At 35.3% G+C, this 71,928-nt stretch overlaps 6 protein-coding genes across 7 annotated transcripts; 2 read left to right on the forward strand and 4 right to left on the reverse strand.

Annotated features, from left to right (window-relative positions):
• The first annotated feature begins 3,118 nt into the window (after positions 1-3,118).
• On the forward strand, positions 3,119-10,066 carry LOC130739856 (transcription factor MYB124). Of its 2 annotated transcripts, none has more exons than XM_057592295.1 (13): positions 3,119-3,776; positions 3,880-4,093; positions 4,244-4,290; positions 4,412-4,468; positions 4,628-4,700; positions 5,095-5,150; positions 5,250-5,426; positions 5,502-5,683; positions 6,069-6,214; positions 7,101-7,237; positions 7,311-7,510; positions 7,728-7,873; positions 9,340-10,066. In XM_057592295.1, the coding sequence occupies exons 2-13, from the start codon at positions 4,001-4,003 to the stop codon at positions 9,448-9,450; spliced, it is 1,425 nt and encodes a 474-aa protein (XP_057448278.1). In that variant the 5' UTR covers positions 3,119-3,776; positions 3,880-4,000; the 3' UTR covers positions 9,451-10,066. The 2 variants fall into 2 exon arrangements, with proteins under 2 accessions (XP_057448278.1, XP_057448279.1); XM_057592296.1 differs by having other exon boundaries at positions 3,119-3,458.
• Positions 10,067-11,300: 1,234 nt separating this feature from the next.
• On the reverse strand, positions 11,301-14,782 carry LOC130739857 (UDP-galactose/UDP-glucose transporter 3). Its single transcript, XM_057592297.1, has 7 exons — positions 14,561-14,782; positions 14,352-14,449; positions 14,128-14,258; positions 13,731-13,761; positions 13,029-13,132; positions 12,804-12,925; positions 11,301-12,023 (listed from the first exon to the last, which is right to left on the reverse strand). Exons 1-7 carry the CDS (start codon positions 14,662-14,664, stop codon positions 11,615-11,617), a joined length of 999 nt encoding a protein of 332 aa, XP_057448280.1. The 5' UTR covers positions 14,665-14,782; the 3' UTR covers positions 11,301-11,614.
• Positions 14,783-25,929: 11,147 nt separating this feature from the next.
• On the forward strand, positions 25,930-29,446 carry LOC130739858 (probable serine/threonine-protein kinase PBL3). The gene is made up of 6 exons (XM_057592298.1): positions 25,930-26,278; positions 26,856-27,178; positions 27,268-27,403; positions 27,680-27,816; positions 27,903-28,026; positions 28,611-29,446. The coding sequence occupies exons 1-6, from the start codon at positions 26,215-26,217 to the stop codon at positions 29,078-29,080; spliced, it is 1,254 nt and encodes a 417-aa protein (XP_057448281.1). The 5' UTR covers positions 25,930-26,214; the 3' UTR covers positions 29,081-29,446.
• A 4,050-nt stretch (positions 29,447-33,496) lies between these two features.
• On the reverse strand, positions 33,497-34,543 carry LOC130737072 (uncharacterized). Its single transcript, XM_057588840.1, has one exon. The coding sequence runs from the start codon at positions 34,541-34,543 to the stop codon at positions 33,497-33,499; it is 1,047 nt and encodes a 348-aa protein (XP_057444823.1).
• Positions 34,544-64,634: 30,091 nt separating this feature from the next.
• Positions 64,635-66,341, reverse strand: LOC130739859 (uncharacterized). The gene is made up of 4 exons (XM_057592299.1): positions 65,871-66,341; positions 65,694-65,795; positions 65,548-65,613; positions 64,635-65,457 (listed from the first exon to the last, which is right to left on the reverse strand). Exons 1-4 carry the CDS (start codon positions 66,231-66,233, stop codon positions 65,398-65,400), a joined length of 591 nt encoding a protein of 196 aa, XP_057448282.1. The 5' UTR covers positions 66,234-66,341; the 3' UTR covers positions 64,635-65,397.
• Positions 66,342-66,759: 418 nt separating this feature from the next.
• LOC130739861 (uncharacterized) lies at positions 66,760-67,272 on the reverse strand. Its single transcript, XM_057592300.1, has 2 exons — positions 67,113-67,272; positions 66,760-67,001 (listed from the first exon to the last, which is right to left on the reverse strand). The coding sequence occupies exons 1-2, from the start codon at positions 67,260-67,262 to the stop codon at positions 66,813-66,815; spliced, it is 339 nt and encodes a 112-aa protein (XP_057448283.1). The 5' UTR covers positions 67,263-67,272; the 3' UTR covers positions 66,760-66,812.
• Between the last annotated feature and the right edge of the window lie 4,656 nt (positions 67,273-71,928).

Genomic DNA, 71,928 nt, shown 5'->3' on the forward strand with positions numbered 1-71,928 from the left:
ATGTAACAATCTGTACATAAACGGTATGTAGACTTTAACAGTTGAAAACAATTATATTAAAGTCGTACATGTGATTGACTCAATTAAAGAGATCGAGTCAATCATGAACAAGTCTAGTGAATTAGAGATAATTGAGTTCCTAAAAATTTTAGTTAAGGATTTGTTTTCTGAACAATGTGCATGAAGAAATATTTGTAATTATTAAGAGGATGTCAGCTCAATAACATGCATTAAGATTTTTTTTGGAGTGTCTTAGGACCTGCTTTGAGAACAACGTTTCTTCTAAATAATCGTTTGACTAATTAGGGAATTCTTACGTTGATTTCTCAACCGACCTACACAACTACATAGTCCCTAAACTATTTGTAAACAAACACCCCAAAGTCATCCCACAGTAAGAGACTAATTCCATCGATTTTCATATGACACTTCCTCTATTTATAGAAACAAATTTGCCTAACCTATAGTGGTTAATAACTCCCGTTACTACTTCGTTTCCTGATAGTTACATTTCGTGGGGGAGGGTTGGAAGTTACTTCATCCGATCACCCTAGAAGCTTTGATTAAGTCGAGCTTCTTGCTTCGGCTAGTTCTTCAAGCGTTAAATGCTTGCAGCTACTATGGTCACAGCTAGTGTTTTCATTGTAGCAAAGTGCTCCCCTTTATTTGAATACTATTTTCAAGGGACGAACCATTGGATGATTTTTGCACGTGTCAACCTTTTAGAACTTTTACAAAATATCTCTGTTGTGGGCCTGATAACCTTTCATTAATCTTGTTCAAGTTCAAACCTCTACTCGATCGGCTTCCCACATCCCTTCGGCTAAAGTCCCACGCAGCTCATCTACCACATTGGCAAGTGAGGCGTTTCAACTATTTTTCTAATTGTTGCATCGGGCCAACCAGGAAAAATTGAGTCAATGGTTTTTTAATGGAGGATTCAAATGGAAAATATATTAATTTATTATTAATATTATTATTATTATTAATATAATCAATAAATCATAACAATTTCAAAATTCATATATCAATTATAAATCTTTTACATAATTAGAAGTGGTAAAATGAGTCAATTCCCTCCTCCTCCGTGTTCTCAACTGGCCAGAAAATTGGGAAAATAGCCCATTTTTCATTAGCGGTTTGGTCTGCCTTGCCTTCAACTATACTTTTGGTAACGAGGCGGGTTAGGCAAGCTAGTAGGTTACATCACACCTATAACTCCTCCCTGCTTAAAAACCCATAATAATATTTGTATCCTGACCCTTCAATGAGGAGGGAATCACTCCCAATGGGTCCTTCTGATTATGGTTGTCTAAACGACCACTTGCCATATTAGGCCTTTGCGCCACTATGGTCCGACATGCCCAACGCACCTTAAGAAGACTAGGTTGGGTTGTGCCACTAATTCGGCCGACCAGTACAAGAACACGTGTACCAAAGTCACCAAGCCAGATGAGTGAAACATGACTTAAAAGCGTTATCTTTGGATCATCATCGTCATAGCTCAACCGCTAATACAAGAACACAAATTAAACAAAGTTAAGTCATTCTTCTATATCATGTTTGGAATTAATCGTTTCGCTTGATTCTTATATCATATGCAATTATCATAGTTATCATGCCATTACGAATGCTCTTCTATATATCTCTAATGAGCATGTCTACTAGTAGAGGTTCATTCTAGATTGAGTCTTCATGTAAACTTATCCTTAAAGGGAAGTCATTATTCAGGCGTTCTCACACTTATAATTTTCTCTTCGTACATGCTTTGTATAACTTGAATATAATCCCCACACACATTTTTCTTTTTCAAAGTGTTCCATGACACTTCTCTTGGCACCCCACAATATCTTTTTCAAAGTGTTCCATGACACTTCTCTTGGCACCCCACAAGGTGTAGGAATTGAACATGAAGTTTTTTTTTTTTAATTTCGGACTTTATTTTATAAAAATTCCATTAGTCTTTGTGGGAATTGCATTTAAATTAAAATTTTCAGAATCATGAATCACCAATTGTTTATCATTCCTTTTTGGTATTGACCAATGTATTGTCCATTCTTTAATGATAAGCGGTCAGCGCATTAAGTGATAAATAAGTTAGATAATGAATTTTTTTTCCAATTATAAAAGTTGAGATTCAAATACTCAATCACTTACTTAATTACTTACTATCATTCTATTTATTTATTAACATTACTATCATTCTAATTGAACATAACGAAAACACGACACAATCGATCTTTTTTAAAACAGCATTTAAATTTTCACGCACTATTATGTGAGGAAGGAAATGTGAGCGCTCAGGCACATATCAGATGAAAAAATTCAGTCCCCTGTATGGCTGTGAGAAATTTCAAAAAACACATCATGCCAATGGACAAATATTTACAGTTCACGCACACATTCACTCCACAGTTCCAGCCCAACCAACAATATGCTCATTATTCAGACACCATTAATATTTTCCCTTGTCTCAAATTAAGAGGAATAAGGAAAAATGAAATTCTTATGGTAAGTATATTTAGCATGACCAAATATAAAAAGAAAGAAAGATAAATGAAGTCACGAACCATTTAATTTCAACGCCAAAGTTGGGTTGCGACGCTTAGCTGGTCTAGTCACGTACCTTCTCATGTTTCCTTAAAAATCCACAAAATTCAAATCACAAACCTAGCTCTCAAAATTCATCAAAACATATGTAGTATGTGTTTATAATATATACGATGTTAGATCTCAAGTGCACCCTTTCTCTATTGCAGTATCATCATACATAGTGCCCCTTCAATATAGTAATGCAAAGTGGAACACTAGTCTTTTATTGTTGTGCACAGTTTCGAGACTAATTCCCTCAAAGTTTTGAGATCACATCAAGTGAGTAAGTCTCTTATAACAAATCATTCTCCATACTCACTCTCTAAAGATCGATCGAACCCTCGACCAAATGTTTAAAAAACTCAACTATTTACCGACTGAGTTTTGTGACTTGTTGGCAAGTTGATGCGGGTCTACACCAGCATGATTCACTGTGCACTCTGCACGTAGCTCATGGAATTCAGTGTTATATTCAAACTTCCCCTCATACCCGCGCACTAACCCATAGCATAAACTCATTTTAAATCCAATTTCTTGTCCACACCCTTTATCTCTCTACAGTGTATACAATATTTTTTCCTATGTGACCGTTTTGAAAAAAGTTAGAGAGAGAAACAGAGAACAACTGAAGAAAAAAAACAACCAAACAACAACAACAACAACAGTCTTATTCTTATCCCATGATGCCATTGTTTGCAGAATCTCAATCAAGGAAATTTGTCTACTTGAGAGAACTTTGAAACTTTTCCCCCATTTGGGTACCCCCAAAGTTGCTTAGTTTTTCTAGATCCATCACCTTTTCTGGGCTATCAATTGCATACAAGGAAGAATAGTAGAATACAGTACATCATCATCATCAAATACAGGTTGTCTCGATTTTCGGAAAAATACGATTTTGATCCAAACCCATTTTCCCTTTACTCACCTTTACATGTATTCTCCATTGCCCATCTTCAATCACGTGGTTTTGGTCCCTTAATTTGAGAATTAGGGTTTTGTTCTGTTCTGTTGCTCTGTCTTGGTTACAGGGGATTGAGATTGAAAAGTTAGGATCCGAGGGGGTTTTGGCATTCTTTTTCTCCTTGAATTGCTTTTGATAAGGTAGCTTTTGAGAATGGAATTTATGCTTGTTACGGTTCCCGTTTTGAAACTCAACTCAACACAGTGAGGTTGTAATTGTAAAGGTGAATGAAAGAGAAGGGTGAAGGGTGTTTTCCCCTTTTTGTTTAGTTTTTATTTTACTTTTGATAAAAACTCACAAAAGGGGTGTGTTCTCATATTATAAAGGTAGAGCGTTGGCTTTAGCATGCAACTTGGCTCTGGTAAAAAGAGGGAGCGTTTAAGAAAGAGAAGAGAAGTAGCACACCAATAGAATAAACAAACAATCAATCACAAGGACAACAAGATCATGCAAGATATGAAGCAGCAGCAGAAGCAGAAGCAGTTGGCCAGTGAAGAATCTAAGAAGAAGGAGCGTCACATTGTGACGTGGACTCAAGAGGTCCTTCTTTTCTTACTATAAAAATCATTTCATTTTTTCTTTGTTCTAAGTCTATTTATTCTTCCACTTATTATTATTAATATTCTGTTGAATCTCTTCTTCTCCTTTGGAGTAGTGTCTCATCAATCATGTGTGTTTTGTGAGTTGCAGGAGGATGATATACTCAGAGAGCAGATTGGTCTCCATGGGACTGACAAGTACTAATACCAATACCCCTTTTGCTTATTCTTCTTCTATTGAGACATTAGTCACCAGTGCTTTTCCATTTTTCATTGATAAGTGAGACTAAGTGATTTCAATTGGAATAACCACATGCAGTTGGGCAATAATTGCTTCTAAATTCAAGGACAAAACGACAAGACAGTGCAGAAGAAGGTGAGGTTTTTTTGAATTTAGAAGTGTTCTTTTAGAATCTTGATGATGATGATTCATTCAAGATAGTCTATGTGGTTCTCTGTTTTATCCTTTGACTTTCATGGCTCCTGCTTTATTGCTATTCTCTCTCTGATGGTTATGTAACTGATAAATTACCAGATGGTACACTTACTTGAATTCTGACTTCAAGAAAGGAGGATGGTCTCCAGAGGAAGATATGCTCTTATGTGAGGTAGATTGCTGCTCCATGTGTTCCATTATGGATACTTTTGTACCACACAGTTGGCATAGGAATTTAACAAGCTTACTTTATAGTTAGCTTGTAAAATATGGACTTCATTTATCATATTGATCCTTAGAGCTTGTAAAATATGGACTTCATCTTTTTTTTTTCTTTCTCTATTTTCCCTCTTTGTGGGTAGGTTTCAATCCATTCTTGTCCTTACGGATATTTAGTGCTAGTATCACTGAAAAGCCATTTGTTTGACATCAAAATCTACTTCAGCCAGAGTAGGTTATAACCGAAACTAACCAATACAGATGACACCAATTAGTGTTTAACTTAACATTGCATCTTTTCTGATTAAATGTGATTTTGACCTAATTTCTTGCTATTACCTCTGTAGGCTCAAAAAATATTTGGTAATAGGTGGACAGAAATAGCTAAGGTGGTTTCAGGCAGGTAAAGGAAAATTCTTTCTTTTCTTAATGAAATACCAAATAGTCATTTTTTTCAACAGTTTTTCTTATTGTAATGCTTCGTACATTGCTTTATATACAGAACGGATAATGCTGTGAAAAACCGTTTCTCCACATTGTGCAAAAAGAGAGCAAAGTATGAAGCCTTAGCAAAAGAAAACAGCACATCATACATCAATTCAAATAACAAGAGGGTTATTTTCCAACAAGAGCATAAGACAGACACAGCATCAGAATCTGCAGTACTTAAGAAGATGAGGTATGGTAATCTAGATATCAAAATACACAACTTCTATGAAAAAGAGTGTTAACACGTCTTCCTATTGCAATATAGGAGGTCCCATATCCCTGATGGCGCAGAAAAGATCAACTTTGCAGACAGATCACATAAACAAAATGGAACTCCTATGAATCAGCAGTCAAGAGCACCATTTGCTGTTTTACCTCAAAACTCTCATAATGTCAACAAGTTGCAAGACCAGGATCACGTCTGCAATGTGAAGTTTGGTGGTGATGGTAATGCCTTTTATTGAAATTTCTTTACTTATAGAACTCTATTATTCTAGGCTTGAAGGCTGAAATAGGAAAACAGGATAACATTAAGAGAGTGTCCCGTTTGCTTTCTGTTTTAATTTTCAGTTACTATGTTTTCTCTAATGATTACAAAGAGGCCATGTTATCTCATTATCTTCCTACTTTCAGGATTTTGAAGTAAATAGAGCAAATAAAATCAGCATAATGAAAACAGGAATGAAAAGATGTCTCATTTTTTATAATTAGTGTAAACATGTCAATTGAAAATGAAAGCGGTAAAACAACTACACTCTAATATATTAAGCCAGAAATAACCTTTGCCGTTCTATCACTATAATGTGACTCTTGGTTTGTCATGCTTTTGCAGCCCAAAACAACAAGATCGAAGGAACATATCTTAAAAAGGATGATCCAAAGATAAGTGCATTGATGCAGCAAGCAGAGCTACTAAGTTCACTGGCTCTAAAAGTTGATGTAGAGAACATGGACCAAAGTCTTGAAAATGCATGGAAGGTGTGGCTTGATAGTTTCTTAACTTGCTCTTGTTTTGATTTTTGGACATCATATAGGCTTCTTTCAATATGTAGTTCTATGTCTTCAAATGCAAAATCCAAAGCGTAGATTATTTGTCAAGAATTTCAATATCAGAAGAATTAAATTACTTTTCCTATGTCAACCCTATCTATGGGAAAATCATGAAAGTCATTTAATATATTTGATACTGGCTTTGAAAAATCTAAGCTTTGTTTTTCAGCTAGATAGTTTATCTTTATTATTGAAAATGTTAAGTTCATTCTGCTAATGCTTGTATGTATTTCTGTACTAGCCGATTTTATGGTGCTTAATTTTTCAGCACCCTGGTAGCATTGTAAGCTAATCACAAAGCATTAGACATTATATGATTGTATAATTGCTAGACTAATTCAAAATTTCTACATATGACTAAAGTTTGAAGCATTTATTGTATCAAAGACAAACTCCCCAAAAAAGCTTCAGCTTTTAAGTAAAGGCCTAGAAGAGACTATTTGTGTATCTCTAACTTGCCTCTTTGTATAAGTCATAGGAGTCACTGGAGGTGTGGATAATTCAGAAGCCCACTTCACCATATGCTAAATTTAATTTTATGGATAATGGGGCGGCAAGACTTGAACTCCTGACCACTTAGCACGGAAGCTCTAAATAGTTATGAATGATAAATTTTAGTGATATTGGCTTTGAAAAATCTATGAAATAAGTTTATAGGTCAGCATGCTAGTATATAATCAATAATAAAAAGACTTGGTTCTGATTAGCCCATGACTAGCTGATATCTGCAGGACTTGTTCTTGAGCATATTAATAATGAAGGCCATTGTTCATGTTTAGATAAGTTTTATAACACTTATGTGTATTGATGCCAGGTCCTTCAAGAGTTTCTGAACCGAACTAAAGAATCAGATATTCCCGGATATAAGCTTCCAGATTTACAGCTTGCAGATCTGAAAGATTTATTGGATGACTTAAAGAGTTGTAGTGATGAAATCCAGACAAGTTGGAGGTACTTTAAGTTTGTTGAGAATTTGACCTCATGAGGGCTATGGAATTTCTAATAGTTTCTGAACTTATTATAGGCATATGGAGCTATATGAAGACTCTCCAAGCAGTTCTGAACACAGTACAGGATCAACTCTCGTGCCCCATTCTGCTGGTGAGAATTTGGAACACTCACTGCATCAAAGTATTGGAACTGAACTGACGGCTATACAAATTGGAGATCAAAAAGGAGGAGGATGTGATCAAGTGGTTCTTTCTGGTGCAACTTTGGATCAAGGTAAGATAATCAAATTTCATTATAACAGAAAATTAGAAGGGAAGATAAGATGTGTAGCCATGTATCAACCTAATTTAAATGGTTATTATTTAAAACTGGAAATTTTTATATAGGAATTTTTTTATTATATTTCCCTCAAAATAAAATACGTTTTATATGCTATGCTAACATTTTAATGAATAGAATTGCTAATTAGAAATTCATCTTTCTTTTGCAGACATGCTCCCATCTTGTGAGGAACAAATAAACAATAATGGTGTTGTTTCCGCCTTATCAAGTACAGACTTCAGTTCTCCTCTTCAAGTTACCCCTCTGTTCAGATCCTTAGCTGCAGGAGTTCCTAGCCCACAATTTTCAGAAAGTGTAAGTTACCCTAGCACTTTGGAGATCAAATAACTGATGCCAATTGCAAGATTATAACAGTAACAGTGACAAGGTTTCTGATTATATCAGTAATAATATGACAAAATTTGGGATATCACTGAACCCATGTATCATAAAAGTTGAACCAACAGTAGTACTTTCCGTAGTTCTGAACTTATAAGATCGACCCTAATCAGCAGCAGGAATTCTGAAATGTTGTTTATTTTAATCAACTTCATTAGTAGTGGTACAGATAGTAGGATAATCATTAATGCTTATGTTGTATACTGAGTTTAAATTTTTTTCTTAAAAATTGTTGTAACTAACATCATTAGGATGTAGATTAGTGGAATCATTGTTAGAGATAAATTGAGTAAAATTTTATTCAAAATTCATCATAAAATTCAGCTGAGCCATGCAACACAAGAAGTGGGGTAAAGTTGAAAGGTAGACATGTAACTGGACATAGGTAGTAAGATAGGAAATAACTTGCTCAGCAGTAATACCTATATATACAATATAGCATGTAATTGAAACTGATGGGTAAAACTTGTGTTACCAAGGATAAATTAGGCTTCTTTTTTGGTTATGATTAGTAGTACTCTGAGCATTTTCCTAATTCCTAACTAGCAACAATAACTTAAAATATCCAAGTTTTAGAACAGTTCATATTCTGGTTTTTGCGACTCTTATGCACAGTACACATTTGATTTTCCTAAAGTTTCTCTTATAGACTTTGTAGCTTGCAAATCTTATTTCAGGAAGACAATCTGTGACACACATGTCTTGAGAGCAATAGCTTTTACTTTGAAATGGCAGTGTGAATTTCTCTTTTTAGTAAGCACATTCGTTGACATAAAAAATTATGCAGTATGCATATTTAAAATAAAAATGAAGATAGGCCTCTAGTCTTGCTACTAGTCCCAGCTCAACAACTACAGAAGGTGGAAGTTGTATTTGTTTCCTCAGTCTTAATATGTTCTTCGCATTTACTCCAAAAAAAGTGCTTCACTTCATCATCTAAATATTCTATGTATGTTTATTTGTTTCTTTCTAAGAAAATATACTGATATGTTATTGATGAACAGACATTTACGGTACCACATAATTATAGTATCTTCATCTTCACACCCAGGCAAAAAAACTTTTAACAAACAAGAAATCATTTTGCGACAGGGTTTTAAAGTGTATGCTGTTAGTTATCACCATCTCCATTTATCATCTGTGATATCTGTTAAACACAAAACAGACATCTATCATGCATGCTGTATTACCTTTTTCAGCTAGTTTGCTGCTTTGTCTTTTCTTGCTTGACTACGTGAAGTTATGAACTGCATGGTAGTTGGATTTTTTCCGGCAAAACCTTTATTTTCTCTATAAAAACAAAATGTTTGCACTGCATCAAAGTTTGAGACATAGATAGCCGTGTTTTCTTTGACACAAACAATTTTGTTTTTTTCTTTCAGGAAAGGAACTTCCTTATGAAAACACTCGGAATGGAGTCTTCATCTCTCAATCCAAGTGCCAAGCCTTCACAACCGCCGCCCTGCAAAAGAGCCCTCCTACAGAGCTTATAATCTGAGTATCTAATTCATCTGATATATTTTTTAGTCCTTTTCCCCCTACCTTGGAAATCTGGCCTGTTAGTTCTTCTCTTCCTGGTTTGAGAAAGATTGCAATTTTGTTCGGCCTAAAATTTTGATGGCCACCCCTCCCCTAGAATGTTATGGCACATTCTAAGGACCTTCTGCATATCTAACTGTCCTTTTCCTCCCCTGTCGTTTCCTTTCCTAATACTTGCACCAAAAATTAGCGTGCTTAGTGTGTCATTCTTTGGTTTGCTTCTTTGATATCGTTCTGGGTTTGTTTTTCTCCGATCCAGCTTGGTTTGCTTTTTGTACAGAGCATGCTGTGTGATGCTAGTCATCCTAGTCATCCTGATTCCTGAGTGTATGTAATACATCGGCAATTCGCCTATCCTACTACATATAATGAACAGAGACATAGATAGAAGAAAAAAAGGAGAAAAAAGAGAGGTTAAACATATTAACCAGTGGCAAATTGGATTTTTATTTGTTGTTGTTTTGGGTGTGCATAGGTTATAGAATAAATATTATTTTTCCTTTGTTTGGTACTGGTGTACTGAAACATATCTATAATTGGAGTGGAAATGCATTTTGGCTTTGGTGTGCAGATGTTGTTTGTGTTCTGTATAACCTGGGTTTTAATACAACCATATGTTGACAGTTCTTCTAAGCGGGAAAATGCAAAGCAAGGAATTTGTAGGAAAGGAAACAGGCATGAACATGAAAGTAAAGTTTCATGTTGATTTCCCCCACCTCGGTTTCAAGAAGAGAACTGAAAAAGAAAAAAAGAACAATGCCATATACATCACTCAGAACTATAGGTAGCAAATGTCATCAGATTTATTGCTAGTTTAGTACTCATTCACTATTGCAAAAGACAGCTTTCTGAAGAATGAGTTCCAGAAAGAAGAAAAACATAACAAGAAAAAATAGAGAATGATAAATTTCTGTACTTACAGACTGTACAGCAACCTCGTACTGTGTTCTGACAGAAGCCTGCAAACATTTCTCTCACTCTTACACTCAGCCTCATGGTTATTCTGCCATGGATAGTGCATTGCTTTGCAGAAGAACAGTTCTGGGGGAACTGCATTCTTATTTAGTAAGAATGATTAGTATGGTGGTTGTGGTGGAAGACAGGAGACAGATAATAATGACTATGGAAAAAGCAATTGGTAAAAAGAGGGGAGGGAACTCCCTACAAAATAAAGTGCATGCGTTAGCTGTTAACTTTCTAGTGGGAAGGTACACTTTGACTCATTTGACCTCCCAATTTCCACTCATTCTAGCTCATCTTACCTAAAAGATAAGCTGGTCAATACCTCAACTGATTTTTTTTGGAAGCATAATTAATTTTGAAATGAACAATGCTATGCTATTCAATTCCTTATGTAACTTTTTTGGGGCAGATATACAGTGAAATAATTATTTTAGCTACAATTGGACAATTGTAGCTAAAATAATTATTTTAGCCACCACAACCACCTGTTATTAAGTCAGTTAGCCCATGGAGATCCAGCCTTAACTTTGAATTATATTTTATTATTTTTCTGTCTTTCTCGACTACATTATCAGTCTCAAATGTGTGAATTTTGTGCTTGAGATATCAAAGTTAATCCCATTCGTACCTTCAACACTAAGGATTTACATACCAAACAAATCCTACTGGTTCAATGAAATGCATAGAATTAATTTAGAATAGTTTATTTTGTATGGGGAATTTTCTTATAACAAAGTCCGCCCCTACCTTGATTCACATATTTTTTTTTCAGGAGAAGCTAAAAAACACTAAACCAAACAAAAATTCTAAAAGCAGAATAAACTAGAACTAGTGCAAACAATTTTGTAAAGCTACTTCAGTGCTCAATCCACTGCTTAGATAATATTCTTAACGGAATATCACGTTTACATAGAGTATAGCTTTGCCTTAGCATGCTATTAAACTAAACTAGTTTCATTACATTAGACCAGCAACTAATCCTTAGCACAATGAATAGGAAAATACTTCTAAAAAAAGTATCTATCCAATTTCAATTACAAATATTCCTTTGTGTAAACCTTAATTGGGTTCATTGAACCTTCGAGGTTTCAGTAGTATAACGACGGTTGAAGGGAAAATAAGCTACAATAGCATCAACGTTTGACTTCAAAATTGCTACATGGCTTTTCTCTTCTTCTGCAATCTCTGCAACTTCTGCCACTTGAGGTAGATCTGGTATGACAATCCAGAGAATACCATAGAAACACACACCCATTGCTTTGTTGAGAGGGGATTCCCGCTCAATAGTGATGACACGACAATGCTAACAAATTTGCGAGTGGTAGTGATGGTAGTATTAGCTAAAGAGCCAAACCGGCTAATAGTCAAGAAGATGAAATTCTGGCCTACTGCACCACAGCAGCAATACAGAAAGATATCCCATGCTGCCTCTGGATGCTGTTGGCAAAAGCGAACTGCCTCATATCCACTGCCACTGGGCCATCCAAACATGTAAATCATATTGTATACGGTTCCCCATAAATTCATGCCCAACATTATATCCCAAGCACTTGTTTTTGGGTACCTGAGTAAGATAAACCCATAGTTTATAGAAATTAAGATCAGTCAATCTTTATTTAAGATGTTAAAAAAAAATCATCAACCACTAAGAGAGCCTTAAAGAATCATTAGCCACTATGAAAGCCTAACAATGTCTGAGACTAAAGAAGTCAACACTTAAACACCCATGAAATGAAAGCTAATACATTTTGACATGTGAAAGGCAACACCAATGAAATTTTTCCTACAAGCAACATCACATAGGACAGTGAAACATGATAAATCATACTTAGTTTTGTTTATCACTTTGCTATCAAGTTATCCACCCAAGACTAAGGACCAAAATTTTCAGCCACTAAGCTAATTAAGAAAGCCTCAGATTGTAAGTCAATCCATTATGGTTTACTACTTCAGCTACCATTATTAACTTATATCCAATACATGAATCTAAAAGAGTTCATTAACAAAACTCAGCCGTCAGCAGTACATACTTCGTAGATGACCTATAAGCATCTGCCTTAGCAAAAGAGAAACGATTACAGAAGCTGTCTAGTAAAAAAACTCTCACTAGGAGCTCATGATTTCTATTTCTCATAGATTACAACTTCCAGGAAAAATATTATTTCCTATCAGTCATGCCACACATGAGAGAAACGGTATAATTCAAAAAAACAAGGAAATAAAAAGAAGAAGAAAAAGAATGAACAGGGAGGATATATGAAGGGGTGAAATAAGAAGAAATCAATTAAGCACTCCAGACAAACTAGACTTGCTACATGTAAAAAAAATAATTCTATTCTGTTACCTTGCTTTCAAGGAATCCTGAGTTGCATTAGTAAACCCATCAAAAGCAAGGTTCAAGAAACATAGCCCATATCCAAGGGGAGCATTGGGACGTGCCAGCTTGCTCATAGTCTTAGAGCTAGTCTGTAATTGGCATAAACAAGTAAAACTAAGCTGCATTCACAGACCTTTGAAATTCCTAAACAAGACAGGGGAGCACTGTTATTCTGAGAAGTTAGTTTCTAACCTTAAGAAGGGCAAATGTTGATACCCCTCCAGCAACAAGGAAAGTGCAAAGGTATTCTGGCAAAGTGTATCTTATACCATATACTAAGGTACCCATCAACATAACTGCATTGAAGTAAAATGAATAGTATGTTAGGCATTTTAAGAGTTCTTTTCATAACCTGACGATGAAGTTAACAAAAAAATTATAAATTTTTCTATCATCATTTTTTCTACAAAATGCTTGTATATCAGAGCCAGCCAGAAGCTCCTCCATTTAACGCACCAAAAAGATGGTTAACAGAGATGAATGAAATTATTATCAGCCTACCCTCATGTAAAAATGAAGGAAAGGGTGCAGCCAAGTAAAATACAAATCAAGATGAGTTATTAGGTCAAAAGCAGTATAGTGTATAACATTCAAGCACAAGTACAAGAAATACAAAAGTCTCAAAGAATACATAAATTTAAGACTATCCACTATTTTGGTCAAATACTAAATATTGCCAAGTTAGGTCATCAAACTTAAGGAAGAGGAATTCATGCACAAGTTACCCTTAACATTCTATTCCCCTTAGTATTGAAGATCATAAGAACAAAATATAACTACAATTCAATCACAAATGCAAGACTCTAGAACGTAAATACCATAAAACCTCAGCTAATTCTCTATAGCTTCTAACTAAAACACAAGCTTTTTGGGCATCAAGCACATTCTACTGACCTGGAATCATTTTCGATGACTTAGCCAGCACCTACAAGTAGTAAACAACAACCCTTTAAAAACTACATACTCCTAAGCCGAGACATTTGAACAATAATTCACAGCAAATGCTGCGGCGTGCAGGACAATGAAAAAACTTGTTTCAATTTGTAAGTATGATATGTGGCTAGCTTCTACATTTCTTCTTATCTATCATCTTTTTGTTTTAATTTTAATCTCATACAACATTTCATTGGTTTTCAAGAAAGTGTAGGTGAATTCATGCATAGAATACCAAATCAAGTCATACTTTTTCCTAACTTGTAAGTTGTAACTCAAATTTCCCTTGACCAAATTAATATTCAAATACAATTTCTCAAAAAAGGAGCAAGAATAAAAGGAATGGAACAAATCATACTTGAGCAGGGTAGCTAATATACTTCAATGCTTCAATTCCCATAGCAGGACCAATGGTGTTGGTAATACCAGCACTCCAGTAAGACCACCAAGGAGCACCACCAGAATTTCCATTAGACCACATTTTTAACACTGCATTCATACCAATCCCAACAAAATAAGCAAAAATCAGTAAAGAAAATCAGTAACTGCACGTAGGAACAAACAATTGGTACAGAATCTCACTTATATATGACCAGATTAAGCACACCACGTTCTGCGCCAAGTTCAGAAACGCAAGGTGCTCGAATCTCTCACCGTCTGGACCGAATCGCTTCGTCGACCTGTGACCAAATCAAGGGAAAGAGAAAAACACGAAACTCAGAAGCTGCATTTGGAAAATTTCATCGAGATTTTGGATTCAGGAGATGAGAATCGGAGAGATCAAATCTTACAGGGTTTCCTGAAGAACGCCTTGGTAGATGTACGCCGACCAAATTCCGGCGACGCAGAAGGCGAGCACCAGGACGCGGCGGAGACCGCCGCCGTGAGCCTCCATGAGAGCACCGAGATCTGCCGGTTCGGTTTTTTGGCGGTGCGAACCGGAATGGGTGGACCGGAGTGGGGGAAGAAGATCGGAGAATGAGCGAGGAATGGGAAATGAACGCGAGACGAAGTGTGAAGAGAGCGCCAAGTTATGTTACTTCGGTTTGCCACTTGGCGCGTTTTGATTGGGTATTGACACGCCATTGTTCTTCTCATTGGATGCGCAGACGCATACCACGTTTTTTCATATTTTAGGTAAGTGGTCACGCTAGTTATTTCATTATTTTATTATTTTATGTCCTTTTAAGGAGTAACAATTTGTCCCCGAGGTTAGCTCAGAGTTAGGAGATATAAGAGTTGAGTGAGATAAAATGTGAAAGATCTGAGGTTCGAATCCTAAGAATGACTATTAAAAAATAGCAATGATTTAATGAGTTCGGTAACGATAGTTTAAATAAGAATGAATGCTCAAATTTTTTCTATAAAAATGTGGGTTGCGGGCAAATTTGACGCATAAAGTACATGATGTAGTTTCTTATATTATAAATTGTTGATTATGTTTATCGCTTTAAAAATGTTAACTAATGTTAATAGGAATGTTAATGAGTTATATTAGCCGTTAATAACGCGGATCAAGAACTTTTGAGACTTGGGAGCAATAATATTTTTCCCTATGTTAACCAAACTATATATCTCATAGTTGCTAGGTGTGATGCTAATTACTAGGATTATAGGTTAATTTATGAGTTTTTTTTCATTCACTGAGTTGAGAATTGAACTTTAACAATTTGCTTAAGGCTATGTTTGGATTTGCAGTAGGGAGTGAGATGGAACATTTTTAAGTCTCATTGTCTAGATATGTTAATGAGGAGTGGGATAAGATGCAAATGCCTACACTACACCATTAGATACCATCATTTTATTTTGCTTTCCCCAATTTTAGAAGGTATGAGAAGAGATGGAATAAGAATTTCATTATTTAACAAAATTATCAATTTACCATTCTACCCATCCTTTTAAGAATACATTTATTATAAACAAAAGTCCTTGAACGTAGTTGAATTGCATGTGGTGGATATACTTTTTATCAGGTCAAAGGAAGATATCCATTAAACAAAGAGGTCCGGCCCAAACAACCCAACTCTGAGAGAGACTTGAAGGCAACATCAACGACGAAATCGGTTACTTTGTTGAAGCCATGATCCAGTGCTTGTGAAATATTACTTGAAGTGATAAGCCTTTTTGACCAAAAAAAATAAGTGATAAGCCTTGATCTCCAGATTGTATTTTTTTTGGAACCGATCTTCAGATTGTAGAACATAAAATTAATAACTAATATATTGTGCTTATTCTTTTCTTTTTATAGGCAAACTCCTATGTTTCTACCTCTTACCATTTGAGCTAACATTTAAAAACTTATATCGTACTTGATAAGTAGTATTCATATCCGACCTATGTTTCTTACCTTAATTTTCGTTCATATTTTCAGGGATGCAAATTTGTTGCCAGGGTTTTGTAAAGGGACAGAATCATATCCGTCGCAAAATAGCGAGGAACCTTCCCGACCCATTGTGAAGAAATTTCCGTCACAAAAGTTGCGAGGAAAATTTCCATCACAAATAGCGAGGGAGCTTCCGTCCCAAAATCTGTAAAAGAAATTTCCGTCACAAAATAGCGACGGACCTTTCGGTCGCAAAATAGCGAGGATGTTTCGTTGCAAACCAGTGAGGGAAAATTCCGTCACAAAATAGCGAGGGATGTTCCGTCGCAAATCAGCAAGGGAACATTCAGTCACAAAATGAGTGAACTTTCCGTTGCATGTCTGCGAGGGACCTTTCCGTTGCAAAATAGCGAGGGCACCTTTCCGTCACAGAAGAGCGAGGGACGTTTCCGTCGCAAAATAGAAAGGAAGATTTCTTTGCTAAAATTGGCGAGGGAACCCTGTACGTCACTGAGTTAGAGAGGTACTCGCATCCATCACTTGTTGAGAGGGATTTGTATCCGTCGCTGTTTAGCGTGGGTACCTGCTCATCACTTTATGGAAACGGATTGGTTTCTGTCGCTTTTGTAAGATTGTCAAAAGAGAAAAGATTAATATTTTAAAGATAGAAGAACTGTGCTATTTAATAATAGCTTTTTTCTCATTATTATAAAACGGATTGGTTTATGAAAACACATGTTCAATTAATATATATTTTGACAACTTACTAGAGTACTAGACCCGTTTGAATGTAAATTAAAGAATATTTATTAGAATTTATTTAATGTATTTTCTAGTAGATAATTAGTTTCAATAAGCTTGTATACTACAAAAAAAACCTGTTTTTAGTGGCACTATATTTGTGGCATTTATAAAAGAATGCCCCAAAGTGATATTAATCTGGCATTTAAGTAGAATGCCACAAATTTGAGAACACAACCCTAGCTAATTAGTAGCTATTTGGCAGCAAATTACTTGTGGCATTTATTTAGAATGCCACTAATTTAGGATCAGATTCGCAGCTAATTAGTAGCTATTTGGAAGCAATTTTTTAAAGTGATAATATCAATCTTTTTTTTGAACGTGATGATATCAATCTATTATTTATAAAATTGATATTGTTAGAATATATATAACAAACCTCACTGTTAGAATATATATATTTTTGAAAGACCGTTAGAATATATATATATATATAGATAATTTAACATTCAAGGTTTCTTTTTTTTCATTTTAAAAAAATGGTTTCTTTTTTTAATTTCAAAAAAAGGTTACTCTTTCTTAAAAAATATCTTGCTCGAAAATCACTCATTCAACAAAAGTGAACAATATATCTATAGCTAAGTTGAAAATCACCCACTGAACAATCATCGAACACACGCATTCATCTCTCACTCGCACAAACTCTGCAACTCTGCACCGATCGGAATTTCAGCGTCGCGCATCATCGCCGCGCATCACCGCCGCGCATCGGTTGTCTTTACCACCGTGACAGAGCTTCCGGAACACCACAACCCTCGCCTCATTCTCTTACTGGTTATCTTTCTCACTCATCTATATCTCTAGGGTTTTTCTGTTTGCTTAGATTCCAATGTGTGTGCGTCTTCTCCTCTATAATTTTCCGATTCTGAATTCCGAGTATTCCGATTTTGAATTTTGAGTTTTCCATTGTGCGAAAATGCAGAATCGAAGAACGACAAGGAGGAAGAAGGGAATGGAATTGAGTTGATTGTGTGTGAGAACCGAACATGACATCGTTTGTTGCTCACTGAAGTAGGTAAAATCAAACCAAACCAAACCTTCTTTACCTTAATTTCATGCTTTAATCTCTCACTCGATGTGTTTGCTTTCATTTCTATGCATCGCTACTTGATTGTTGAGGAAATCGTGTAAAACAAGTGAGTCTATGTGCGTTTGCGTTTGCGCCAGCGCATGCATGCCAGGTGTTTGATGAAATTATTGCTTCATATGTATCCCTGTTTTTTATTGTTGAGAGTGTCAGAGATCTGTTTCATGAGTCTAATTCTTGTATCATGAGATCATGTTCTGTTTTAAGGTGATTTTGGTACTATCTTGTATATACTTTTCATTACATTGCTGAATTATGCTACTGAGGATTGGCCTGCTGAAACATGTACTCTTAATCCTAATCCTACTCTAACCATCAGATTGGCCCAAGTAGGATTAGGCCATTAGTTTCCCTGGTGAAAACATTTACAAGTTTGAGTAATTTTATGTTACAACTTCCCCTATTTGTTTTTTCTTTCTAGAATTGAGTCAGTACTATAAAGACCATACTAAATTTTTGTCCTAAATATTTAGTTAATGGCAGTGATCTAATGCTTTAAATTAGAAGAAAAACTAAAGTTAAGATTAATATCCACTCAAATTTTAAGTGGTCTCTGCTGTATTCTCTAAAGTATAGGACTCAACCATAAACCAAACACACTGAGTCCACATTCAACAGAGTGAAAGTCATGTAAAATGGGCAAAAATTAATGTATATAAAGGGGTGCTGTCATTGCTTATCACCAGTAGATGGTGTAATAAGATGTCCATGTCCTATATGTTGCTGTAATAAATGGGAAAGTAGAGATGTAGTGCGTGACCATTTGATTTGCAAGCAGTTTCCAAAAAATTATAAGGTTTGGATATGGCATGGTGAAACATATGAAAGTATGACATCAAGGGACACTGAAGTAATATCGGAGCCACTGCAAAATGAAAATCCAGTACTAGACATGATTAATGATTTGTATAGGATAAATAGAGATTATGTTGCGGAACCCACTACTTCTGTTGAACCATCAGAATTTGGAGATACAATACCAAATGAAGATCATGGAGATTTTGATGATTTGATTGGTGATGCTAACCAAGAGTTATATGAAGGGTGTCAAAAGTACTCAAAGTTATCTTTTTTGTTAAGGTTATATCACATAAAGTGCTTGTGTGGTGTCACTGATAAGGCACTGACATTAATACTAGAATTGTTGAAAGACGCATTTGAGTTTGCAAAGCTTCCAAGTTCGTTCTATGAGGCAAAGAAGGTTATTCGGAAACTTGGTCTTCATTATACCAAGATAGATGCTTGTCCAAAACATTGCATGTTGTATTGGGGGGAAGATGAGCATTTGGAGAGTTGTAAACATTGTGGAAAATCTAGATGGAAGCCAAGAAAGAGAAAAAAAGGGTCTAACACAGTAGTTAGTGGAAAAAAGCTACCAGCAAAGGTTTTGCGTTACTTTCCATTGAAACCAAGGTTGCAAAGATTGTTCAGGTGCTCTAAAACAGCAAAGTCCATGACATGGCATGCTTTGGCGAGTAACCCAGATGGATTGTTGAGACATCCAAGAGATGGTGAAGCATGGCAGAAATTTGACAAAAAGCACCCTAAATTTGCAGAGGAACCCCGAAATGTTCGCCTTGGCTTAGCTAGTGATGGTTTTAATCCTTTTGGCCTAGTTAATGACATGCTATCATTTTACCCAAATGACATGTAGGAGTAGGTTGAGCAAGAACTAAGTCAAACCAACAATTTTGTAGAAGTTTCAAAAAATGACGCTCTTTCCAAAATTTTGGGTCCAGATAGAGCTGGATGTGTGCGTGGATTAGGCTTAGGTGCTCTTCATAGTGTTGCATTTGGATCGACTAGTGGTATAGCCTATAATAGCTCAGCTGAAGTATCTCAATTGAAAGAAGAACTTAATTTTGTGAAGAGCAAGTTAGCAACTTCTGAAGAGAATATTTCAACATTGCAAACTATAATGTTTGCATTTATGCAAATGAAAGAATTAAATATCTCAGCAAACTTGGGTGCTTTGTTCGCGACTTTTACTCAAATGGTAATGTTGCTTATTGATTTAACTAAGGTAATATGTTGCAGTTTTTAATGAGTACAAATGTTGATTTGGTGTGGTTTTAATTTTTAAGGACAATGCCAATGCTAATGATGAACCAGTTCAAACTGCTGATCATGCAAAGGGTTTTCACTAATGTTAGAGAGGTTAGTCATGTTTGCTACTCTACTTTGGAAATTTAGTTTTGAATGCTGAATGTTTTCATTTCTGTTTCTCCATTGAAGTGATTACTTGATTGGGTAATAAATAATATGGTAAAGTCATCCTTGATTTGCCTTAATATTTTATGCACAAGATTACAGCCATAGTGATTAAGCTACATATCTACGTCTATCCCCCTGCTTGACTAATCAGAATTGGATCCCATTATCTAGAAATGTTTCTAGTCGTATCTTAAACGATGCTGTGATATCCAAAGCTGCATCTAAATCATATTTTATCAGTTTTCCTGATTTTAGTTTCAGCTATTGATTAGAAATTTGACAAATGTCTACCCTTTTCATTGCAGGGTCAATTGATGACAATATAGATATAATGAAGAAATGTCTAAAAATAATCGAGTCTTTAAATCCTTATGTACTCAAATTCAAATGTTGGAACCATATATTTCCTTTCATGTTCATGCCCATTTGTGAGTTAGATTGAACCTTGTGACATCTTGAGGCATACTCTGAATTTAGTAAAGATGTTGCATATTTGAGATATGTAAGTGAATTGTAATTTTTTTTTGAGTGACTGAACCACCTTTGTAGAGTGGTCTTGCAATTACTTGTAGCATTATCATGCTCATGCTCATGCTTTTTAAAATTCATTATGTTCTTTTTTATCCTATTCTCTCTTTGCTTAATTTGGTGTTAGTTTAATCCCTAATCACCAACATATTAGAGATTTTAATAATTCATTTAAATTGATTCACAAATAAAAAAATAAAAAATAAAAAATTCACTTGGATGGGTCAAAACCTGAATTATGCATTTTGTGGCACTTAAAGGATGCCAATACTGTTTGAGCCTAATTCAATGGTTGGTGTATTTCGTGACATTTAAAATATGCCAATACCAGTTGTGGCATACAAAACCGGCATTTAAGCAAAAAATGCCACAAAACAGTTGTGGCACCTGTAATAGAGGCACTTAAAGGTGAATGCCACTAATAACACTTGGGGCATTTAATAAATGCCACAACTTAACAATATCAATGCCACTAAAAATGTATTTTTTTGTAGTGTATATGTACAAACAAGTTCTTACCTTGATAATACGGCATTTCCAGTCCCTGGCAGGTTTTTTTCTACACACATTGACTCATGATGATTTTGTTCACTAGGTCACGACAATGCCAAGTGCAGGAGCAAAACTCGATTCCCAGAATTGTATTCCACTTGAATAGTAGAATAACTCTACTATAAGTCTATATGACTATAACCATCAATTTTTATGGAGTACTTATCACGTTATAGACGTGCTTGTCACCAATACATGTACTTGGTCTGTGGCTCCTTTTGTTCCAGCTCATAATATCAATTCATCAGGCCCACACAACAAATCGCGTATTGCTAAGTATATACTAACTTATTAATTAGCACATGTATGTTTAGGTGTATATTTAATTTGTACAGAATAATGCTAATTACATATTGCCATTCATGACAATATTAATTGGAAAGTATGTATAGTTATAGTATCTCCGAAGAACATGTGTTGCAAATTCTAAGGGACCAACATTTTCCAAACTCCCTTCACACGGTATAACAATATCTCTAAGGGCATGTGATTTAGAGGCTTTGCAAATTTCAACTACTTACATGGGCTGAAATTTTCAATGGAGCCGCAGTTCTGTATGTGACTTAATAATTTTTATATCAACTGCGAACCGCAGCCATAAGAGACTAGAGGCACCATTATGTTATTTTAATTAACTGTCACAAAGCGATAATTAAAAAGATGCACTTGTGATTAAAAGTAAAACCATCCTAAAATGAGGTTGTCTAAATGATCTGTGATAAAGTTTGGGTTAAATAACTCACAATTCAATCACATTGGAGATAAATGAGTTGAAAATAAATTAATAAATAAAATATAGAAATTCCAATTCACTTATCTCCAATATGATTGGATGATGAGTTATTTAACCAAAACTTTATCATGGGTCATTTAGACAAACTCCCATAAAATTTGGTGCCGTTCTTATGTTGTCCCTATATGCTAGAGCATATAAATTTATATATTTTTGGGTTTGTAGGAAATATTGTTCATTATTTTAATTGTAAATTTAAATTATGCTTTGGTTGTTTAAATATACATGTTACTAACTCAAAGTTTCAAAAATATTTTATCAACAAAATTGTACAATTGTTAGATAAATGAGTTACTTAAACATCTGATTTACCTTATAGTCAAGTGAGAGCACTGACTTATTGTGAGAGATGAGAGCATGTAATAATAACCATCGGATATGGATAAACGGTTAGGATGATATTCCATTTTAAAAAAATTGACGTCGTGTTTTTAACGCTTATCTCCCAAGGCCCACCCTTGTTCTCGCGCATGAACTACACCCATCATCTTCTGGTTCGTCTTCTCTCAAGTTCGCCGTTTTTTGTTCTGATTTCCTATCCTAATTCCATTGCCACCAATCCTCAATCCAATTGCTGCTCTCACTTGATACGTCACCTTTAAGCTCTATTGACACTTAAATTGTTGTAAATTAAAAATTACCATATATTTTGAACTTTTTTATAAATCAAATAAATTTTAATCAAGAAATTGTCAAGACAAACATACTTCAAATTAAATTAACAATAAATATAACCTTTGACAAACTTACACCAATGGTCCGATCCCTTTCATTTCATTGTGAACGATGTCAGTGGATAATCTCACGTCATCCATCATTTTCAAGGGTTAGCCTGGCCAAAATCAATCAACGAATGAACGCATTATTATTAACTTTTCTTTCAAAAATATTATTTACTTTATGCTAGCTTACGCATATGATTACGCATTTGCATATTCCATACGTAAAATTATTCAAATAGTAAAAATAATTTTCTTAAAGTCAATTTAAGAATATTTTAGTTCTTTTTATAATTGACTTATCAAGTAACTTCTCACCTCTTGATTAGTTTTATTTTAGTACTACAAATTACAAAATGTCAAACACCTGAAGGAAAAAGTGACTTCTCACCTTTTGAGTTGTGGGGACAACAAGGAAAAATGAATTCGAGCTGTGTTGTTTTAGGAGGCAAGTGCAAGTGCAAGTGCAAGTGCAAGTGCAAGTGTTGCATGTCAAAAGTTGTTTTGGTTGAAAGAACATTAATAACAATTATCATCTTTTTTTTTATGCTACACATTTAGTAACCATCATCAATCTTTAAAATTGGAATTCAACTTTCAATTGTCACTAAATAGTAACTAGTACTGACTATTTTTAGTTTTTTACTAATTGGCTTGAGGTCAGGATGCTCCTTATGGGCTCTTATTTTTAATTTCTTCAAACGGATGTATTGGTTTATCTATGGCTTTGTGCGCATGTTTTCACACTCCAATCAATAACAACTTTTTTTATTTGGAGTGGGGTGACTCATTACCAAAAACTCACTTGAGCAGCATATCATGTAATATACATAATATGTCAATGATGACTTGAACATTTAGCAACCGTTAATGGAGCTAAACTAAAGTTAATAATTTAATAAGCAAAAAAAATGTTAAAGAATTTAAGGTGTGTGATTTTGAATATAAGGACTAAACAATTTTATTTAAAACATAAAATACCTAATTTTTTAGCAACTAAACTAAACACACATGTTTTATTTTCAAATAAAACTCAACACATGATTAACCACTTCTGTACATATGTTACTATTTTAAGCTATGATCATTTTATATGAATTAAAGTAAAGTAATTAACATTCCACGATAATTATTACTCTATTGAAGATGGTGGGCCTTGTCTAAGTGTGAACTGAATATATGCATCATTAGATTAGTCAAAGGGCCTGAAGGAACGTGCACTTTCTTTAATTGCTTTTACATATTTTTATTTTAATAAAAAACTAAATAATAAGTTGAGATGTTTCAGAAAAAAAGGGAGATGATGCCTTCTCCGAGTCTCTTATTTATTTGTCTCTAGACAAGAGGCTGTGTTGTGACGCCCATGCTTAGCTAAAACTGACGACTGATAACGACTTTATCAATGTCTCTATAATACCCTTTCCATTTTTCTCAATTCATTTTTCAAAATATTTACTCAATAAAAGATGACCGACTTCACTAATGAAAGAAGATCATCATGAATTTTGTATATGATTATGCTTATAACAATTAAGATTTCAATTTTTTTAACTCATTTTACTTTTATAAATAATATTTTAGCCGCTACCAACAAATTGTTGGTCTAATGGTAAGTAAATTATAACATATATTTAAATATAAAAAAAGACAATTGTTAAAAATGACTTACAATTATATCTTGAATGAGTGATGACATCCGTCAACAATAAAAAAAATTAGACACTCAATATTGTCATAAATTCATTATAACAAATTTTTTTTTTATTTTTTTTTTATTTTTTTTTATAGGCAAATGTTAGTGGTTAGTTGTTAGTAAGTTAGAAAATCCCTTCAAATATCCCTTCCAGGATTCGAACCCTGGACCTTCCCCTCCCCAACCCTCATGTCCCCTAGCTCTTACCACTTGAGCTAACCCTCGGGGACATTCATTATAACAAATGACTGAAGTAGTTTTACATAATCAAGAATTAAGTCTAACCAAAATCCAATTCTATTTGCGAATTATGTCTTATACTAATTTTTTAAAATTGTTGTTTTTATAAAATAAAGTGAAATTATTTTATGGATAAATTACTAGATGACATAAATTATGTGAATAGATATGAAATTTGAAAATGGTCTATCTTGTAATAGTATAGCACTTTTTTGGTAAATGGGAAATAATTATAATAGTATAACACTAAACACATTCTAAACACACTTATTTATTTTGTATGAAAATGGAAAAAATTGAAGAGAACCAAACATGCTTTAAAGTTTTAACATTGAAAAGTTTTTCTCTTTAGGGTCAATCTCATAATTATGAAATCTGTTGATAAGTTTTTTAACGTTATCACCATTGACTTACAAATGTTGCTTCATTAACAAAATGTCTTTTACCATTTCGTTACGTTTAGGTATTTAAAAACAAAATTTCACACCATTTACAATATTTCTATTTTGACTCAAATAAGTGGAAATATTATTTTTTTAAAAAAATTGTTCTTGCATCGCAATTTTGACTTCTGACCCGAATGTGGTGAATGTTAAAAGACTTTCCAAGAATACAGCTCATAAAAAACAAACTCTTAACCTAAAAATTCAAACATTCCATTTTATACCGCGACAGACAACCGCTGGTATATGGATATACATTTAAGGGTTAATAAGGTTTTGGTCCCGTATAATATGTTTAGTTTGAAAATAGTGTCTAGTAAAGTTTGAACTTAAATCTTACTATTTGAGAAACTATCTAATTTTTGCCATTGTTGGAAGTTGTGGTCTCATGACCTTTGCCACTAACACACTAATTAACATAACTTCAGCTAATCAGTGAATCCATGTGGTAATTACACGCAGAATCTGTGAAACCATGCGACAAATGTTATCAGACTACCACCTCCGACAGAGACCAAAACCAAGTAGTTTCTCAAACAGTAGACAATGAATTCAAACTTTGTTCCTTAGCTTATTATACATGATCTAAAATCAACTTAGCGTATTATACATGATGTAAAATCTTATTTAACCCAAGATTTAATTGCACAAAAGCAAGTGTAAACACAATAACATAGGAAAAAACACAAACATGTGGGGGCATTTAAGGAAAGTGCGGTGAACATTAACCAATATTGACGAAGCAGTCTTTGAGGTAGGGGCAGAATTCCCACGTGGCCACGCTCAACGCGGTTGCGATGTCAGTGAGTGAATGTTGATGTTCTTCAATCAAAACCAAAACCATAGACCAATCCAAAAACAAGTGTTCCTTTCATTCACGCGAGACCGTGTTTTCATTTTCTCCTCACCTTTCTTCTCAACCCAAACTTCCTCCCCTTTCTTTTTCAACCCCTCCAATTTCCCCTCCAAATTCCCCTGCTTCTTCCTATATATTCATTTCTTGTCATCGTTCTCCACTTGCTGAAGCTCACAGACTAGTTGAGAACAGCTTCATGGGTAACTGTCTTGATTCTTCTGCTAAAGTTGATGCTGCTCAAAGCTCCAGATCCACTTCTGGTAACCCCATCTTCTTCTTTTCTCATAGATATGGATTACCCTCTTTCTGGTTTGATGCTGTTGTGAATTCTTACATGGTAGTAGGGTGTTCTGTTGCTTTTTGTTGACTTGTCTTGGTTTTTTCAGCTAATTTCTAATTTTGGAATGTAAATTTTTGCCACAGGGGTTGGATAAAATTTGATCATGTTCTAAAATTCTCAGCTTGATTAATTACCTGGGGTATAAGGGTTCAGATTCTTCAAAATATTATCCCTTTCCACTTAAATAATTCTGGGTTTTTAGTATATTTCTTCAATTCTTCCTCTTTAATTTTCATCACTTCTGCGGATATTGAATTTATCCAATTGAGCTGATTTTGATTGGTACTGTGATTATCCATTCCCAGAGTTTTAGACTTGGATTGTGGTCTGTGGAGTTAAAGGGTGAATTGAACTATAGTTAAAAGAAATGTGCTTTGTATTGTTTAAAGTATAAAGTATTGTTGATGGTTGAATTTGGAAGGTTATTTGAACTTGCCCACTTTTGTTTGTGCAGCAGAATTGTATTTGTTGACTAACCAATTTTTTTATTGTGTCAGCATCAGGAATCTCAAAAACTACTCCTTCCAGCATTTCTATTTCCTCATACAGTGAAAAAAGCAATGCCTCAAGTCTTCCCACACCGAGGTCTGAGGGTGAAATCTTGTCTTCTCCCAATCTTAAGGCTTTCACATTCAATGAGCTGAAAAACGCCACCAGAAACTTCCGTCCCGACAGTCTTCTTGGTGAAGGGGGATTTGGTTATGTTTATAAAGGATGGATTGATGAACACTCGTTTACAGCTGCAAAACCTGGTTCGGGAATGGTTGTTGCTGTGAAGAGGCTTAAGCCTGAAGGTTTTCAAGGTCACAAGGAGTGGTTGGTAAGTATTTGAGCTTCGTCATATTCACACCGCATTATATATATGATTTTGTTTTTATGCGTGGTAATGAAACTTTTATGTATTTGCAGACTGAGGTTAACTACCTTGGACAACTCTACCATCCTAATCTCGTTAAACTAATTGGGTACTGCTTGGACGGAGAGAACCGGCTATTGGTCTACGAGTTCATGCCCAAAGGGAGCTTGGAGAATCATCTGTTTAGAAGTAAGTTTCCATAACGATTACGCCGACCATTCATAGTTTGCATTTATTCAGCTATTCCCTTAATCATTTTGTCACCAAAGAAACTCAGAAGAAGAGATCAACAAAGACAAAATACTGCTTCATTAAGAATGATCTCCTTTTTGCTTTACTAAGCTGTTTCAAAATTCAAATTTCAGTATGTAGATAGCAAAATAACATATATCTAAGTATGATTTGCTAACTATACTCAAGAAAACCACTGTAGTTTCTAATTCATGGTTTCTTTATATTGGACAGGGGGACCACAACCACTCTCTTGGTCAGTGAGGATGAAAGTGGCCATTGGTGCTGCCAGAGGACTCTCGTTTCTTCATAATGCCAAATCACAAGTCATATACCGTGATTTTAAAGCTTCTAACATCCTTCTGGATGCTGTAAGATCAATGAGAATATGAATTTTATAATTTCACCATTTTGATTCATTTGTATGAACCACTACTTATCAGATTTGGGATTGCAGGAGTTCAATGCTAAACTTTCTGATTTTGGCTTAGCTAAGGCGGGTCCTACTGGTGACAGAACTCATGTCTCTACTCAAGTCATGGGTACTCAAGGTTATGCTGCCCCTGAATATGTTGCAACTGGTATGTTCTGATTCATATTTAGGTTCATTATTTTTTGTTCCTACTGTTCCATAGGATGAGGAATGCTAGCAATGCTATTTGATAATTGATACTCTTTTCAAAACTATTATGGGATTAAATCTCATGCTGACCTTACTGCATAACTTATCACACTAGCTATTACTGGGACCAGTAAGAGATTTCATTCAATAATAGTCTGTGGTGGAAAGGCAGTGTCTTAAAATTCAATTTAGACCTCGCTCTACACTAAAAATTAGCTCAGGGTAAAGGATTGTTCTACCATTTATATGAACTTATTTGATCATATCTCTCGTCAGTGTGAGACCTTAACACACTGTCAATTAGTAGATTATTCTTTTTGCATTTCTTTCCACAATATAGATGGAAAAAGACCCATTCCAAGTGTCACTGCTACATGTTAAACATTTAGCATGTTTAGTTTCATTTTTAATTTTTCTAGAATCACTTCTCCCTCCAAAAAAGCGACTTTGTGTAGCCTCTGTCATAATCATTTTTCGTCTCAAACATGGAAATCTATCAAGTTTCTTAACAAACATCATACTAAATCCCAAATTGATTTACAGGTCGGCTGACAGCCAAAAGTGACGTATACAGCTTCGGGGTTGTGTTGCTTGAGCTTCTATCTGGAAGACGAGCAGTTGACAAGACAATAGCTGGTGTGGACCAGAATCTGGTGGATTGGGCAAGACCATATTTGGGTGACAAACGAAGACTCTTCCGGATTATGGATTCCAAGTTGGAGGGACAGTATCCACAAAAAGGAGCCTTCATGGCTGCAACACTTGCTCTACAATGCCTTAACAATGAAGCCAAGGCAAGGCCTCCAATGACACAGGTTTTGGAAACTCTGGAACAGATAGAAGCTCCCAAAAATGCAGGAAGAAACTCCCTAGCACAACATCACAACAACAGATTCCAGACTCCTGTGAGAAGGTCTCCGGCGAGAAACAGGACACCTTTGAATCTAACTCCTACTGCATCGCCATTGCCATCGCCATTGCCAGCTCACCGACACTCTCCTCGTGCGCACTGAGCTGTGAACATTGAACATATCTGTCATTTGTATGTAAATTCCTTGTTTGTTGTATCATGTTTGTGCTTTTGACACCGTGCACTGAGGCATCTACTTAAATGCAATTTTGGGTTGTGTTTCATAGAATGTAATAGTTAGAAGTTAGAACCATGCATTCTCTACATACTAGATAGGAGCAGCGTTTTAAATTGAGGTTGTGGTTGTGATGTGGAATTGTAGATAAATAAGGGTTGATGTGATTGCAATTGCGGTCGTGATGCCATTGGAAGGACTACAGTTACTGCCGTAATTTACAACTCTCAAAGTTAACCACAACAATATTGGTTATGTAGGGTTAATTTAAATATTGAGCTAATTACCAATTAATGTGTAGATCAATTGCTGTGGGGTTGATTAAACCAGAGCTTTCTAGTTCGTCTATGAATGTGACTCAATTGTTGTGGGGTTGATTTAACCTGAGCTTTCGAGTTTGAGTCTATGAACGTGACTGTCTTAAATATTTGGTAGGAAGAGTTTTGCTGCCCATAATTATCATACGTGGCTCAAACAAGATTGTATTGGGAAATACATGCGGTTTTAATAAAAAAAAGTGAAAAAACAGTTTTATATTTATTTATGTGTTTTTTTGAACTCTATTTATTTATGTATTATTTTTAAAAAAGTTGAAGGCTGAAAAAAATATCTGATTCGAATTACTTTAGATGAAATTAAATTGCATCAGATTTAATTTAAAATTCAATTAAATAATAAAATGGAAATGGATTAGATTTTTTAGAATATATTTTGTTGAGAAGGTTAAATGGGAGCAGTTTGTTAGGGTTAGGTTTTATATGGTTATGATATAAATATTGTAATTAGGAATCAAACCCTAAAATTAAGTCTCTCTTTCTTTTCTCACTCATTCTCCTTTGTAGTGTGAAGTGCACAGCATCACTTTTCTTGATTTCCATGGAGAACTTCGGTGAATTGGTACACAAACGTACTACATTGAAGGTGGATGTGTTTACATTCCCCCTCTTAAGCAGGCTAAGATGATGAAAGAGTTTGAGGATAAGAACAATGTTGAGTATCGGAGGTTAACATGGGATGCTTTGAGGAAGAGCATTAATGCCTCAGTGAACAAGGTTACTGCTACTAACATCAAGAACATAATTCTGGAGCTTCTCTTTGAGAATTTGTTCAGGGGAAGGGGCCTCTTTTGCATGTCTTGTATGATGTCCCAGATGACGTCTCCAACGTTCACCGAGGTTTTCGCGGCTCTGGTAGCTGCCATGAACACCAAGTTTCTTGAGGTGGTAGAACTTTTACTCAAGAGGATTGTTTTGAAGTTCAAGAGAGCTTATAAGTTGAATGCCAAGCCCCAATTGCTAGCTACTAAGTTTGTAGCACGCTTGGTGAATCAACAAGTGGTTGATGTGATCATTGCACTAGAGGTGCTCGAGGTTTTGGTCTAGAAGTCGACCGACAACTTGTGACTTGAGGTCTTTAGGAAGTCTTGGTGAAGGTCTTCTGAGATCTTGGCTACCCCTGAGCATCCTTGCGATATGTCATTTAATATGTCGGTATTGACCCGCTCCTCGACAGTGTGTTCACTGTCTAAGTCATTTAATCTACCACAATGGTACTTACTAAGTTGTAAGACCTTTTGTGCTGGCTAAGATGCTATTGAGATTTATGGCCTTTTGGACCGGCTGGAACAGGAGCCCAATATGAGTTTCTGTCACCCCTTATTCATTCCAATCGCCCGCCAATTAATTGATTCCGCATTTAGAATTTTGACCCTCAAGGTTCTTTGAATTATATTCGGTTAATTCGAATTCAGAGCATTACAATTAATGAAGAGGCACACTCTTTAACAATCGTTTATTTAATCATTGATTGTGTATAATAAAGTCACGACTCTCACTATCACTACTTTTCCAATTTTCACGCTCTACTCTAAGTTTTACAATTGTTCCCCAATTGATTTATGGGAAAAAGAGAATTCTAGACGGTTTCATAGTATTTTTTCATTCTGCAAAGTTGTGTCTCCCAATTGTTCAAATAAATGAGAACGAGCAAGCATTCATTCTTCCTTCATCCTTTCCTCAAGGTTAGTGACAACTCCTTTACAAGTGTATCGAGTAATAAAAAATTATGGTCATTTAGGATTGTTTGTTAAGTACTAGTTTGACTAGCTTTATATACTGTTAAACAAATCTGAAGGTTCTTTTGTTTGTTGCTTTGTAATTAGAAATGCAATAGAAAAACGCGGTAAAAAGATAATCTAATGAAGTTGTTCCTTCCATTCAAGATGTTAATTGTGAGTTAGTCACCTACCAATTCCTAAGTTAAATGAAGCTACCGATTTGAAACTTCAAAAGGCTCTCAAGCTCTAAGATTTCATCTAATTAACCAACTTAATGAACCCTAAACTAAACAATGAATGAATTGAGTATGTTGCCGTTTTGTGAACACTGAGTGCTGCAACATGGTGAATGCTGGAGAGTTTGTCTTGTGGATGCTTCAGTTTTTTTTATCGGGCATTTTTTCTTCTTCTTCGGAGAGAGATTTTTGTCCTTTGCTATAATCGATCTTTGCACCTGCACCTCGTTCAGTTTTACTATTTGAGCTATTCTTCGAAGATTGGACGCATCAGTGTTGGGCACCCTTTGCAATTTGATTCAAGTTAAATGTTAGAAAAGTGTACCAACTTCAATACATCTGACCAAACTTTACAAGTTAAAACTCAAAGAAACATAATTGCTCACTCGCCATTTTCTTGGTAGACAACAAACGAGGAAGTACATATTTTAGGAAGCCTCATGTAATGCATATTCTTTCCAATTAGAATCAAGCGCCACCGGGAGTTCCCCCAAACACTTCAATATGGACCAACAATAATCAAGCCCTTAATGAAGTGTTCAGGGTAACTCATGGAGAAGCCTGATTAATTATGCAGCTAACTGCTCAAAGTTCTTCTTTGGTTTCTTGGTGAGGAAACATTACTTGAGCTGTTATATTTATAGTGAACTTCTCTTGTTACAAAATGGGTTGTTTCATGAGAGAAAGCTTCCAATGAACCTAGACGGTTCAACAACCTAGATAAGCAGCAGGAGCTAGAGAATCTTTGTGACAGAACAGTATACCAGATTCTATATATCTGTTGATTGCAATGTTTCTCACTTTCGGTTATTCTTACATAAGCAGTTATGAAAACAAATATCCAATAAACAAAGGAAAATGTTGGATAAGCACTCATAGCGAAAAAGGTACAGAAAAGACATAAGTGATAAATGTGATACATGATATGATCTGAAAGAAAAATAGAAAAAAAAGATGTCAATGTTAAAAAATCAGCATAATTTCTGAAATATCTACACTTTGGCATGCAAATAATGTGGATCATATGTCACATAAGATACATTTCATGTGCTATATGACTAAGTTGAAGTATGATATAATTCAACAACCTAAATATTCGTCACCATACATCAAAATTTGGTAAAATTTGAACCATAAATCTGGTAACTACTTAAGTAATTCTTATTGATTTACCCAGAAAACCATCTTAGGGGAATGAGCTTAAGTTAATTATTGAACTTGATATTGAGCATTTGATTCTAGCTGATATGTCAGAAATTGGAGCATTGGTGCATTTGAAAAAGATTGTAGGGGACGGTTATCGGATTATTGGAAAAGCTATATAAGGAGATGCCATCTTTTCAGTGTTATTCTCTTGTGGTCTCATCTTCCCCACAATTGTGACCAAATTCAAACTAGCGCAGAAAGCTCTATGCATCGATATCTCAAAAAGGCATTTCAATGGTCCAAAAGGAGATTACTTGGTTATAAAGACGGTGCTTCATTGTGCATTTCATCACCATATCACCATGGAAGCAAACAAATTGAGCAAGGGACAGAGTTATAGGTCAGCTGTTTCCTAGAGTTTCTCAGAACACTTCACTAGAGTCTTAGTATGAATTGTGGAATGAATGTATGTATGAATTACCAGACCACTCTACTGAAGTGTTTGGGGGAACTCTTGGTGCCATCTGACCCAGTTTGCGGATTAAATTGCTGAGGTTTAATTGTTAAGTAGCTTGGGTCTTAATTAAATCAAGTATTCATTCTTGTAATTCTTGGCTTGGCCTACACTAGCTTTCATACTCATTGTGTTAAATCTCCATATATTTTGAATTTGGACAAAGGAGACAATCTAAAGTATTTTTAGTTTGAGATTTACGGGTTTGCCTAATATAGACAGGTAAAAAAAGGACTAAAACTGCAACATTGAAATTTTACAGTTAAACAAGTTAATGTTTTCTGTGCAAATCATTCAGATGATAACATAAAAAATACACCATCTTTGGTAAGAAAACAGTTGAATTACAGTACAAAAAGAGCCCTCTGAAGACTAAAAAGTAAAAACATTCTTTACTTTCTTCTTCTTTTTCTTTGTCGTTCACAATCACTTTCTGTGGTTGATTCAGAATCTGAAACTTCACCAGGCTCTAGATGATGAATTTTCACAAGCTTATGACCAGCTTCCTTAACACCTAGACTGGACATGACGGTTGAATAATTTGTCCTTTGAAGATTTACCCGATTTGACTCTGTTTCATCTTTAATTTGCATACTTTCTTCACCCGATTCATCATCTAATTCATTTTCACCTACCTCTGAATGTACATCAGCATCCGAGCCTTCCTCATCATCCGTAAACTCTTCATATTTCTCCAGATAATTGGGATCATATTTGAATGTATCACGGGAAAACTCTGGATCCATGGGCTTATCTAAGGAGACTTGATGAAAATATGAGATCTCTTCCGGATTCTTCACAAGGTCTAGTTCCGGCCGAATAGCTGGATAGCCTTGAAACTTGGTTTTTCTTATCGAGAACAAGAGCTCAATCCAAAACTTAACACTTTTATCTACTTCTCCTTCATGAAGAATTTCTTTAAGACGCTTGAAGACGCCGCGAAGGGCTTTAGGAGAGCGCTTCCGCAGTGCTGAACCACATACCATGACGAAATAAACCGCTACTTGAACACTGTCGTCGGTCGGCTTCTTGAGCAAAACATCAAGCATCTCTAGTGCAATGATCTCATCAACTACTTTCTGATTCAGCAGGTGTGCTACAAACTTAACATTAGTTATCAGTACGGGCTTGACATTCCATTTATACGCTATCTTGAACTTCCAAACAATCCTCTTGAGTAAAAGTTCCGTCACCTCAGGAAACTTGGTGTTCACGGCAGCTACCAGAGCAGCAAACACATCAGTGGACGCCGGAGACGCCATCTGGTATGCCATACACGCCCTACAAAAGAGGCCATCTCCCCAGTACAAATTCTCAGAGAGAAGCTCCTGAGCTGTGTTCTTGATGTTGGTAGCAGTAACCTTGTTGACCAAGTCATTGATTTTCTTACTCAAAGCATCCCATGTTAACCTCTGATACTCAACACTGTTCTTGTCCATGGAAATTATGAAAAGTGATGTTGTGCACTTCACACTTCAATACAAGAGCAATGAGGATTTAATTCAAGAATTACAATACTTAGAGAAGGGTAACTTTAGGGTTTGATTCAGAATTACGATATTTATAGGTTAAAATCTTATCCTAACTATAGGTTTTTTAATCCCTTCCAAACTCTAAATGATTAAAATATTATCTTATCCTAATTTATCATAACAATTTAAAAATCAAATTCTAACATATCATATCCTAATAAATTATTTCAACCATACCAAGTTACCAACGAACATTTCCTTGTGGAATAACGCTTCTTTAATTTCAAAAAAAAGAACGCTTCTTTGTCATAGAAGAATAAGGAAAGGTTGTTCAAAAAAAAAAGGAAGAATAAGGAAAGGAAAGACATAGGGTAATTTTAGGGTTTGTGTTACATTTTAAAAAGTAACACGGGTTTAACAATTTTTTAGGAGGTATTAGTTTTAGTGTCACCCGCACTTGTTCGAATGTCATCCCTATTTTTCTATAATTCTCGTAATGGCCCCTGTTATAAAAAAAAAAACTAACCTTATTCACACACACAACTCTCATCACACCACACACTCTCTCATATGCACTTCCCCTCTTCTTCCTCTGCTCCGCCGCTAGCAACGCACGGTGCTCTGTCACCAACCACCCCCACGCCTCCGCCCCTCTTCTTCCTTTGCCCCGCTGCCAGCAACGCACGGTGCTCCGTCGCCAGCCACACATTTAACTTTTTCTTTTATTCATCGGAAAATTATAAAGTAAACAAAACAAAACAAAAACTAAGCAACAAACACGAAATTTCTCAACGTGAGAATTTCGAGCTTTGTGGGAGGTTCCCCTGAGGAAGCAATATTATATTAGCACCCAATCTTGCTAACCAGTCCGTTTAAGCATTACAAGAACAAGAAATTATAAACATTCACCGTCCAAACGCGGCTCAAAAGGTTCTTTAATTTGCTAATAAGTAACATAAATATATCAATGTAACATTTAACTGAACTTAAATCACAATTTTTTTTTCTAAAATTAACAAAAGAAATTATTTTTAAATTTTCGTATGGATTTTTTTGGACATTTATTGCTAGGCAAATATCTTATGATTCTCATAATATCGATCTTAGAATTTTATTACGGTGATAAGAAAAAAAATGAAAATAAACTCTATAAACTATATATAAGCTATATGAAATAATGTTTCAAATGATAGCTCAAGTGGTAAAAACTTATGAATATATGGGTTGAGAGGTAAAGATCAAGGTTATATTTCTGATGTAAAAAAAAGCACGCTATACTAAAATAACTTAACTTTACCGGAGACTTCTAAAGTTCTTATAAGTTAACTAGTCAAATGAATTAAGTTAATAGCACACTCTTCATTTTTTGGTTAAAGTTATTATTATTTTTTTTCAAAGTAAAATTTAAAATTATTAAGATCTCATTTAAGATAAACAATAAAGATTAAAAGAATTCAAAATTAATCAAATTATGTAATAAGTAATTTTATTTTTGGCAACGATGCATGTGTGAATTATGATAAGTAATAATTTTGTATCATAAAAAGTGTAAAAGATAAACCACAAAAAATTATAATATTTTTAATGATTATATTTATGAATTCAATAGATATTGTCTTATAACTTTTTTTGAACAGATATTGTCTTATAATTTGCTTTAAATATATATAGGGTTAGTCCAACTAATTAATTAATTTTTTTTGTTATGAATTAATGGATTTTTCAAAAACCAATGTAGTTTAATTTTTTTTTTTAATCTATGAGCTGAAGTTTCCAGAACCACTGTAATTTTTTAAAATATTTTATTATTTTTTAAGACACATACATAGAATAAGGGGAAAACTGAAGACATGTGAGAGAAGTCTTGGTGACCCCTGATGTATTCAACATGTTAATTATGACCTGCAATTTGTGATCAAGCTCACTATTTATAGTGAAACTCTTTGCATTGGCTTATATAATTTACTCTTAATTGTTGATGAAATGGTGAAGTGGTGAAGAAGAAGTTAAGAAGGCAAATGAACCTGGACGCAACATTGGACAACATGAATTGAAATTGAATATAATGAGAATATTATCAACACAGCCCAGAACAAGTGGTCATGTCCTATTCTGCTCTGTTTTTCCCATGTCCTGTTTTAAGCTTTTCAGACGAATTCATAGATAAAAAAAGTATTCAACGGAATCGGAACCTATTGTTTCCTGTAAATATTTAAAAAATAAAAGAACTCACCATTTTTGCTTAATCAGTTTTTAACTGGTTGCACTGAATTAATCCCAAAGAAAAGATCTGTTTAAGGATGAGATGTAAAGGTGTGGAGAAGAACCAATTATTCCAAAAACTTTAACATGTTGATAACAAATGGTTTCATATTATTATTTCTAATTTACGCCTCACACATATTAATAAGTTGTTGTCACATGAATAGTTTTAAATTATTGTTTCTAACATAATCTACCTGAATTGTCCTTTTCTTAGTCACACACCACACTCTTATATTTACGTGAACTATATATAAATTAAAACTTCATGAGAATGAAAACGACAGAAACAAATTGAGGAAGGATCATATCTTTTGTTGCATATTTTGATGATTTGAATCACTGTGTCTGTACCACCAATATATGCCAATGCCACTGGATCTGTTACAATAAGGGTCTTTCTTCAGTTCCCTATTCTTCTGGCCAAACATCCTGGCCAGGTTCAGAGGTAGATACTAGAAGCTAACTTTATGTACCTTTTACTTGTTACATATCAATCTCTCCAGTATATATATAGCACTTGGTGTGCATACTGTCTAGCCAGGGCAAATGGATTACAAATTTGTTGGGTGTCTCTTGGAGTTCCTCTGAATGCTTCATGTGAGGAGCTATCTGATCTAAAACACATTAGAAATGATAGTCCTTCCTTTAATGAAGTGTTTGGGGGAACTCCTGGGTTCAACCAACACTAGCTACACATCAATAATGCACCAAATTCATTTCACTCCCAACATCAAATACTCAACAGGAAAAAAATTCAGTTTGGTTGATGTGTTTAGGGGGTAGTTCTTGTGTTGTCAGAGGTTCTGTGCTGTCCTCTTACCTTTTACAATCGATTATCATAACGAAGCAACAAATTTACTTAGCTAACTATGTACTTAAATAATTTATCTATATGCTATGTCTGATATTCTCTGAATGCTGCTTTTCAATTCAACAGAATTTGAAATGTTCAAACAAGATTCCAGATGCATGACTTGTATTTGGAAAATCAACAATCAAACTGGATGTTAATGTTTTCTTAGGCCTTTTTTCTGTGCAGTTAATTTGGATGATATCTGGTTATTTGATACATGAAGTAGTTGGTAGATTAAAATCCTTCACTAAAAGGCCAAGGTGAATGGAACGCTCATGTTTGCAATGGTCATGATCATGGCTGGAGGCTCAGAAGATTTTGTCATCAGCATGGATTTGGAGACTCAAATCATGGTCATATACAGTCATCATCATCATCAGTGCAGTGGAGACTCAGATCATGGGATGAAGGAACTAGCTATGATAACTGATGAGGAGAATCTTACCATGCTTTCAAGTAACCAGAGAAATGTTAATGTCGATCTTGAACATTAATCTTCAAGGGCATTTGCATGTCATGGCTGATATGATTCAATCTATTGGAGTGATGAGTGATGATGCTATAATATGGGATGGACCATGTTTAGCTAGGAATGTATGGCCTTCTGATGGAGGGGACTCCTAGTGAGATCAATGCTACTCAGCTAGAAAATGGAAAAAAAAAAATACACTGGCAATGTACTTTTTTCTCAGTTAATGAATGAATTAACACTTACATATGTATATAAGCTATTTTGAGTTTTATTGAATAGTCTTTTAAAATCAATTTATGCTTTAGCCTTATAAGATGTTGTAACTTACCAACTTTTTTTTATCAATGTTAACCAATGCCTTAGCACAATTATTAAGGAATTAATTTGGAAAGATATTTCATTAAGGGTTGTGTAAATTACTTGGATTACCCATCATTCAATCACATTGAAAATAAGTGTGTTAGAATTTATATATTTTATTTATGAAATTATTTATAAAAAATCTTATTGTTCCATTGAGTTGTGAGTTAGTAACTCACATGAGTCATTTAGACAACCCTTTTAAAAAGTTAAGTGTAGTTTTAGTAATGTGTTGGATGTTATGTATTTTTTAATAAAATATAATTTTTCTGATTTCTTAAGTGTTTACAAGAATGTTGCTAAATCATCCAAAATAACTATTGGATAAAATCATTCTAGTCATGTGACCTACTAATATTTTTAATATAAATTCATATCTTAATTTCAAAAAAAAAAACGTCACATATTATTAAATTTAGGGTAGGTCCCTATTAATACAACCAAATTTAAAATGGCCCATAATGTTTTTTTTAATTAAGTTTTATGACGTCACAAAACATATTTCACATATTTTTAACTCAATCACCAGCTCATTTAACAATTTTAGTCAGACATAGGTGTTCACATGTTATTTTTACATCAGTTTTATTCGTTCAAAGTTATATTTAATATTTTTTATTATTATTTTCTCTTTTTTTTGATTCACTCTAATACATTGTGATAGAGTGTTAGGAACCCAATTGTAAAGTACTAGTGCTTTTTACCCGCGCGTTGCACGGGAAATATGTCTATTGTATTTGATACATTAATTAATACTTTGATTATTAAAAATATATTAAACAACGAATGAAATAGAAAAGTCAGAATTGATGAGTAAAGTGGAGATAAAGACTTCTCTTCTAAGCCCGATTGAGACCAAGAGGAACTCGTTTCACATTCTTCGTAAATATGAAGACGATAACACAAATCATAGATATAAGGAATTATCAACATATTAATCTTAAAAAAAATTAATGTGATAGTAGCACAAATCAGGATTGTGTAAGATATATCATAAAGTATAACATTATTGTGTTTATTCCAACTAAATAAGGATGACAATGGGTAGGTACTATAGTACCATTTCCATATCCGCGTTTTTAAAAATTACATGTACTCGTCTCCATACTCACGTGGGTAGCAACTCGAAGCTCCCCACCTTTAGACAATTCAATGTCATTACAGGAAGCTATTCATCTTTGCCAAAATCTAAATCTATGGATGACAATGGGTCTCAAAATCATAGGGTACCCGCAAAAAATACCCACTATGGGTATGGTAAAAAACCGCTAAATGGGTATGAGGTTGAGTATAGATAATTACCCGCAAAAAATAGTGGGTATGGGTGCGGGTATGGGCACTATAGTACCCAACCGGCCCATATTCGCACACATATGTTATAATTATTATTATTATTATTATTATAATTATTATTTGGGAATATATTAAAAAATTAACTTAAGCTATAGCTTTCAAACTCACTCTTTTTAAAAAAAGTTTGGGATATATTAATTAATAATCTAAAAATAAATAATAAATAAATTAAGATAAAATCAAGAAATAAAACACCTAAATACTAATCAAATCTAAAATTTAAAAATGTATTTTTTTTACTCTGAAAATAAATCAAAAATAAATTAAGATAAAATCAAGAAATATACAATATAAGTCCTAATCAAATCTAAAATTTTAAAATGTATTTTTTTTTTATGATAATTAATCTGAGAATGACACGTGTTATTTGTTTTTTCCAATTAGTGAATATTCTGCACCCTAGAAGATTTTCTTTTCCTCAATCCTTTTGCTTTTGATTAAGAAGAGAAAAGCAGGAATCCTTGAAGCATATGACATCTTACAATTAGTTGAAGAACAAAATCAATTCATGAAGAAGATTGAAACAGAAACCCAAAATGAAGTCTTGAAGAATAAAATACCCTCCTTCTCCAATTTGAAAGGACTGTGGTGAAAGAATTGTATTTAGTGTATTTGTGAATCTTGGGGTGGAACCCTTGTGAAACAAAAAATCAAAGGCACATTTCAGCCAAGAGAAACAAAAAACGGTGTATTGCCCCATATATGCGCACCCCAACAAATTATCTATATATGTGAGAAAAAAACAAAATAATTCTCCCACCCAAAATAATTGTGGTTACTTCACCAATAAACTTATACTAACAATCAATTTAAATTGAACTTAAGGAAATATATAGAGCAAAGTAAGATAAGTCACCCAATTGGCATACTAAAACATGAGTATATGCAAAACTAATGAGTTTGAGGAAAACATGAACCAACCTTAAGATTGGGCTAAACATACTCATGAAGATTAAATGTGAGCTCTTCATATGCTTTCATCAATTTGAATGACATGTGCATCATTAAAAAATAAATAAATAGTAAGTTGTGCATCATTCACATACAGTGCAAATAGTATGATATGTAAATAAGTAACACAAGAAAGGGGGGGTTTGAATTGTGTTCTTAAAAATTACTTGTTAAAACTTTAGTTCATGAAAAGAAGATAAGTTCTTAAGAAAATTGTTCTGGTGACTTTTCAAAAACTGTTTAGTGCAGCGGAAGTAAGTAAATGAAGCAGAACGATCAGCACACAGGAATTTATACTGGTTCACCCTAAACGATTGGGCTACGTCCAGTACTTGGCCACCACCAAGATTTTCACTAGCAAGTATCAAGGACTTCTCCAATACAAGTATTAGACAGGACTTCTCCAAGTATTATCACGGACTTCTCCAAGTATTGTACAGGACTCCTCCTAGTATTATCACGGACTTCTCCAAGTATTGTACAGGACTCCTCCCACAATCAACAAGATTGTTTGGCTCTACAAGAAATCTCTTCTCAAAAGAGTTGGTGTAGACAATTTATGGCACTGGAACTCTCAGGTGTTTTGGGTTCTGAAAGGACGTTGGAACACACAGGAGTTCAGAATCTAAGAGAGAAGTAAGAGAAGAGGTTTGACTCTTTTAAGGTTTGGTATTCTCTCTTGATTTAGCAGAGGTATGAGATCGGATTTGACTCTTAGGAAATCTGCTGTGAGCTTTTAATGCTTTGAAGAATGTTTTGATTAACTGCTCTGAGTTCTTTCTTTTCTTGCAATAAATTTTTCTCTTCTTCATCTTCAATCTTCAGATATGTCCTTTATATATGATCTTGCTAGTTGTGTAGCCGTTGAGACACAAAATCTAGCCGTTGTTTGTAGTCGTTGTGAGTGTCATCTAACCATTGATTCAAATCTCCGGTTGGTAGCTTCATTAAATGCATGCTGCTGTTCAAAGCTATCCTTTAGCCAAAAAGATGTACTTTGTCAGCTAGTAGGTGGCGATAGCTTTGGGCTACTTTGCAGAAGAGAGACATTTTGGAAAAGTGATGTTGACGTGTTGTCCTTTTTCCTCTTCATTGGTCATCGAGACTTCTCTCTTCAAAAGTAAATCAGTTTGCACGTGACCAGATTAGTTTCCTTCTGACTAAAGCATGGGGCAAATAGTTGAGATACAATTTTGACTTTCCCGCTCAAAGGCATCTTCTGAAATTCTGAGGTATGACGTGGCATGAAACGATACAGAATAAGTGTCTTCCTTGTTTACTGGACGATGCGGTCATATCTTGCGTAGACTTCTTTTTCCTTATAAGGCTTAGACATATTTGTTGAAGCATGCGACCTTATAATATATATTTCCTGAAAAATGTCATTAACATCTGGAATTAGATTTTAGTAGAGAAAAGTATTTATAAAAATTGTTAGGATCAAAATAAGATTGAAACACGTTGTAACACGTTTGAACTTAACAATCTCCCCCTTTTTGATAATGACAATTTTTATTGAAAAGGATAATGATCAAGAGTAAAAAGAATTTATGCTCCCCCTAAATTGGGTAAGATAAATGTTAAAAACAACTTATTCAAAACATATTACTCCCCCTGAGTTGTATAAAACTTTGGTGTTAGGTTAAGGAAACAACCTTGAACTTGATCTTAACTTTTCTATAATTCCTAATTCCTATTTTCTCCCCCTTTGGCATTATTAAAAAGAAAGGGAAAAGAATGGAGTAGAGAGGTATAATATGCATAGTAAACATGGCAAACGTTAGTTATAAAACGATAAGCATGATGGAACGATAAAATATGCATAATCAGTGAACAATTGTCTGAAAACATAAAAGTAAATGCGAATTGTTCAGGATAGAGAGTTGGCCATTAGCCAAAGCGTGTCAGCAGCTGATCGATTTTCTGGGCAAGAGTCATGAACTGCTGGTTGATGTGGTCACGGTGGTCTTCAAAGTCTTCTCTGGTGACAAATTGAGTCGCCAAGACTTGAGCACTTGAGCTTCCACCTTCAGTCTTGAAATCAGCTTGAAGTCCCTCAGATTCATCTTCTTCTTTTCCATCAGCAGAACTGTTCAGTTGTGACTATGTATCTTCTGCTTCTTCAAGCATCTTCTCCTTTCCTTTGTCAGCGTTGGCTTTCTTAGAATGAGAAACAACTTCAGGAATGTGAGTGGGTAGGAGTACAAACACCCAAGTTCCAAATTTCAGTGAGAGCGCGGAGGTCCGATTCATGAGAGAATATGGCAGAGTACCAACATATCCCTCAGAGACACTCAATTTCCAGAACTCTGGATCAGGAACTTTGCAAGCGTGAAGTTGGAACAAGTAGTTGTCACCCTCTTGTCGTTTCCATGTGGCGGTGAGCTGATTGCTTGAAGACTTGTCAATCTTTCTTGCCAGAAGGTTCAGGTAGCTTTTGAACGATCCCTTGGTAGTCCTCAAGGTGCGTCTGCGTTGGATAGCAGAGGACACTTGCGTCTGAAGGCGCCTCTTTCTTGCTTGAGAAAAATAGAGAACAATACCGGATCTGCTTGCCTTCTTAGTGCTTGCTTCCGTGAACGGTTTGAGAGTAGAAGTCATATGCTCATCAACAATCAATGACTTAGGCAAAGATTGAGCAAGTTGGAATGCAGAGGCATTCTCTTGTGCAACGACAGTTTGGTCAGTGATGAAAGCAGTGTTCATGGTAGAGTTTGGTTGAGATGTGAGTGGTTCATTTGTTGTTTCAGTCAAGGGTTCATTGAGGTTTGTGTTTGGTGGGAGTTTTGGCAATGGTTCAGTGTGGTGTTGTGAATGTGTTGGAGAGGAGTGTGGTGTTTGAGTATTGTCAACAAACAGTGAATCCAGAAATTCTTTGTTGGACATTTCAGAAGGAATTTCTTGATAAGGTAAGAGAGAGTTTGCTAACCTTGTGTGAAGGACAATGTCCTCATCAAAGAAGGGCTCCTCAGGTTCAGCAGAGAGAATCTTTCTTTTCTGATATGCAGGTTGTGGTTCAACAGTAACTTGAGGTTCTTCAAATTGCTTCCTCAATCTCTTTAGCTTTTTGGGTTCAGCCTTCTTGACAGGCGAAGAACCTTTTCCTGATCTGGTTCTTGAAGCGATGGGGTTGGATTGAGACTGCAATGGTTCACCACTCTTCACAATCTTGATTCGAACAGACTGTTCTTCCTCGTCCTCAGGGAACGGTGCGATGCGGAGAGATGCAGGAACAGTTCTCTTGGACGGTTCCTTCTTTGACACATCGGACAGTTCTGTCAGATTTTTCTTCCTTGTCTGGACAGTCTGTTCAGCAGATACCTTTTCTTTTCCTTTGGTGGTTTTCCTTGTTCTGGGCAAGAATTCTTCAGGAACTTCAGAGGCATCAAAGGGAATGTTCATTTTGCTCACATCTCCCAGCCTGATCGGTGAAGGAAAGATCACATCTTCATTCAAGCGATCCTCTGATTCCAGAAACTCTTTGATACCTTTCTTTTCGAAAATGACGGTCAGCAGCGAGCCAAAAGGAAGGTATCCTTGGCTTTTCTCCAGATAGTTGATCAAGTAGTTCCACATCAAGTGTGCAGGGTTAATTTTCACTCTTTTCAAGATCTTGTACAATGCGTACCTTGCATGCGCATTTACATAATTTCTTGCACCATCCTTTGGTAAGATAACCTTGCTAATCACAGCATTGTTGAACTTTACATCATCAATGAGATTGCCCACTTCCACAGTCAGTGGTTCCTCTTGGTTCTTCCAAATGCACTTCCAGTCATCAACTTTTGCAAACCAATTTGGGGAATATTTTTCACCAACTTCCAACTTCACATTCAGTGCTTCAGCCATGTCGTTGAGAGTCACTGAGATGATCTTGTCATTTACTTTGGACTTAATGACTTGTCTGTGATTTATCACAACGGCACAGTCATAAAATTCCTTTACCAAAGGCACATACACTTCGCGCTGAGCCATGGTGTACACCGTCTCCCAGTCCTGATGAAGTAAGTCTGCAAGCCCAGCCATCTTCACGAAGGCAAACACCTTCAGATCAAAGTACCTTGGGGACACAAGAGAGTTGTCACCCAGTTTCTCAGTTTTCACGGCTCCAACCTCCTTGAGTTGAACAGAGCGTTGGCGGTTGATCCTCTCTGATCTCCTCTGGATGATCTCCATTTCTTCAGCAGAGTAAGGTGTTTTACCACCTTTCTTGGATGGGGCCTTAGATTTGGAAGGGGCTTTGGAAGAGGTAGCAAGAACTCCGGCCATTTGGGAATGAGAGGAAGTTTCAGAGGAGGCTTAGGGTTTCTTTACTTGGAAGAGAGAGAGAGTAAGTGTCAAATGAAGTGAGGTGAAAGAGAGAGAAGGAAATCTTTTGGATATATTTGATTTGGAATAAGGAATGGCAGTTTTGGGTGGTGTGCAGATGGCGGTTTTCTTTTCATGAGAGAGAAACTATTAAACAATTGATCAGTTGAGACCACGCGCGTTAAAAGTAAGAGAGATAACTGCTTCGCATTTAATGTGATGAGACCTTTCAAAGTTCACTGTTGTAGCACGTGCAAGAGTAATGATGCTTGAACTAAACAATGTCTTTGCCAGCTGTTAACCAAACGATATAGATTTCCTGAGAGCAACTTCATTGAACAGAGAGTTGTTAAACGATTTGATCTACTGGTTGAACAGTGAGGAGACAGAACAGTGCGGATGTTCTTCGAAGAACGAAACCTGCAAAATAGAAGCCTTTGTTTCCATACCTTTTATTGAGCAGAGTGCATATTTATCCTTGTTCTTAGATCTGAGAATCTGCCTTCTAAAAGAGGTTTCGTGAGTATGTCAGCAAGTTGATCTTCTGTGTGTATATGAGATATATCAATGTTTCCCTTTGCCACAAGGTCTCTAATGAAATGATGTTTGATCTCAATGTGCTTTGTTCTTGAATGCTGAACTGGGTTCTTGGCAATATTGATAGCACTTGTGTTATCACATAAAAGAGGTATCTTGTTTTCATGAATGTTGTAATCCTCAAGTTGATGCTTTATCCATAGGAGTTGTGTACAACAAGAGCTTGCTGCCACATATTCAGCTTCAGCAGTGGATAAGGAAATAGTGCTTTGACGTTTACTTGTCCAGGATACTAAACAGTTTCCCAGAAAGTGACATCCTCCACTAGTGCTTTTCCGTTCAACTCGATCACCAGCATAATCCGCATCACAAAATCCTTTCAACCTGAAATCTTCACCTTTCTCATATAATAGACCAAGATTAGCAGTACCAATTAAATATCTAAAGATTCGCTTAACAGCACTAAGATGAGATTGCTGTGGGTTTACCTGAAACCTTGCACATAGACAAACACTAAACATTATGTCTGGTCTGCTGGACGTTAAATAAAGAAGTGAACCAATCATCCCTCTGTACGATGTTGGGTCAACTGGTGAGCTTTCATCACTTTTGTCCAGAACAGTGTTGGGATACATAGGAGTACTCATCTCATTTGACTTGTGCATGTTGTATTTCTTGAGCATATCCTTTATGTACTTGGACTGATGTATGAAGATCTTGTCTTTCTCTTGCTTGATTTGAAGTCCCAGAAAGAATTTCAGTTCTCCCATCATACTCATTTCAAATTCACTTTGCATGAGAGTAGAAAATTCTTTACACAGTTTATCGCTAGTTGCACCGAAGATGATATCATCAACATACAATTGTACAAGGATGTAGTCGTCCTTCAATTGCTTCCTGAAGAGGGTGTTGTCAATCTTTCCTCTTGAAAAACCATTCATCATGAGAAAGTTGCTTAGACGATCATACCAAGCCCTTGGGGCTTGTTTTAAACCGTACAGAGCTTTCTTCAACCTGTACACGTAGTCTGGAGTGGATGGTTCTTCAAAGCCTGGAGGTTGCTTCACATAGACTTCCTCTTCAATTACTCCGTTCAGAAAGGCGCTTTTGACATCCATTTGATATAGCTTGATGGAATGTTGACATGCAAAAGCTAGGAGTATCCTTATTGCTTCAATTCTTGCAACTGGTGCGAACGTTTCAGTGTAGTCAATTCCTTCTTGTTGGTTGTAACCTTGTGCTACTAGTCTCGCTTTGTTTCTAGTGACTTTCCCGTTTTCATCCATCTTGTTTCTGAAGACCCATTTAGTACCAATGATAGATTTTCCAGTTGGTCTTGGAACTAGGGTCCATACTTGACTTCTTTCAAATTGATTTAGTTCTTCTTGCATAGCCAGAATCCATCCTTCATCTTGTAGAGCCTCTTCAACGTTCTTTGGTTCAATCTCTGAGATGAATGCGCTGTTTGATTCTTCTCTGAATGCTGATCTGGTCTTTACTCTTTCTGATACACTTCCAATGATTTGCTCTGGTGGATGATCACTTCTGTACTTCCACTCCTTTGGAAGTGAGATTCCGCTTGAAGTCATGACTTGGTCAGACTGTTCAGGAATAGTACCAAGAGGTGACGGAGATTGATCTTCATGAACTGATTCTGATGGTTGAGCTCTTGTTGTGTCGTCATCTGCTTCATCATGATCTGATAGGTCTAGATTGAGAAAATCTCTTTCTAAACGGTCAACGGCCTTGATTGAACTATCATCGAACTTGACATTGATAGATTCTTCAACAACTTTTGTTCTTGAGTTGTAAACTCTATAGGCTTTGGAGTGAGAAGAATATCCAAGGAGAATTCCTTGATCAGACTTATTGTCAAATTTTCCGATGTTGTCCTTGGTGTTGAGAATGTAACACTTGCATCCAAATGGATGAAAGTACGATACAGTTGGCTTTCTATCTTTCCATAGTTCATATGGAGTCTTTTTCAACATGGGTCGCATAGATATTCTATTCTGAATGTAGCATGCAGTTTCAATAGCTTCAGCCCAGAAATACTTTGGTAGGGAAGTTTCACTGAGCATTGTCCTTGCCATTTCTTGAAGTGATCTGTTCTTCCGTTCAGCTACACCGTTTTGCTGTGGTGTCCTTGGAGCTGAGAACTGATGGCTGATACCTTTTTGTGCACAGAATTTTTCAAAATCTTCATTCACAAACTCTCCTCCTCTGTCACTGCGAATGGCTGTGATGCAGTAGCCCTTTTCATTTTGAACTCTTTTACTGAAGATCTTGAATGCTTGGAATGTTTCATCCTTGCTTCTTAGGAAGTAGACCCAACAGAATCTTGTGTAGTCATCGATAATGACAAAACAAAATCTTTTTCCAGAAACACTAGCTACCCTAGTAGGACCAAACAAATCCATATGTAAGAGGTCCAGAGGTTTGCTAGTACTGACAAAGTTTTTAGCACGACAGGAGGTACGATGCTGTTTGCTTTGAGTACATGCAGAACATGTAGCATCAGATTTAATAGATAGTTTTGGCAAACCACGTACTAAGTCATTACTTATGATTTTAGTAATGGTCCTTAAGGATGCATGCCCTAGCTTCCTATGCCAAAGCCATGTATTATCCTCTGATGATACTAGACAAGTTACGTTTTGATTTGCTAGGTTTTCCAAGTTCGTCTTATATAGATTCCCTTGTCTCTGAGCTTCAAAGATGATTTTGTCATCGGAATCAGTAACACTACACTTCACTTTATTAAAGGAAACAGTGAATCCACTATCACATAATTGACTTATGCTAAGTAGATTATGTTTTAACCCTTCAACTAATAAGACATTATTAATTACTGGAAGAGGTTCCTTACCAACAGTACCTTCTCCAACAATGAATCCTTTTTGATTTCCACCAAAGGTTACACATCCACCATCAGATCTAACTCGAATCTTGGGGAACATAGACTTTTCTCCCGTCATATGACGCGAGCATCCACTGTCCAGGTACCATTGTTGGCGTTTCCTTCGTTATGTTAAGTAAATCTGCAACAGGAATTATTGATTTCTTAGGTACCCAGATTTTCTTGGGTCCTATAGGGTTAGTTGCACGCTTGGGAGGAATCTTCTTCTCATAGAAGATTTTCTTTCCTTCCCTTTCTATTGAACAGTTCACAACAAATTTAGATTCACTATCAATAGAAGAAGTAAACGATATATCAGACATGGTTTCATTAGACGGTTCACTGCTGTCAAAACCCAGACCACTTTTATCATATAAGTCTCTACTGTTTCCACATAGTTTAACTAAGTTGTCATGCCCTATTGTGAAGGTAGATAAATCATCAATCAAAACTTTGATTCTTTTCTTTAAAGCAGATACTTCCATTGTGGAGTCTTGTTTCTTTAAAAACTCATTTTCAAGAATAATGGAATCTTTTTCTTTTAAAACTTTCTCATGTTCTTTTTGCAACTTGGAAAACTGTTTCTTCAGGTTCTTGTATTTTTCAGATAAAGTGTAAGAATGTTCAAGCAGTTCATTAAACTCTTCTTCAAGGTTTTCAGATCTTACCTCATCATCTTCATCATCATCTGATCCATCTACTGAAGCCATGAGAGCGAATAGAGATTCTTCATCTTCTTCTTCCTCGTCATCTTCAGAGTTGTTCTCAGAATCATCCCAGCCAGTTACTAGAGCTTTCTTCTTCTTGTAGAATGGTTTCCTGACAGGCTTTTTAGCTAGTCTAGGACAGTCTGGTTTGATGTGACCTGGCTTTTTGCATTCGAAACATGTAATGTTGCTTTTGTCTGCAGTTGAGGTGCTTTCACCTTTGTGTGGAAAGGATTTCTTTTTCTGACTTGATTCTCTTTTGTTGTCCTTCTTCAGGTCTTTTCCTCTTTGTTGTTTGATCCACATCTTTTTGAACTTTCTGTTGAACAGTGCTTGCTCATCATCGGACAGTTCTTCTGAGGAATCTTCTTCATCAGACATTTCTTTCGTCTGACTGTTTTTGGAGATGTTAGCTTTGAAGGCGATGCTTTTCTGCTTCTTTAGGCTTTCATCTTGAGAAAGTTCAATCTCATGAACCTTCAGAGATCCCAGGAGATCTTCAAGTTTTAGTGTGCTAAGATCTCTTGCTTCTTGGATAGCAGTAACTTTGGGTCTCCATCTTTTAGGAAGGCACCTCAGTATTTTTGTGATTTGATCAATGTGTGCGTATGTGCGATCGAGATTTCGAAGACCATTGATAATGGTTTGAAATCTTGCGAACATTTCATCAATGGTTTCATTTTCCTTCATTTTGAAGGTTTCATATTCAGCCACTAGTAAACTTACTTTGGCTTGACGTACATTTGCTGTACCTTCATAGGCAAGCCCTAGAGCTTCCCATACTTCTTTGGCAGTTGCGAGTCCATCAACTTTGTCCAACTGAGCTTTGCTTAAGGCACATAAGAGAAATAGTTTTGCCTTTGAATTGAGTTGATAGTCTTTGCGTTGAGCTTCTGTCAGCTGATCTTTCTTGATGGGTTCACCAGCGTCATCTTTATAGACGATGTTGCCATTTTCAATGATATCCCACAACTTGTAGCTTGAGGATTCTATGAAAAGTTGCATGTGCGTCTTCCAGTAGGGATATTCGGTTCCATCAAAGAAAGGAGGCTTGTTGGTGGATGAGCCCGTAGCGATAGCTTGATCTTCTGCCATGGATCTTTACTCTACACCTGTTAAGATGTTAGTTCTAAAGCCTAAGCTCTGATGCCAATTGATATGTAAATAAGTAACACAAGAAAGGGGGGTTTGAATTGTGTTCTTAAAAATTACTTGTTAAAACTTTAGTTCATGAAAAGAAGATAAGTTCTTAAGAAAATTGTTCTGGTGACTTTTCAAAAACTGTTTAGTGCAGCGGAAGTAAGTAAATGAAGCAGAACGATCAGCACACAGGAATTTATACTGGTTCACCCTAAACGATTGGGCTACGTCCAGTACTTGGCCACCACCAAGATTTTCACTAGCAAGTATCAAGGACTTCTCCAATACAAGTATTAGACAGGACTTCTCCAAGTATTATCACGGACTTCTCCAAGTATTGTACAAGACTCCTCCTAGTATTATCACGGACTTTCTCCAAGTATTGTACAGGACTCCTCCCACAATCAACAAGATTGTTTGGCTCTACAAGAAATCTCTTCTCAAAAGAGCTGGTGTAGACAATTTATGGCACTGGAACTCTCAGGTGTTTTGGGTTCTGAAAGGACGTTGGAACACACAGGAGTTCAGAATCTAAGAGAGAAGTAAGAGAAGAGGTTTGACTCTTTTAAGGTTTGGTATTCTCTCTTGATTTAGCAGAGGTATGAGATCGGATTTGACTCTTAGGAAATCTGCTGTGAGCTTTTAATGCTTTGAAGAATGTTTTGATTAACTGCTCTGAGTTCTTTCTTTTCTTGCAATAAATTTTTCTCTTCTTCATCTTCAATCTTCAGATATGTCCTTTATATATGATCTTGCTAGTTGTGTAGCTGTTGAGACACAAAATCTGGCCGTTGTTTGTAGCCGTTGTGAGTGTCATCTAACCATTGATTCAAATCTCCGGTTGGTAGCTTCATTAAATGCATGCTGCTGTTCAAAGCTATCCTTTAGCCAAAAAGATGTACTTTGTCAGCTAGTAGGTGGCGATAGCTTTGGGCTACTTTGCAGAAGAGAGACATTTTGGAAAAGTGATGTTGACGTGTTGTCCTTTTTCCTCTTCATTGGTCATCGAGACTTCTCTCTTCAAAAGTAAATCAGTTTGCACGTGACCAGATTAGTTTCCTTCTGACTAAAGCATGGGGCAAATAGTTGAGATACAATTTTGACTTTCCCGCTCAAAGGCATCTTCTGAAATTCTGAGGTATGACGTGGCATGAAACGATACAGAATAAGTGTCTTCCTTGTTTACTGGACGATGCGGTCATATCTTGCGTAGACTTCTTTTTCCTTATAAGGCTTAGACATATTTGTTAAAGCATGCGACCTTATAATATATATTTCCTGAAAAATGTCATTAACATCTGGAATTAGATTTTAGTAGAGAAAAGTATTTATAAAAATTGTTAGGATCAAAATAAGATTGAAACACGTTGTAACACGTTTGAACTTAACATAGTATGCTTATACACACAGCTCAAACATGAAGAATAAAAACGGGCAAAATTTGAGAAATGAATATAAATTCAGGCTATCCTAAGTTTCGTAAATTTCTATAAATTATACCAAGATCTGGTTTAGAATGGTTTCACACGCATGGATTTCTACAAACTATACTAAAATCTAGTTTAAAAAAATACAAAAGCGGAAGAAGAACAATAGAAAAAAACATTACATCAGAATCAAAACATTACGTCTTCAACAATGATTCGTCAAAAGGTCTATGCAAAAATTTGTAAACTTTTGGATCAAAACACACAAAATATGTGAAATTTAAGAATCCAGGATTGAATTACGAACAAAGGATAAACTGAAATGGCACAAACCATCAATCACAACATGATAAACTCTTTTTCACGTAACATCATCTTACGGCATACCTCTGTCCTGATCGCGACATGTGGCAGAGGTAGAAATAGCAGCTATCAAATCTCTGCGTGTCCATGGTAGCTTTGTGGACCCTCAGCACCAAATCAACTCCCTTTTCTTAGAATTAGCATTAAATAAATAATAAGATAAATTAAGATAAAATCAAGAAATAAATAACCTAAATCCTAATCAAATCTAAACTTTAAAAAGGTACTAAATAAAGATAGATAAAAACTACCAAAATCGAGCAAATCACAATAAAAAACTCATAAAATCCTGAATTAAATAAAAATATGAAAATTCAATAAAAATACCATAAAAATTCATTTATACTCTAAAAGTAACTAAAAAATAAAACAAAATATTTCATGAAATTAAAATTAAAAATAAATAATAAATAAGGATAGATAAAAACTATCAAAATCTAGCAAATCACAATAAAAACTCATAAAATCCTGCATTAATTAAAAATTCGAAAATTCAATAAAAATTAATTATTATACTCTATAAATAAATGTAAAATAAAATAAAATATTTTCTGGAAGTAAAATTAAATAAATAATAAGATAAAATTTAGAAATAAACAACCTAAATCATAATCAAATCTAAAATTTAAAAAAGGTACTAAATAAAGATAGATAAAAACTACTAAGTCTAGCAAATCACAATAAAAACTCATAAAATCCTGAATTAATTAAAAATCTGAAAATTTAAGAAAAATTAATTAATATACTCTAAAAGTAAATCTAAAATAAAATAAAGTATTTCCTGGATTTAAAATAAAATAAATAATAAGATAAATTAAAATAAAATTAAGAAATAAACAACCTAAATCTCAATCAAATCTAATATTAAAAAAGGTATTAAATAAAGATAGATAAAAACTAACAAAATCTAGCAAATCACAATAAAAACTCATAAAATCCCGAATTAATAAAAAATTCGAAAATTCAATAAAAATTAATCAATATATTCTAAAAATAAATTAAAAGACCAAATCTTATCTTTTAAAATAATATCAATCAATTATTTTAGAATATATAAAATTAAAACATATATCAATTGAAAATTATATCCTCTAACAAATTGACACGTGGAATAATTTTTATGAGAATTAATCTGGTGCTGACACGTCACTATGGAAGTTCTTCTTTTCTAATATATATTGATTGATATTGATTAGACTTGAGTCCCACATTGGAAGTATGAGATTCTAATGTGGGATTTATAATGCATTGGGCTTTCCAACTACAATAGCTAGCTTTTGTGCTATGGTTCTCTCAAGGTTCTTTATCAATTAATATTAGAGCCTTCCATTGTGTTTGTCGACCGCAAACGAGCAACACGAGTGGTGATGCAAGCATTGCAGTGTTTGTCCGGGACTAGTCAACGGGCTAGTGCGGAGACAACTTGCGCGGGCGTCTAAGCTTTGGAGCGTGGTGAGATGTTAGGATGTTAGGAACTCAATTGCAAGGTATGAGACTTGAGTCCTACATTGGAAGTATGAGATTCTAATATAGGTTTTTAATGCTTTGAGCTCTTCAACTACAACAACTAGCTTTTGTGGTTATTATATAAATTTTATTCCTTCAAGGGAAGGTTTGCTTCCTTTGCTTAGCAAAGAGATCAAGTTAAGGCTAAAGTGAATTCTTAAAAAACTTACAAAGCATATACTAACTAAATATAACATATTACAACTAAAAACTATATATGTTTATAAAATCCGATCAAATGAAGTCAATTTGATAGAAATTTCTTATAATATGTGCCTAAATTGCTATTGAAAATTAGATAAATTTTGCACTTATCAATGATTAATGACTGAATCATATTCTTTTTTTAAAAACAAAACAAATTTTATTGATGAAAGATAACGAACCATGAGAATAAACCTCTCATGGATTAGGATAATGTCACAAAAAACCGAACCCCTAGAGACTGAACCATATTGTTAGATATGTTATTTGGTAAAAATAACAATTTTAAGCTCATCATAAAGTTATTATATAATACGTAGTAGTATAATGTCATATGTTACCCTAGAGAGATTGTTAAATTTATTTTTCTAATATGTGGGCAGCCTACATATATAATTAATCTTACCTTATAATTAATCTTAATTAAAGATTATGATTTATTTTAGAGTTATCTACTAAGGATTAAGTTTTGGGATTTATAACATATCTGACTTGATATGAGCTTTAATGTGTAAATACTAAAAGTATTATTTTTATTTTTACGATGACATGAGTTATAATAGAAATAACAAATCTTTAGAGTACGTACATGATTCTTGGTAAAAAGTATGTTTTTATTTTTTTGATGCATCATGTTTTTATTATATAATGGTAATTGACCCTAACACTTAATGCATAATTTTCTTATTTGACATCTCATCATCAGAAGAAAACTCATTAAGTTCAGAGAAATTGTGTATATTGACTTGCAAGATTAAACATTCAGAATTTCACATCAACCAATCATATTTTAAAGATTTCTGAAGTAAATTTTTATTTAATTTAATTAATTAATATGACACACATTTAAAATTGGATTAGTTGACAGTATAATTTATTTTACTCTGTTAGTACATCAAAATAGGATTGTCTAAATTATCTATGTTGGTAACTTTACCCAAATCTTTATAGACCAATAAAGTTATTTATAAATAATAAGTAAACTTTTCATAAAATTTTAAATCCACTTATCTTGAACATAACTAATTGTTCTATTAGACTTGAGTAAAGTTATGCTCACATTGATAATTTAGACAATCTCATCTAAATTACCTAGTTATTTCTTTACGTAATAATAAAAAGGTAATCACTAAAAAGAAACAAAGACTAACTATCATGCAAAATTGTGTATTCACTAGCTAGAGCTTAACTTTCCACCCTTAGATATGCTATATATCATGCAAATCGAAGACACTATTTTTTTTTCCTAATTAATGTGTTGAGATTTAGCTCATTATATTTTGGGCTAAAATCTTTAGTTTATTAGGATTTGATTTAACGTGGATTGTAAAAGGTTTTAAGGGATTATTATAGGATTTATTAGGATTTTATTGTAAAATAGAGATCAATATAATTCACTATAAATAGGATAACAATGTAACCCTAAAAGTTGTACTTGGTACCACATGCTTCATGCCACAAGTAATACAAAGGAGCTATAACTACTCTATAGCCGCAGAGGTAGGCAATTAAGCCGAACTACGTGACCAAAGATGCTGTGTGCTTTATCTATGATTTCTCGCTCTACTACTTCGTGCAATCAAGGTGCTTGAATCCCCTACATAATCATTATCAAATACCACCAGGGGTTCTCCCAAACACTTCAAGAAAATAGCTTGAAAAGCGTAGCTACTTCATGAAGTACTTGAGAGAACTCTAAGTGACACCTGATTTATTCAACAAGCTATGTCCTGCTGCAATGTCTATCGAAGCTCACAATTTATAATTAAATGTTATGCTCATTGCATTGGCCTATACCATTTGCTCTTAATTAATAATCCATGAAATTGTGAAGTGGTGAAGATGCATGCAAGTGAACCTAGACGCAACATTGGACAACATGAAATTAAATAGAATGAGAATATTGTCAACACAGCCGAAAACAAGTGGCCATATCCCATCCTGTTTTAATCTTTTCAGAAGAATTCAACGGAATCAGAATCTATTGTTTCCTGTACTTTCTAATTGAACATTGTAGAATAAAAGAACTTACTCTTTTTGTTGAATCAATGGAGTTAAAATATTCGTTTATGTATGTCACTTTTATTTATGTGAAGACGTGAACTGAAAAATTCATGACATCATTAATGAAAAGGACTGAAACAAATTGAGGAAGGATCATATCTTTTGTTTCAGATTTTGATAATTTGAATTACTACCACTAATATATGCCCACTCTGTTACTCCCTGCACTAATAAGTACTGTCTTTCTTCAGTTCCCTATTCTTCTTGCCAAACATCCTGGCCAGGTTCAGTTGAAGAAACTACAAACTAACTTTATGAACCTTTATTTGTCTTACTAACATAATAATCTCTAGTATATAAAGAGCACTAGCTGTGCATTTTCTAGCCAAGACAACAAGCTTGTAGTGAAGCAGGTCAAAGGGATTATTACACATTTGTTGGCTGTCTCTTGGAGTTCCTCTGAACGCTTCGTGTGAAGAGCTTTCAGATCTAAATCGCATTAGATATGATAGACATTTCTTCAATGAAGTGTTTGGGGGAACTCCTAGGTTCAACCAACAGTGCACATCAAGAATGCACCAAATCAATTTCACTTCCAATATCAAATTCATTTGATTGAAGTTTAGAGGGATTACAGTGTTACCAGGGGTTCAGTGTTCTTTCTTTCTTATGCTATTGTCTGAAAGTTGTTTTTCATCAGAGTTTGCTATGTTCAAACAAGATTCCAGCTGCTGAGTTGCATGACTTGTATTTGGAAAATCAACAAACAAACCGGTGGAGAAATTTCTCGCAATATTAATTACATGCAACTTTGCAAGGTAAGTTCTTTGAACTGGTTAATCTTGTGAATTGCAATTGCATTCATAAATTAGAAGATAACTGCAACAAATTCCGGTTGATATCTGAATGTTGATTTCTTGAGATTTGTGGGATGCTGGAGCACGAATTGATTTTGTAAACTCTTCATCTTTGAGATTTCTCTATTGTCTTGTTGACCCGGAAAAATCAAACTTAATTCATTATAACCATGTGAAGTCTTTAGTGATTTTTGATTGCACATGTGACTTTGATTATTGTGGAGACATGTAACTGTTTTAACTTTTGTGATTTAGTAATGGATTTTGAGTAAAACACCAACTTTGTTTGATTTGTATGCTATATGTTGGCTTGATAGAGTGTTCCCTGATCAAAATTGTTTGATTGTATATCTATTGAGTTTCAGTCATGCTTAAGAGGCTGGAGAAGAAGCTCTCGAGGTCGGATTTCACGCTGAGACATCGCAACAATTTCGGTTATTCTAGCTCTTCATCTTTATTTGTAAGGTTATCCATGGAGATGGATAACTAATCTCTCTTTGTTGAGATTTGATGTAATTAAAAGATGCTTATGTTTCTATGTGATTATCATCAATATAAATCATGTTCTTTGCAATAATTTAATTATTTTCTATTGATCTTCATGTTATATATAACTTAGATTGATCACTTAAGATATTTTACTTTATTCAACTTGTGAGCGTAAGCTACAAGGTTTTGAGTGTGAAACTAGACTTAATCAGCTAATAATCATAATTTCTAAACATAAAGCTAGGTTTCGTAAGTCACTTAAACACCTAAACTTCTTTATGATAGCTTTCTTAATCATTTGAGACAAAAATGTTTAGGATTAGAGAGTTATTGCTATCCACTCACGCAGGGCATCAATTAAGTAGGGTTGAACCGGTGTAGATAAATCATATACTTGAACACGGGTTGAAATGAATTTTATTTCTTTTCATATTCTTATACAAACAAACAACCTATTGTGAATCTATCATTTGAGTATGCAAGCTATTGAACAACTTTATATCACATCTCTCCGATGACAATAAACTTGTATCAGCTTTAGTACGATTAATTCTTCAAGGTTTAAACCAAAAGCAGTACTTTCCCAAAAAAAAAACCTTATCATCATGTGAATCTTTCTCCCTGACACGACATTTTGTTGCGGAGAATATGAGATTGTAAGTTGTCGCTCTATGCCTTCGTCCTCATATGATTTGTCAGTCTTGCGTGAGGTGTACTCCTTGCCAAGTAAAGAGTGTAGTCTCGATCTTTTCTATCATTTAACCTATTGTGAATCTATCATTTGAGTATGCAAGCTATTGAACAACTTTATATCACATCTCTCCGATGACAATAAACTTGTATCAGCTTTAGTACGATTAATTCTTCAAGGTTTAAACCAAAAGCAGTACTTTCCAAAAAAAAAACCTTATCATCATGTGAATCTTTCTCCCTGACATGACATTTTGTTGCGGAGAATATGAGATTGTAAGTTGTCGCTCTATGCCTTCGTCCTCATATAATTTGTCAGTCTTGCGTGAGGTGTACTCCTTGCCAAGTAAAGAGTGTAGTCTCGATCTTCTCTATCATTTAACCTATTGTGAATCTATCATTTGAGTATGCAAGCTATTGAACAACTTTATATATCACATCTCTCCGATGACAATAAACTTGTATCAGCTTTAGTACGATTAATTCTTCAAGGTTTAAACCAAAAGCAGTACTTTCCCAAAAAAAACCTTATCATCATGTGAATCTTTCTCCCTAACACGACATTTTGTTGCGGAGAATATGAGATTGTAAGTTGTCGCTCTATGCCTTCGTCCTCATATAATTTGTCAGTCTTGCGTGAGGTGTACTCCTTGCCAAGTAAAGAGTGTAGTCTCGATCTTCTCTATCATTTAACCTATTGTGAATCTATCATTTGAGTATGCAAGCTATTGAACAACTTTATATCACATCTCTCCGATGACAATAAACTTGTATCAGCTTTAGTACGATTAATTCTTCAAGGTTTAAACCAAAAGCAGTACTTTCCCAAAAAAAAACCTTATCATCATGTGAATCTTTCTCCCTGACACGACATTTTGTTGCGGAGAATATGAGATTGTAAGTTGTCGCTCTATGCCTTCGTCCTCATATAATTTGTCAGTCTTGCGTGAGGTGTACTCCTTGCCAAGTAAAGAGTGTAGTCTCGATCTTCTCTATCATTTAACCTATTGTGAATCTATCATTTGAGTATGCAAGCTATTGAACAACTTTATATATCACATCTCTTCGATGACAATAAACTTGTATCAGCTTTAGTACGATTAATTCTTCAAGGTTTAAACCAAAAGCAGTACTTTCCCAAAAAAAAACCTTATCATCATGTGAATCTTTCTCCCTGACACGACATTTTGTTGCGGAGAATATGAGATTGTAAGTTGTCGCTCTATGCCTTCGTCCTCATATAATTTGTCAGTCTTGCGTGAGGTGTACTCCTTGCCAAGTAAAGAGTGTAGTCTCGATCTTCTCTATCATTTAACCTATTGTGAATCTATCATTTGAGTATGCAAGCTATTGAACAACTTTATATCACATATCTCCGATGACAATAAACTTGTATCAGCTTTAGTACGATTAATTCTTCAAGGTTTAAACCAAAAGCAGTACTTTCCCAAAAAAAAAACCTTATCATCATGTGAATCTTTCTCCCTGACACGACATTTTGTTGCGGAGAATATGAGATTGTAAGTTGTCGCTCTATGCCTTCGTCCTCATATAATTTGTCAGTCTTGCGTGAGGTGTACTCCTTGCCAAATAAAGAGTGTAGTCTCGATCTTCTCTATCATTTAACCAATGCTTATTAGGAGATTTCCTTTTAGGTTGTGAACTAGTAAGACAATGCCTTTGCTTTTTTACTCCACCACGCACAGTGTCATTTCCCAGTCGAGGTATCTTTCTAGGCCATAAAACTCAATCTAAAAGCTACAGTGTCTACAACTTGCAAACTATACAAAGCACATCATCAGTTGAGATGTTGAACTTGATGAAAATTCTCCTTGGAACTAAGATGAGGATAAAGTAGGCAATCTCAAGAAGAAGCAATAGAAGACCCAGGTGAGGCTCCTTTACAACAACAACAAGTTTCTTCACCCGAGACAAGTACGAACATTATTGGATATATATGAAACATTAAACTTTGGTCATGCTTGAGCCTGAAATCTCAAGCAACATCAAAGGAGTAAGCTAAGATTGCACAATCAACAATAGAAGCTGCAGACACGACACCTTCTGATGCAACAAGTCAAGCTCTATATGGCTATAAAGAATACTTGAAGAAATGAGTGAAAAACAAGATGGGCCTACTGCAATCTACCGCTACAACAAATAAGCAATTCCAATGGCAAAGGATCTAGTGCATCACAATTGAACAAAACATATTGCAATCAAGCATCACTTCATCAGAAAAGCAGAGACAACTAAAAAGATCAAGTTCAACTATTGAAAAACTAAAAAGCAAGTAGAATTTTGTGACAGAATTGAAAATTACATAGTCTGGACAGAAGCTTTTCGTCCCAACTGTCATCAGATTTTTTTAAAATCTTCACAAATAATTCAGTGACGGAATAAATCCGTCACAAAATTTGGGATGGATTATGTAATTTTCAATTCTGTCACAAACCATTATTATTTCGTCACAAACTGCGTCACCAAATTATTATTTAAATTTTCAAGTTATTATATATTCCGTCCCAAAAGTGCGGCGGAATAAAAATTTTCCGTCACAAAATGTTATTTATTTCCGTCACAAATTGCATCACAAAAATATTATTTAAAAAATCTAATTAATTATATTCCATCCCTATTTTCGTTTCAAGAATGCAACGGACTAATATATGTCGTCCCAATTTTGCGACCCACAAAATCGTGACGAATTGTTTTAGTCGCCAATTCAGTCTTAGAAAAATTTTGGGACGAAAAATTTAGCCAGTGTGCGACAGATTTTTCCGTCTCAAAAAAGTGTTTGTTCATCATAAACGTGCATGAGCATTGAGTTTGATAACACAGCAAACTAAAAACCAATCTGCTGTACTACTAGACAAATCAATAAAAAGCCATTTGGCAATCAATCACCACCCTTCTCCAAGTCAACGCCGTTTATCCTCCCGCATTTCATATTAGCTAACTCAACTATTCTATTAAACAAACATGTACATTGGATATTAATTTGAAGCATACTAGATCAGGCAAAATTGTGTATTCACTGGCAAGGCTATAGGTTAATTTCCCACCCTTGAATATGCTATCATGCAATCCGAAGATATTTTTTTTTCTTCTTCCTAATTAATCATTAGAAATACCGCTAGGGGTAGCTATTTCATGAAGTACTTAAGAGAACTCTAGGTGACACCTGATGTATTATATTCAACATGTTATGCACTGCAATTTGTGTCCAAGCTCACAATTTAATTTGAGTTATATTGCTCTTTGCATTGACCTATATAAGCTGCTCTTAATTGTCCATGAAATGGTGCAGTGGTGAAAACGTAGGCAAGTAATTGAACCTGGACGCAACATTGGACAACATGAAATTGAATAGAATGAGAATTTTGTCAACACAAGCGAATAACAAGTGGTCATGTCCTATCATGCTTTTTTTTCCCATCTCCTCTGTTTTAAGCTTTACAGATTCACAGATAAAAGTATTCTATGGAATTGGAATCTATTTTTTCCTTTAATTTCTAATTGAACATTTTAGAATAAAAGAACTTACCATTTTTGTTGAACCAGCACTACTAAAAAAAAAGCTATTTAGCGACGGGCAAAATCCGTCGCTAAATAAGCAAAAATCCGTTGCTAATCATTTAGCGACGGATCTGCATCCGCCGTGCAAAAGGGCGTAGCTAAACAATTAACGACGGAATATGATATCCGTCGCTAATAGCGACGGCAATATATCGTCGCAAACGTATTACTTTTCCGTCGCTAATGCGTTTACATGATTAACGCATGTTTCCGTCGCTATTTACGACGGAATACATATGACGTCGCTATTTGCGATGGATTGTTCCGTCGCTATTTAAGACGAAACGTAGCTTTCCGTCGCTGTTTGCAACGAAATTTTCCGTCGCTAACTTCCTGCAAAGTTCCCTCTCTAATTTATAAATGTTAGAGAGGGACAAAATCCGTCGCTAATTTCCCACTGTGTATATGACAAATTTTTTTTAGCAATTTTTTTTCCCTGTGCAATAACAATTCAATTTGAATATTTTCCCCAAATAGAAGTAATTCAAAATATACTATTGATTTGAAGTTTCATATTTAAGATCATGTTCATCAACATACATAACCATAGTAGTGAATCCATACATAGTCATGGTAAAATGTCAAGTATAATTAAAAACATAGTATCAAATACATATATTCATCTAAATCAAATGCCATCCAAATCATCCTCTAATTCTTCATCATCCATGCTATGCTGATTTGTAGGTGATTGTTCAACAGAGCGTGAAGCCATGCTTTGAGGAAAGCTCTCCAAGAATCTGTCCAAGTTTGCAAATTTTTCATCATATGTCTCCATTTTTCCCTTTAGCTTCTTGTTCTCCTCTGTTAAAGTAGAAACAAGATTTCTCATTGTCTCATACTCTGAGGGTGAGACGCCAAGAGATGACGTGGCCTTAGAACGTTTGAACTTTACAGCCTCTGCACCTAATCCATAAATCCGCCCCTTCTTGTTCGCACCCCCAACAACCTCCAAGTAGATTTCATCATTTGATTTTTTGTGGGCACCATCTTCATTCTTCTGTGAGTCTCTTGCAGCAATTTGTGTTTCAAAATCAAACTTCACATAAGATTTAGATATTATACATCATGAAAACTGAAAACTACAGCAGTAGGACAATTAGAAAAATCAGTAGAAAAATCAGTAGGGACAATTAGAAAAATCAGTAGGGACAATTAGAAAAATCAGTAGGGAAAATCAGTAGGGAAACAATAATGAGACTTTCAGGTTTAGATTGATTTCAGATTGTTAAGTTTCAGCTTCATTGCACATTATCTTGTACCCAAATCTGCAAACCTCTTGAATTTTTTTATCTTATCTTTTCTATTCTTTGATTATTAAAGGGCCTACTCATAATGAGGGTATCTAATTGGAGAGTACTTGCTAAAAATCAAGATGGAATCACACTTTGGGCTAATGCTGAAGAGCATTTCAGATATCTGCAGTCCCATACTGTCCCTGCATCCAATAGCAAGGTTTTTCTTGTAGGGACCTTTGTGTGGCACTTCAAGCCCTTGATGGGCCTAAAACAAGCGAAATTCAGATAATCTTGTTGGATCATTGTTTTGGGTCTATCTAAAACCAACCTTGATAACATTTGAAGACAGTAAGTGACAAATTGAGTAAAAAAACCTTGATATTAAAAGCTGTACTGGTTCCTCTTGGCTTGGTGTTTTGGTTATGGCAACAGCAGCATCTACAAGAAGAACTAACCAGTAAGCCTTCACATAAATAAACTTAAGTGAAAAATAGCATTACAGCATGAGTACACATCCAAAAGGAGAAAAAATTTATCCTGCACTTGCTAATCAAGAATCAACTCTAATGAGGAACATCTAAGCCATGTATGTATGAAAGCCAGGACAATGAAATGGAACAAAATCAAGAATGCAGCAAGGCAGCCAGCCAGAGCTGTCTAGTTCATTGACATGTGAGGACTAAAGACTACCTTTAAACAGCTATGTGCAGAGCACCATAGACAAGCCATAAATATCATTACAAATTTATAATCCCATAACAGATGTTGTTAACAATTGTAGCATTGTGCTTAATCATCCCAATTCCCACAAAATCAAGTGATTGCACAGGACAAGGAGTTAAAGTAATACTCATCCGGTATGTACAAGAATTTAGAACGTGACACTGGTTGCAAACAAATGATAATAATCATCAGGCATTGAACCAAGGTGTCTATCTAGCTATCATCAACCCAATATTGCTCAAGAGTTATATCCAAAGACAAGTCTATGTCACTGAAAGTTCTTTGTATATGAAGAATGGTGAAAGCAGTATGTGATTTGCTTCCAAACATTCTTTATCCATTTACTAAAAACGTAATCAAATAACAATAACTACAAAAATGTGAAAGCATATTTCTGGAAGAAGGTATCAGGTGTTTTCCATTATAAAATCTACTAGTTAAGAAAAAATAAAACAGAAAAAAAGGGCAGTGTAATGATTATTTAACTGCAAGAACACTAATAACCATGTTAAGTAAAAATATGAGTAGAACATAAAAGCTAAAAGTATGTAGTTCTTTGCTACCTGTACAGTAAGAGATGACCAATTTCTAGGGAGATTAAGGGGGTCACAATGTCTTTGGTTTCTTCACCAAAAGCCATGTAACCACATAACCCAAAAAGAATGTACACAAGTGTTATCCCACTAAAAGTTTGAGCCAGCAATTTTGGAAATTTAGATCTATCCTGCATAGAATTCATCAACCCAATTCAATTGCTCCACTTGTAATAGGCTAAAACAGAACGAGCATAATAAAACATCAAGCAAACAAAGCAAAGCACACTCTCAGAAACCAAATGTAAAGCATTTTCCAATGTAAGATTCAAGTATAAGAGAGTGGCAAAAACCTAGTTCACCCAAATAAAAACCCTTAGAAACCCTATCACTCTAATAGTATAGCACTCCTAACTAATAACTTGTGAATGTTGAATAGTTAAGAATCATATGCATTGCTAATACTGAATACTTGTCTGTTGTTTTATATAGAAACATTTTATGAACTCTTAGAATGTAACTTGAGATTTTTGCAATGTATGATTCGAGTCCCATAAATTATTGTGTTATGTTTTGGTACAGGAAGGGAGGTCATTTTCTTTAAAGCATTGTGCGGTATCAATAGCATTAGCAGTTGGATTAGTAACTGGAGTTCCTACATTGGGGTGGCCTATCGATGCCAATGCAGCTAGCCCGGTGTTATATGATTTGTCTGTATTGATATCCGGACCCCCAATCAAGGACCCTGGGGCTCTGTTGAGATATGCTCTTCCTATTGACAATAAGGCAGTAAGAGAAGTACATAAACCACTTGAAGATATTACAGATAGTCTCAAGATTGCTGGAGTCAAGGCACTTGACTCTGTGGAAAGGGTAAGACATAAGATTCTTATTCTTTGTAGATTGTGTATGAGCTTTTGTGTTTCTTTTTTTTTTTTACCTTAAGGATAGAAACTGAGTTACTTTACATGGAATGTAGAATACAAGACAGGCTTCTCGGGAATTAGATTTCCCACCCCTGGGTTTAGAATTGCCACCCTAGTCTTTTTAAAAAAATGCCGGGAATACCCTCCGGGACTTAAACCTCCATACCAGTCCAGAGGTTGATGTTCTGGACTAGTCCGAGAGTTAAACCTTCGGATTCTTTAATTACAGTTAAAATAACATGACTTTAGTCCAATTGCAGCAAATATAACATGACTTTAAAATTGAAAAGTTACATAATCCAATTTAAACAAAATTACAATACAATAATCCAAGTTAAGCATTAGAAAAGTAAAGCAAAATAACAATACGAAATCTAAGTTCAGCATTTCAAAAGTTACACAAATAGTCCTTAATATAGATTAGTAAAGAACTAATATTAATCTTCTGTTATGTTTGTGAAGCTTCCAGGTGGAGGTGCACTGTCCTTTGAAAATACCTGTATAATGAAAACAGATTCAAATGCTTTGTTGTAGATGTGGAAAAGATTCAAATGCTTTATTTTAGATGTGGAAGAAGATTATCATACCTTGACTACATTGGACAAGGTTATATTCAGATAACAATTAGACTTTCTAGGAGAGAACACAGCGACCTGAAAGCAAAGTGAAGAAACGATGTGATGTCCAAGTTGTCCAAAGAAGCTTAAAATGTTAAAGTTGCCTATAGATTAACCTTTTGGAGAAGCAGAACAGATCCAACAGTTATGTCTTTCGCAAATACGCTTTCAGTGAAGACCTTGTGATGGATACTAGCGCCAACAGTGCCCGTAGGGTCCTGAATCTCAATCTCAGATGTCATGAGAGAAACATGAATCATTTCACTGAAATATAAGGAGGAATAAGGAAATACCTTGAGTGTAACTGTTGCATCTCCAAACCCATTGGGATTGCAGGATTTGATAACACCGATGACGTGATCTACTCTTTCATGATGGTGAGTGATTGCGCCCAGAGGAGTGGCAGATCCGTTTAATTGCAGGGCTGAAAGCCAAGCATTGGATTGGAAATCGGGATCGGTGTCGTGGCCGTCTTGGAGGACTTGCCTAACGAATTGTTGGGTTGAAATGTTTGGTTTGTCGTCGGTGGATCTGCGGTGAATCATGGCGGCCTGGACGGCGCCAGCTGGGCCGGGAATGAGAGGACGAGAGCTGGAGGCAAGGTTGTCTTGGCGTTTGCAAGGGCGGATGAAGGTTGATGGTGGATCTTGTTCCATTTCTTCTGGTTATTTCCTGCAACAAGGGAAGAAGGGAAGTAATGTAATGGTGTAGGATGCCTTTGGTGCATAGGGGACTAATATAGGAAGTAAAGGGATTTATGGTGTAGGAGGAATGAGTAATGGGGTTGGTGGTGAAGATTAATGGTGGTCAGAGTTGGTTGTGTAGGCAGTGATGGTGGTTGAGATTGTAATTGATGGTGGTCAGAGTTGGTTGTGTAGGCATTCTGCTGCTTGATAAGGGTGATCCAGGACTATAAGTTTCGGATCACTCCAGGACTTTAAGTTTCGCATCAATCCAGGACTATAAGTTCCGGACTGATTCATAATTAAATTTACCACCCCCCCTTTTTAAGACGTCCGAGAGTTGAAAACCCGGATTAATATGAAACTTCAAGATTCGTACCTCTAAAACCAGATACTGTCACAGACAGAAACGTGAAAATGCAGTGACAATAATATGGGACAAACAGACCTCGTTACAATACTGGAGCATTGTCTTAATACATGTAGGAAAATATTCTTGCTAATAATATGGTTACAGACATGGTTACAACATTACAAACATGAATCATATTATCAATCTTCTGTTATGTCTGTTAAATCAAAGTTGGTAATAACACAAGGACCAATCCAAACAGTGTGTTCAGCCATAAATCTATCCAAACGCTCTTTATACGGTTTACACCATTCGGACTCGGGTTCTTCAACGTTGTATTCCCATTGGGGAGCAATTGGCGGCATAGGATGTCCAGACACCAACTTCAGCTACATTTAAGAGTATAGTAGTAAAATTAGATATATTTCAATATAAATTGTTTAACGTGACAAGAGAGTGTATTAATAAAAAAGAAGATATGTATTTAATTGAGGATATACCTGTACAAAGTGATTGGTCACATGACCAATAGCTATGACAGGATGTTCTAACGGTGGGGCGCCTCCTCTCATCGGAAGGTAAGTGTAACTAGATTTTAACGAGATGGAGATGAAAACCACCCGAAACCGGTTAGCAATAAGGTACCCCATCTCCGGTAGATGCATCCATTTGGCTTTAGTGGCTCTACCATCAGGAGGGAGAGTGAGACGATTGTGCATGGCTTGTACCACATCATAACCCCACATGCGTGTATAGTGTTTCTCATAGAGTGTGAGTTCTACAATCAGCTCTTCCCTAACCCGAGGCCAACCGTCCTGACCGTTCTGAAGGTCCAGCAATGCAGCGACGGCTCTGTATCCACAATTACCATCCCCGACAACATCTATCACTTCATGTATATATGGCCATAAAAAAGATGGCAACTCCGGTAAGTAGATTTTGGAGCCGGTGGCCGTCATAGCCATCTTGTTCTTTGACTTAGGAGCTTGCGATGTTGGAGTTGTTTTAGGAGTTTTGGTGAGCCTAGGTTTCCTCTTGCTAGCTTTCGATTCTTGTTCTTTGGTCTGATTGTCAACATGTTCCCAATGTGAAAGGTCACGCTGGGTGGATCCTATTGATTGACCTCTGGGAGGTTTGGTTTTCCTCTCCTTGGACGATTGATTGTGCTTTATCTTCACTTCAGGAGGACACAATGAACTGATTTGAGGACAATAAAGCTCTTTAAGCTTCCTTCTCAGCATACTTTGGCCCGCATCATCCAAGGTATTGAAATGAGCCCACAAAGCCTCAATCTCTAGCGGCATGCATCCACTGTTTGAGGTTTGACTCTCCACAACAGGCACTTGTTCCCAAGAAAGTATCTTCCAGAATGGATCAACTGTTGCATACGGAATTGAGGCCATACTCTGAAGTGCACAAGCGCAAGGTAGTCCATGAGTGACTTTCATCACGCAACCGCATTTCTCACCACGACGATCGGCCAACTCTTCAGACGATACCCTCTTAGTTTGCTTTGTCCTCGCCATAATCTATCAGAAAAAATAAGGAAAACAGATTAATAGCTATGTAATGAGTAACTAACTAGTTGAAGCAATCCACAAGTATACACAGTAAACTAATGTTATGAAATTTCAATACAATTCAAATAATGTTATGAAATTCAAATGTGAAATCTCAAGTTGGTTATGTCCTTAACCACTACCCTAAGATAGCCAAAAGCATGGAAATTATCTTCACCCCATTCATCTTATCATGAAAAACAATAACAGAAGCAATAGGAGAGACAGTACTGAATCTCTCAAGTCCGAATCTTGAAGTCCTGGACCAGTCCGAATCTTGAAGTCCTGAACCAGTCCGAATCTTCAAGATTCGGAGTACGAATATCCCCAAATTCGCACCTCAGAACCCCATATACCCCAGAAATCACAATAGGAATGAAATTTCACCAAATCAACTCATAAAAAGGGATTCGAAACCTAACCTAATCTGAAATACCTAAATTTGAAACCCTAAATTTGAAATCACAACACTAACTCATCAAAATACACATGATTCAAAATACACATGATTCTTGGTCGTGGATTCCAACAAATTACCTCAGTGTGGTCGGTTTTGAATCACAGATGATTCTTGGTTGCTTTTGGTCGTGATGTGTGGGTCGATTTGGGTGCCTCTGGGTCGCTTCTCCTGAACCAGTCCGAGAGTTGATGTTCTGTCCCGTTACAAATGTGAATCTGAATTGATAGTTTTGTTCTATTATTAACTGAGTCCGACATTTGAAAATTCGGAGGAGTCCGAATGTTATACATTCGGACTAAAACACGGAGGGGCAATATTGGTTTTTCCCCACTTTTAAATGGGGTGGCAATTCTAAACCCAGGGGTGGGAAATCTAATTCCCAGGCTTCTCGAGCCCTCACGCAAGGGAAGACTCTAATTATATCAGGTTTAGCAAAATCTAAGAAAGAACATGGAGTTGAGCTGCTTAATAAGCTGGTATGGATGAGCTTGAACTCATAATACAAGATAGAAATCGAGATGTTGTTGGACCAAAACAAAAAGAGCTTCTTCAATATGCATAACCCTAAAAAATCGATTATACCTTTTGTTGCTCCTTAAGCTCTGGCGATGGAGGATGACGCGAAGGGAAACCCATTCACCACCGCATACTGTGGATTCGACCACTGACTCCGGCGGAGGATCTAGCGAGCGTGAGGAACGGTGGTTTCAGTCGAGAGGTTTCCATCGATTGCTTCAGTTGTCTGTGCCAGCGAGAATGAGATTGGTAAAGTGTCTTTTAACCTATTAGTCTTTATCAAGTCAAATATATTTATTTCAAAGCATAACAAACAAAATATCAACTAGTTCAAATGGCTAAGTAATTCCCTTTGACAAGCAAGACCCAGGTTCGAATCCTGGATAAAACAATTTATTTTTAAAAACAATATATTTAGTGACGGAAATTATGTTATTATTCCGTCGCTAACTTCTTACAAACTTTACCGAGGGAAATAGCGACGGGAGGTAAACAGCGACGGTACAAAACCGTTGCTAATTTACAATATAAAATAATAAAATGAAATTAGCGAGGGAATTTGCGACGGAAAACCAGCGAGGGAAAATATCCGTCGCTAAAACCGTCGCTAAATTTTAAAATTGAATATTTATTTTCAAAACGTCTATCCGTCGCTGATTCCGTCGCTAATGGCGACGAATTTTTCCGTCGCTAAAATCCGTCGGTAGTTCGCCTTTTTTTAGTAGTGCAGTACCCCAGTAGAGTTAAAATATTCATTTATTTTCATTCAAGTATATCTGATTTTTTCGAAAATATTACATAGACATTTTCTTTTAATTTGTTGGACATTCAATGAACATATCTTTTAGTGGCAGTTTTTAACAGCTGCAAATATTAGCAGCGGTCAAACTGCCACCATCATTACCCTTGGTTGTTTTTTAGGACTAAAGGACTACAAATTTCTCACTATTGTTAGTTTTATCAGTTTAGTCGATTTTAAATAATATACTCTCTAATATTTAGCTTCTCTGTTTTGTTTAAATTAACTTTGGACTAAATTAAAATAGCTTGAAGAAAATTCCACCTTTCCCGGATTTTTTTTCCCTAACTATGAATTGTGCTTTTCTTGTTACACACCACACTCTTATATTTACGTGAACTGAAAAATTCATGACAATGAAACAGACAGATAAAAGTTGAGGAAGGATCATATCTTTTATTGCATATTTTGGTGATTTGAATCAACATAACACCAGTATATGCCACTCTGTTACTCCCTGCAATGAGGGTCTTTCTTCAGCTCCCTATTCTTCTTGCCAAACATCCTGACCAGGTTCAGTGGTACTAGTTACTAGAAACTAACTTTATGTACTCTTATTTGTAACATAATCCCTCCAGTATATATAGAGCACTTGATGTGCATTGTTTAGCCAAGACAAGAGGTTTACAAATTTGTTGGTTGTCTCTTGGAGTTCCTCTGAATGCTTCATTTGAGGAGCTATCAAATCTAATTCCCATTAGAAATGATGATAATCCTTTCTTCAATGAAGTGTTTGGGGGAACTCCGGGGTTCAACCAACACTCCACATCAAGAATGCATCAAATTCATTTCAATTCCAAATTTGTTGGTTGTCTCTTGGAGTTCCTCTGAATGCTTCACCGAGGAGCTATCAGATCTAAATTCCATTAGAGATGATAGTCTTTTCTTCAATGAAGTGTTTGGGGGAACTCCTGGGTTCAACCAACACTCCACATCAAGAATGCATCAAATTTATTTCAATTCCAATATCAAATTCATTTCGTTGAAGTGTTTGGGGGGGGGGGGGGGGTGGATTCTTGTGTTATCAGGGTTTCTGTGTTATTTCTTCTTGTCATCTTACGGTTTACCTTACACAAGAGATTATTATAATGATCGAAGCACACAAATTTACTTAGCTAAATACTAAAATAATTTCTATATGCTATGTCTGATATTGTCTGAATGCTGCTTTTCATCAGAATTTGCTACATATGTACAAACAAGATTCCAGCTTCATGACTTGTGTTTGGAATTTGGAAGTTTCTTGTATTACATGCAAATCACTGTTTCGCTCCAGTGACACCAAATTTCGGTCGATATCCGATTGGTTTCCTTAAGATTTATTGGCACGTTGGATCACAAATTGATTTTTATACTGTTCATCACCATGGCCTCATTTGTTCGGTTAAGGTTGAATGACTTGTGTTCTGGGCATAGCTCCTTGTGAAGGGTATAATTCTTCTCATATCCAGTGATCTGACTTTGAAGTCACTAAAGGGAGAAATGGTGTGTCTCATTATCATGAATATTAGGGTTACAAGAAATTTAGAGAGAATCAAGTGCAAATATGTATGAAATACTATCATGTAATTAGCAAATATATCTGATAAAGCGATATTATCTTTTTTTTTTTTTTGAAAGAAGCGATATTATCTTAAATACTACTACATTCATTCGTTCTTTATTAATTGTTCACTTTAAAGAAATTATTTTATTTCTATAAATTTGTCTACTTAAAATTTCAAGAGAGCATTAATTAATTGGTGTTTTTTCAAGTAATACCCTTATAAGAACAATAAGCGAGGAAAGATAAAATATATTCTAAAGGGTAAAGAGGAAAATAAATTATACTTTTTAGAAAATTAAAAAAAATAATTGCGCTCTTTAATATGTGTCTTTTTTCTAGCCTTTTTTATAAGGTCTTACTTGGCCTACAAGCCTACTTAAAAGTCTATTTAACAGACAATTTCATCTTTGACAATATATATATATATATATATATA

Source organism: Lotus japonicus, chromosome 2 (genome assembly GCF_012489685.1).
Source record: "Lotus japonicus ecotype B-129 chromosome 2, LjGifu_v1.2".
Taxonomy (NCBI): Eukaryota; Viridiplantae; Streptophyta; class Magnoliopsida; order Fabales; family Fabaceae; genus Lotus; species Lotus japonicus.

Coding starts and splice junctions, on each gene's coding strand:
- LOC130739857 (XM_057592297.1), bottom strand. CDS start 14,664: ATGGAGGCTCACGGCGGCGGTCTCCGCCGCGTCCTGGTGCTCGCCTTC. Junction 14,259..14,351: donor CTTAATCTGGTCATATATAA/GTGAGATTCTGT, acceptor GTATGAATGCAG/TGTTAAAAATGTGGTCTAAT. Junction 13,133..13,730: donor GTCATCGAAAATGATTCCAG/GTCAGTAGAATG, acceptor ACTTCAATGCAG/TTATGTTGATGGGTACCTTA.
- LOC130739859 (XM_057592299.1), bottom strand. CDS start 66,233: ATGGAACAAGATCCACCATCAACCTTCATCCGCCCTTGCAAACGCCAA. Junction 65,796..65,870: donor ATGCAACAGTTACACTCAAG/GTATTTCCTTAT, acceptor ATTGAGATTCAG/GACCCTACGGGCACTGTTGG. Junction 65,458..65,547: donor CCTTGTCCAATGTAGTCAAG/GTATGATAATCT, acceptor TTCATTATACAG/GTATTTTCAAAGGACAGTGC.
- LOC130739856 (XM_057592295.1), top strand. CDS start 4,001: ATGCAAGATATGAAGCAGCAGCAGAAGCAGAAGCAGTTGGCCAGTGAA. Junction 5,151..5,249: donor GCTAAGGTGGTTTCAGGCAG/GTAAAGGAAAAT, acceptor CTTTATATACAG/AACGGATAATGCTGTGAAAA. Junction 5,684..6,068: donor TGTGAAGTTTGGTGGTGATG/GTAATGCCTTTT, acceptor ATGCTTTTGCAG/CCCAAAACAACAAGATCGAA.
- LOC130739858 (XM_057592298.1), top strand. CDS start 26,215: ATGGGTAACTGTCTTGATTCTTCTGCTAAAGTTGATGCTGCTCAAAGC. Junction 26,279..26,855: donor AAGCTCCAGATCCACTTCTG/GTAACCCCATCT, acceptor TTATTGTGTCAG/CATCAGGAATCTCAAAAACT. Junction 27,179..27,267: donor AAGGTCACAAGGAGTGGTTG/GTAAGTATTTGA, acceptor ATGTATTTGCAG/ACTGAGGTTAACTACCTTGG.
- LOC130739861 (XM_057592300.1), bottom strand. CDS start 67,262: ATGGGGTACCTTATTGCTAACCGGTTTCGGGTGGTTTTCATCTCCATC. Junction 67,002..67,112: donor TGACCAATCACTTTGTACAG/GTATATCCTCAA, acceptor TCTTAAATGTAG/CTGAAGTTGGTGTCTGGACA.
- LOC130737072 (XM_057588840.1), bottom strand. CDS start 34,543: ATGGACAAGAACAGTGTTGAGTATCAGAGGTTAACATGGGATGCTTTG.